We start from the raw sequence: 72,089 nt of genomic DNA, 5'->3' as shown, positions 1-72,089 counted from the left end.
AAGGCAATGTCCCCTGACATGCTTTTAATTATGGTCTATAACGTGTCGGACGCAATTACTATCCTTGGTAGGAGCAATAGTAAAGCTCACCCTTATAATTTTTCGGTCTGGCACAAGGTCCTGTCTTTGACCACTATGCAACCACCGTTCTTACGGTTGACACCCGATTTAGTTCAGGTGACCTAATGAATTCCAGGTGAATTCCTAGAATTTTACGTTCAATGGTAATGAACGCATTGAAAATAGGGTTTTCAGAAAACAAATCGGTTTGTAATTTTATCAAAATATTTTCTCGTTCAAGCACGAGTTTAGATATCATTGAATTCCATGAGTTTGTAATTCTCAATCTTTAAGGTCAATCTCAAGGATTGAGTAATATCAGTCTTAAAAGCTGATTTTTGATCTTTAAGGAGATTATCCTTTCTGGGGATCTGATTCATTAGTCTTATCCAGCTAATTTGCATGGTGCCCCCCATTATACGAGATAAATCCTTCTCATAGTTAGGATAAATCTGACCACTTGGCGACCCTGTTTAATGCTGAGGTCCGTGGATTTCCTGCTGATTTTAGTGATAACTTTTCTAGATTTTTCGTCAACCTACAGCTGGTCTGGACGACAACTTCTTGACCTAAATCAAGAAGCGCGTTTCTTTTTCGGAAGACTTTACTTCCTTTTAATGATGGAATTGATTCATCGTGTAGATCCATCTTTTCTTTTCTTTCATCGGGTAAAACAGTTTAGTTTAGTCCAAAGCAAAAGTATTTTCAGTTATTTGTTACAGATATATGTGACATATGTTTAAGATAACTTGGTAAATTTTCCCACACTTGGCTTTTATTTTCCTTTTTATCGTCCTCTATTCCATTTTAAATGAATTTTAACATTTTGGTTTGTTTCTCAATTTATGTCCTTTCTGAGGTAACAATAATTTCGGTGTTAAAACCTAGTTTTATTGTTCATAAATATGTATAAACATGATTTTGAGTTCATTTAATTGACAATTTTTAAAAATTTTACTAGAATTGGGTAGTCAGTATATAAGATTAGGGCTGTTCTTTATTATAAGAGAGCACTAGATTCTAATACAACTACTGCTTTACTAGTATTTTTAATGGTAACCAAGTGTATAAAGTAAAAAAATTTAAAATCCGAAAGAATTTAACCCCTTCCCACACTTAAGATCTTGCAATGCCCTCATTTGCAAGAAATCAGTAACAATTTAAATTATTGAGGGTGATTTGTGTGAAATTGATTAAATTTTACCAAAGTTTCCAAACATATTGGCGTTTGTTTGCTGAATGATAAATGGTGCACATCATTTGTTCATTCCGTCTTGTTGTTATTTCACATATATTTTGCATCTTGTCGTCAAAATTAGTTGCTTTTGCTGAACTTAATGCCAGTCTTTGAAAATGCGTTGTTTTACCCTGTTGTGTACATAAGATAAATTGCAAACATATATACATATTTTTGAAGTTTGGTATATTACCCCACATTCAAAAATTATTAAAATCTAAGAATAAAAGTTAGAAAATTATAAAAACTATTACAATATTAACATAAGTATTAAACGTATCAATATTACAAATTACAAAATAAATAAAACTAAGTTGACTAGGGATGATACTGGTACCAATAGGGGTTCCATGCATAACCATAGGTGCTATAAAATGCTTCGGCAGGGTTATACGTAGGATACGGTGGTTGCATCTCTATAGACCAGGGAGGGAATATGGGTTTTGGCGTAGGAATATAGTTTCTACCTATATGTTGGCAATGAGCTATGATTTGGTTTTGATGAACTTGCCAATCTTCAAATGCTCTCTGTCTAGCATTTTCGTACTCCTGTGAAGCTATAAACCTTTGCATTTCTTGCATTTCATTTCCCCCTCCTACATTACCTTGCTGTTGGTTTCTCTCAACCTGTGGATGTCTACCATGGTATTATACTGCGGCGTTATTTCGCCTCTTCAAAACTTTCGCACCATGGTATACATTTAAACCTATTGTATCGCGGGGTTCTGGTTCTTCGACTAATAATCCCCCCCCCCCCCCGACTTATATCCACACCGAGATATTCAGCAATCAAAGTAATAAAAATACCACCTCCTATTATGCTATGCGGTCTCATCCCCCTAACCATAGCTGATAAATAATAACCCACACAATAAGGTATACTTACAGCGCTTTGTGGGTCTCGAATACACATATGGTAAAACAAATCCTGTTCATTTACCTTTTCCTTGTTCTTACCTCTTTGTGTAATCGAATTAGCTAAAAACCTATGAATCACTCTTAATTCAGCTCTATCTATATCCAAATAAGAGTAATTTCCCCCTTTGAATCGGTGATGGCTTGTCATTTGACTCCATACACCGTGTGTATCAAAATTTTCATCTATCTTTCTACCATTTAGTATCAACCCTCTACAATCGGCAGATGCTAACTCCTCAGGCGTATATATACGTAAAGCCTGAGCCATGTCTAGTAAAGTCATGTGGCGCATCGAACCTCCTAACAAAAATCTAATAAAAGATTGATCGGTTAAACTAGCTACCCGATCATTTAATTCTATACTACATAACAATTCTTCACACCATACTTTATATACAGGTCTACGCATGGTGAATAAACGTACCCAGTCATTAAAAGTAGAATTACCATACCTCTGTACAAGTAATTCCCTAATTGGCCCGGCCAATTCTACAGCTTATAAGGATCCCCATTCTATGACCCTAGGTACCTCAACAACTTTAGAATGAAGAGTATGCAAACCCCTTTGGTATTTTGGATAATCTATCCAAAGTCTGTCAAATCTCAGGTTCGGGTGCAAATCTTCCAATTGCATATCAGAAAATGTCATGACTGGATGAGGTATATCTTGCTTGTAGTAGTTATCCACCTCCTGTTGTTCCGCATTCTCAGCAGGAGCATTGCGAGCTTGGGATGAAGATTCACCCCTTTCAGTCGTTTTTCTTGAGTAATTCCTTGATAGCATCCTTCTCAACATGATTTTAGTAAAAGATTTGATGATTAACGGTTAAAAATTGTGATTTTGGGAGGTTTTTTTCGGGTTTTTTCGGCAGTTATTTTCGCAGTTTTGGTGTGTTTGTGGGTTGGGACTGATCTGTTCCAGCTCTTATATTTTTTTTTTTGTAATTCGATACCTCCGCGAGTCGCGGTGTTTAAAGCTTCAAACTCCGCGAGTCGCGGAGTTTGCTTTTTTTTTCTTTTTTTTTTTTAAACATCTTATATTAATTAAAACAATTAAGTAATTAATTTTAAAATTTTGTTTCCCTTGTTATTTAGGACGAGGTTGTTTCGAATCGATGTCCTAGTCCGTCCTTCGACAAAATTTTAAAATTTGTCTTTTTGTAGCGATTGTTTTAAAAGCTAAGATTTTGGGGTTTTTTAATGTTTTTGGCATACTTTAATTCAATAAGATTAAAAATAATGATAATAAAAGTTCTCGTCCCTCCCTTGGGTAAAGCAATTTCGGTTCAAAGACCTAGTCTTCAACTTACGACGAATTTTAAAAATCATATTTTTAACTTAATGAGATAAAGTAAATTTTTTGTTTTTAAATTTACACAATTTAAATATAAAATTCAAAATTAATATTAAAAATTCACACCAAACTTACAATTTAAAATGCATAAAATTAAAAATTCATATTTTAAAAATTAAAAATTCTCACCAAACTTAATTTAAAAATTCATATTATAAATTCACACCAAACTTACAATTTAAAATGCATAACATTAAAAATTCACACCAAACTTATATTAATTTTTTCAAATATTTACAATTTTAAAAATATTGTTTTTACAAAGTTTACAATATTAATTTAAGATTTAAATATTAATTTTAAAAACATGGTAAAAATAAAATTAAAAATCTTTTTGGCTTTTTATCCCACTTTAATCAATCAAATATTATCAAAAATATGCGCCCCTCTTTTCGGTAAAGTAATTTCGGTTCCAAAACCTAATTTAACTCATGACGAATTTTTGAAATATTTTAGGTTGATTGATTAAAGATATTTATACCTTAAGAATAAACGTTAAATTTCGCAGTGATGTAATAAATTTTTGAATGATATCAATAATTTCGGTCGCCAAACCTAATTTTATTCAATACCAATTTAATACTTTTTAGCGAACAAATTAGCGTTTATTATCAAAAGGTTAAAAATAAAAATAAAAATAAAGACTGTACAGACTTACCTGTGAAATAGATTTCTTAGTTATATGATCTATCCCATTCATAAGATAGTCGGTTTAATTAGTTTTCCATAGCTACATAGGCGTAACCTCGAGCATTCAGTGTCTTTTCTTCTAAATATATGAACGGTCCGTCTCTGCATAAAGTAACAAATTCGGTATTTGAATAGGTTTGATTATTTGAACATTTACCTCCATGTGACCATTTTCCGCATTTGTGACATCTTTCTAGGTGTCGTGCTCTTCTTTTTGCTACGGATTTTGATTTTCCTTTACCAAATTGTAACTTATTATCTTCGCATCTGGATTCTTTTCTAACTCCGTCCATTCTTTCTCTGATTACTGATACTATTTCACTCGGAAGTGTGTCATTATTACGTTTAGTGATCAAAGCGTGTAGCATTAGACCATGGTTTAGTTCACAGGCAGTCTTCATTTCCTAAAAAAAAATAAAAATTCAGAATGGGGGGAGAAGACTAGTTCTTTTGGGTCTGCTAGGGAAAGACCATTCGGGTTCCATTTTCGAGAACTACACGAAAACAGACAATCTAACTCTAACAGAAATACATATTATCCTTTAAAGACTTGATTCTCCCCATACTTAGTTAGCTGTGGTGTCAAAATTGTGATTAACTTCGTTGTCGACTTCCATCGGACTATCTATGTAGTGTTTAACTCTGTGACCATTAACTTTAAATTCAATCCCATTTGAATTTATTAATTCTATCATTCCGTATGGGAAAACTCTTTTGACTATGAATGGTCCAGACCATCTTGATTTCAATTTTCCAGGAAATAGCTTGAATCGTGAATTGAAAAGAAGAACTCTGTCTCCTTCTTTAAATTCTTTTGAACTTCTGATTCTTTTATCATGCCATTTTTTCGTTCTTTCTTTATAGATTAACGAATTTTCGTATGCTTCATGTCTTAATTCTTCTAATTCGTTTAGTTGACTTAATCGTAGACGTCCGGCTTCATGTAAATCAAGATTACATGTCTTCAAAGCCCAAAATGCTTTGTGTTCAATTTCTACTGGAAGATGACATGATTTTCCATAAACAAGTCTAAAAGGTGTGGTTCCAATTGGAGTTTTGTAGGCTGTTCTAAAAGCCCAGAGTGTATCCTCCAATTTAATGGACCATTCCTTCGGATTTGATCCTACGGTTTTCTCTAGAATACGTTTTAAAGCTCGGTTGGTATTTTCAACTTGTCCACTTGTTTGTGGATGATATGCGGTGGAGATTTTATGAGTTACTCCATATCTTTTAAGAACTTTCTCAAGTTGATTATTACAGAAATGAGTACCCCGATCACTTATTAAAGCTTTCGGTGTTCCAAACCTTGCAAAAAGACGTTTTAAAAAGTTGACTACAACTCGTGCATCGTTAGTTGGGAGAGCTTGTGCTTCCGCCCATTTAGATACATAATCAATGGCTACAAGTATATATAGATTATTATGAGATTTTGGAAATGGACCCATAAAGTCAATACCCCAAATGTCAAATACTTCACATACTTGGATGACATTTTGTGGCATTTCATCACGTTGACTTATTTTTCCAGCCCTTTGACAAGCATCACAGGATTTGCAAAGAAGGTGTGCATCTTTGTAAATTGTAGGCCAATAGAATCCAGCATCATAAACTTTTCTTGCTGTTAGTTGAGGCCCATAATGCCCTCCTGTTGGTCCTGTGTGACAATGGTTTAATATTTTACTAGCTTCATCTCCAAATACACATCGGCGTATTATTCCATCGGGACAACTTTTAAACAGATGTGGATCTTCCCAAAAATAGTGTTTTATATCACTGAAGAATTTCTTTCGTCTTTGGTACGATAATCCTTTTTCAAGGAATCCACAAACTAAGTAGTTTGCATAGTCTGCAAACCATGGAATTTCTTTATAATCTATCTTCAATAGATATTCATCAGGAAAGTTGTCTTGTATGGCCGATTCATTTAGAACTTCTAATTCGGGATTTTAAAGACGAGAAAGATGATCAGCGGCGAGATTTTCTCCTCCTCTTTTATCTCGGATTTCAATATCAAACTCTTGTAAGAGTAAGATCCAACGGATTAATCTTGGTTTAGCATCTTGTTTTGAAAATAGGTATCTAAGAGCAGAATGGTCAGTATAGACCACCGTTTTTGCTAGAACGAGATATGATCGAAATTTGTCAAAAGCAAAGACAATAGCAAGGAGTTCTTTTTCAGTAGTTGTATAGTTCGTTTGTGCTCCTTGTAACATCTTACTAGCATAATATATAGGTTGAAATCGTTTTTCAATCCTTTGTCCTAAAACGGCTCCCATTGCAAAATCACTTGCATCGCACATTAGTTCAAATGGTAGATTCCAATTTGGTGTTATCATGATCGGCGCATTAGTGAGTTTCTCTTTAAGAATATTAAAAGATTTGATACACTCATCTGAAAAGATGAATGGAGCATCCTTTTCTAGCAGTTTATTCATAGGAGTGGCAATTTTAGAAAAATCTTTTATGAAACGTCGGTAAAAACCGGCATGCCCTAGAAAACTCCTAACTCCTCTAACATTGGTGGGATGTGGAAGTTTAGCAATTACATCTACTTTAGCTCTATCCACTTCAATTCCTTCTTTTGAAATTTTATGACCAAGAACGATGCCTTCTTTAACCATGAAATGGCATTTCTCCCAATTAAGAACTAGATTTGATTTTTCGCATCTAATTAGCATTCGTTCCAGATTAACTAGACATGATTCAAATGTATCACCAAAGACTGAAAAGTCATCCATGAAAACTTCCATGCATTCTTCTATCATGTCGTGAAAAATCGCCATCATACACCTTTGAAAGGTTGCTGGGGCGTTGCAAAGTCCAAATGGCATGCGTTTGTAAGCAAAAGTACCATAAGGGCACGTGAATGTGGTTTTCTCTTGATCTTCGGGTGCTATTGGAATTTGAAAATATCCAGAAAATCCATCTAGAAAACAATAGTAACTATTTCCGGCTAATCTTTCCAACATTTGATCTATGAAAGGTAAGGGAAAGTGATCTTTTCTGGTGGCGTCATTTAATTTTCTATAATCAATACATACACGCCATCCTGTTACAGTCCTAGTAGGAATAAGCTCATTTTTCTCATTTGTAATAACAGTCATGCCACCCTTCTTAGGCACGCATTGAACTGGACTTACCCATGAACTATCAGAAATTGGATAAATTAGACCTGCATCTAGCAGTTTAATAATCTCTTTCTTAACTACATCTTGCATATTAGGATTTAGTCTTCGTTGGCGTTGCACATACGTTTTATGACCTTCTTCCATAAGGATTTTATGTGTGCAATACGAAGGACTTATTCCTTTAATATCATGAATCTTCCATGCAATGGCTGGTTTATGAGCTTTCAACATAGAAATGAGTTGTGATTTCTCATTTTCAGTAAGAGAAGACGATATTATTACAGGTAATTCAGATTCACCATGTAAATAAGCGTATTCCAAATGGTTTGGAAGTGGCTTTAACTCTAATTTCGGTGGTTCTTCTATCGATGATTTATATCGATATCTGTCTTCTTCTTTTAGCATTTGAATTTCTTCTGTTGTTGGTTCATATCCATTAGCTATAAGTGTAGCTAATATTTCAGCTTCATCAATTGGTTCATTACCTTCTCCTAAAGAACATTCTCCTGTTCCTTGTAATTCTGGAAATTCTTCTAATAATTCTGCATGTGCATCTATAGTTTGAATATAATAACATGTATCATCTGCAGATTGTGGTTGTTGCATTACTCTATCAACTGAAAAGGTAACACTCTCATCCTCTATACTTAGGGTCAATTTCTTACCGAACACGTCTATCATTGCTTTAGCCGTGTTTAAGAATGGTCTTCCTAATATGAGAGGAACTTGAGAATATTCTTCCATGTCCAGAACAACAAAATCTACTGGAAATACTAAAGTACCAACTTTAACTAGCATGTTCTCCATTATCCCTCTAGGATATTTTATTGATCTATCGGCTAGTTGTATGCTTATTCTGGTTAGTTTCAATTCTCCAAGGTCTAGTTTAGCGTATAGTGAATACGGTATTAGATTTATACTAGCACCTAAGTCTGCCAATGCTTCTATTGAACTAAGACTACCCAGAAAACATGGAATTGTGAAACTTCCTGGATCAGATAATTTTTCTGGTATCTTATTCAACAGCACTGCTGAACAATTAGCATTCATGGTAACAGCCGAGAGTTCTTCCATTTTCTTTCTATTTGAGATTAGATCTTTCAAGAATTTAGCATATCTAGGCATTCCTGAAATCACATCAATGAAAGGAAGATTTACATTTATATGTTTAAACATATCCAAGAATTTGGATTGCTCGGCTTCAAGTTTCTCTTTCTTCATTTTACTCGGGTAAGGAAGTGGTGGTTGGTATGGTTTAACATAAGGTTTAACCTTAACTGTGTTATCTTCATTAACCTTTTCAACTACCGGTTCTTTTTCCTTATCTTGATCAGGTTGTGGTTCTTGTGGAGTAGGAATAGCTTCATCAGAAGTTACAGGTATTTCAGGTGGTTTAAGTGTTGTACCACTTCTTGTGGTAATAGCTTTAGCTGTTTCATTCTGGAGGTTAGCATTTGTATCACTAGGTAGACTTCCCGGTTTTCTTTCACCTATTAACCTTGCTAGGTTACTTACTTCTTGTTCCAGATTTTGAATAGAAGCTTGTTGATTTCTAAATGCTTGAGCATTTTGTTCATTGGTTTGTTTTTGAGATGTGAAAAACTGCGTTTGAGTTTCAACTAGCTTCGTCATCATATCTTCTAAATTCGGCTTTTTATCATCGGTTTGTTGTGGTGGTTTGTTTTGAAAATTAGGTCTTTGCTGATTGTAAGTATTATTGGATACTTGTTGATTGCTAGGACCTTGTTGGTTGTTGTATGGAATATTTCGGTTATAATTCTGGTTTTGATTGTAAATAGGTCTTGGCGGTTGATAATTATTCTGATAATTATTTCCAGGCCTTTGGTTTATGTATGAAATATTCTCTCTTTGTTCCATTGTTAATTCAATACTGAGACAATCTTTTGTCAAATGTGGTCCTCCACACTGCTCACAACTAATTCGTATTGAGTGAATATCCTTAGTCATCTTTTCCATTCGTCTCTCGACAACATCTATCTTTGCGAAAATGGAATCTAAGTCATGGCTAGAATCGGCTCTAGCTGCTTTAGATGATCTAACGATATCTTTTTCTTGGTGCCACTCATGTGAGTGGGAAGCAGTGTTATCAATAATTTTGTAAGCATCAGTTTCGGTTTTCTTCATAATAGAACCACCAGCTGCTATATCTATGTCTTTTCTTGTAGTGATGTCGCATCCTTGGTAGAATATTTGTACTATTTGACAGGTGTCTAAACCATGTTGCGGACATCCTCTTAACAACTTTCCATATCTTGTCCATGCCTCATATAGAGTTTCATTTTGTTTCTGTGTGAACGTAACAATTTCTCCTTGAAGTCTTACGGCTTTAGATGCCGGAAAGAATTGTTTAAGAAATTTTTCAACTAAAACATCCCATGTATCGATCGCCCCTTCAGGTAACGATTCCAACCAATCTTTGGCTTCTCCCTTTAAAGTCCAGGGAAATAACATGAGATATATCTGTTCATCCTCAACTTCTCGGATTTTAAATAGTGTGCAGATCGTATTAAAGGTACGTAAATGTTCATTTGGATCTTCCTTCGGTGCACCACTAAATTGGCATTGATTAGTCACCATGTGTAGAATTTGTCCTTTGATTTCATAATCTGGTGCATTAATGTCTGGATGAGTAATTGCGTGACCTTGGCCAGTGCGTTTAGCTCTCATTCGGTCTTCCATACTTAAAGGTTCCAGATTCTTCATAATTGAATTTGTTGAATCGGAATCACTAGAGGATTCTGATTTAATGGTTCGTTCCTCAACAATCTCTGTTTGAATGATTGGTGGTTCCGGAGGAAAGTTTAGTGGTTCAGGATCTACGAATCGTTCTTGAATATTCTCCGGATTCTCAATTGTGAGGTCGGGTTCAAAAAATGGATTATCGGAAATTTGAACTGGAGTACTTGGTCGACTGGATGACAATTCTAAAGAAAAATCAACGGCAGTAATATTTGCTAAATGTCTTGATCTAGTTACAGGTGGTGAACGTACAAAAGGTGGTGAACGTCTTGCTCGGTGCATTCACTGAATATCCTATTAGTTTTTAAAAGGAAAGAAAAATTATAATAAGTTATCCAATCAATACACTTTTCTGATTTTGCCCACGTTTCGAATAGCCAAAAGATGCAGCAGAGGGGCAGGATTCGTTTGGTCTCAATATAATTGAGGACTGTTTGGCTCCAATAACCCGGTCCACGTACAAATTCAACTATTACTACGAACCAGAAAATTTTGATGTCTATCAATTTAACCACTTAAAATAAATTTTCGTAATTTTAAGAAATTTAGATAAGAAGTAGAATAAAAATCTATGTCCTAAAACTAGAATAGCGAGAAATAAGAAAGAAAAAGAGTTCGTCGAAAAAGGTTGAAAAAGAAAAATGGTTAAAACATAAAAGGTGACGGAAAAATAAAAGAAACTTATAAAACCTAAAAATACTTGACTAACCTAACCTTATTACTAAAACTAACTTAAAATTATAATCCTAAATTGAGATTATTAATTGGAATGATAATTGATACATAGGTAAAAGTCGTCTAAAATATTAAAGCTTACAGGAAAAACTAAATCCCAAATGGAAATAACTTAAAAAGAAACTAAAACTTAAAAAGGCGTCGCAAAATTCTAAAGCACCTAAATCTTAGTCTAAAGAAAAAGCACTTAAGGAATTCTACGGCAAAGCCTAAAAATCTAGAAGTAAAAATAACTATGGCAAAAACTAAGTTTAAAACTAAATATGAGCGAAAAATACAAATATTACGCTAAAACAATTAAAAAGGGATAAAATATAAAAATATACAAAAAGTTGTAAAAAGTACAATTTTTTATAAAAATATTATTTTTATATTATTTATTTTATAAAACTATTAATTTTACAATTTAATTAAACTAATTTAACTAAAATATAAATTAAATAAAAAGTAAACTTTTAAAATAAAACTAATTATAATAATAATAATAATTAGGGTTAATAATTATAATAATTAATAATTACCCGTAATAAATGCAGAATTAGGGTTCTGTCACGTGTCAGAGTATCTCCGCGACTTGCGGTATTTCAAGCAGTAAACCCCGCGAGTCGCGGGGTTCCAGTTTTCAACTCTGGTACAGTTTTAATCCGACGTTTTTTTTTCTTTATTTTATATTTTCTGTTTTTATATTTTCTATTTATATCAAAATATCTGTATAATAAAAACTTATATTTTAAAAACTAAAATAAAAATAGAACTACTTTATAAATTTAAAAATATCTTAAAAATAGATTTATATATATAAAAATATTTTTTTTTCGGTTTTTTTTTATATTTATAAAATAAATTAAATAAAACTTATATTTTTACAAACTAAAGAAACTTTATAAAACTTAAATATTTATCAAACTCCTAAAAATATTTATATTTTTATTTTTCTTTTTATATTTTCGAATATTTAAAACGTATTTTTATAAAAACGAATTTTAATAAAAGTAAACTAAAATTTTTTTTTTTTATATTAGCGTTGCGCTTCCGGCGTTTAAGAGTTCCCCGGCAGCGGCGCCAAAAATACTTTGATGTGGGAGGAGAATAGTATATAAAATAGCTTATATTTTAGCTGGAAATACTATTACATACGATACAATTTTACACAAGATATTTATTTATTTATAGAATGGATATACTTAAACCTTGCTACAACACTTATAGGCAGTATACCTAATCGTACAGTAGTGTAGTTTTTAGTAAGTCCGGTTCGTTCCACAGGGAATCTTTTTAAACAAAGCTTAACGCTATATTAGTTTACTTTTATAAAAATACAAATATATATATAAGTAATATTATTATTATAAAGGGGGGTTTTTACCGTTTAATGACCGGTTTGTCGATTTTAAAACTTTAGTCGCAGTTAAAACCAAATGTAAAATAATAAATATAAATACAAGACTTAAATTAAAGCGTAAAGTAAATAACAATAATGAAATTGCGAATAATAAAAGTGCGATAAAATAAACTTGCGATAATTAAAAAGTATGATAATTAAAAGTGCAATTAAATACAATAACAATAAAAATGCGATAATTAGAAGTGCAATTAAATATAAAATAAAGGAAATTAAATATGAAATAAAAGAATTATTCTTATTTAAACTTCCGTAATCATGATGTTTGACGTGTTGATTTTAATTTTATGCCCATGGGTTAATTGTCCTTTGTCCTGGATTATTTAATATGTCCATACGGATTTGTCCATAACAGTCCATCAGTCATAAATATAAAGTGCGAGTATCCTCGTCAAATTATTCTTATACCCGAAGTTAAATATTCCAACTAATTGGGGACTTAAACTGTAACAAGATTTTAATACTTTGTTTAATAATTACACCAGGATGTCGACTGAGTGTAACCCAAGGTTTTAATATTTTGTTATCAATTATACCAAGTGTCCTTGTACATAATTTCACCCCTGTTTTAATTATTCTAGTGGCTATTAATCCATTCCCGTGTCCGGTTAAATGAACGATTATTCGTACATATAAATACCCCGCCCATCGTGTCCGATCGAGTGTATATGGTAATTTATAGGGACGCCCAATTGTAAATCTTTATATTAACATTAACAAACTATCATTTAGTTAAACAAATATAAAGCCCATTAATAGCCCATAGTCTAATTTCCACAAGTGTCGTTATTTTGTCCAAACCCCAATTATGGTACAAAGCCCAATTACCCAAATTTTAGTAATTAGCCCAACATCATGATTACTTCGGATTAAATAAGCATAATAATAACTTAGCTACGAGACATTAAATTAAAAAGGTTGAACATAACTTACAATGATTAAAAATAGCGTAGCGTTACACGGACAGAATTTTGACTTACACCCTTACAACATTCGCTAACATACCCTTATTATTAGGATTTAAAATTAAAATTAAAATTAAAATATAAATTATATATATATTTTTACGCATATATTGAAAGAGAGATAGATTAAGAGTATGAAAAATGATCAGAATTCGGTTGGCTTTATAGGGACTTTCTGAATTTGGGCCTCCTCGACTCGCGGCCCTTTTGGCCTTCAAACTCCGCGAGTCGCGGAGTTTGAAATTACAGCTCACCCATTTTGGAGTCTCTCTTGCCGACGGTTTTTATTTATTTATATAATATATAAATAATTATAAGAATTATTTAAATATTATATTATATTTATGTGCATAGTTGCCTTGTAATTTTTAGTCCGTTGCGTCGAGCGTTGAGAGTTGACTCTGGTCCCGGTTCCGGATTTCCGAACGTCCTTGCGTACAATTTAATATCTTGTACTTTGCGTTTTGAATCTTGTACTCTTGTAATTTCGAGACGTTTCTTATCAATAATTGGAACCTCTTTGATTGTCTTTTGTACTTTTGAGCTTTTTGGTCGTTTGCGTCTTCAATTCGTCGAATCTGTCTTTTGTCTTCACCTTTTATTATTTAAACGAATATCACTTGTAAATAGAACAATTGCAACTAAAAGCTTGTCTTTCTTGAGGAATAATGCTATGAAATATATGTTCGTTTTTAGCATTATCAGAACAAATGCGGGTATTTCTGCTTCATCTGGTCTTCACGCTCCCAAGTGAACTCGGGACCGCGTCTAGCATTTCATCTGACCCGAACAATAGGAATTCTGCTCTGTTTAAGAGTCTTAACCTCTCGGTCCATGATTTCAACAGGCTCCTCAATAAAATGCAATTGCTTATCAACTTGAAGTTCCTCCAAAGGAATAGTCTGATCAAATTCAGCCAAGCACTTCTTTAAATTCGAAATATGGAAAACATCGTGAACAGCACTGAGTTCTTGTGGCAATTTCAAACGATAAGCCACCGGTCCAACTCTTTCAATGGTCTCAAAAGGTCCCACGAAACGAGGACTTAACTTTCCCCTTTTACCAAAACGGATTACGCCCTTCCAAGGCGAAACCTTTAACATAACACGATCACCAACTTGAAATTCAACATCTTTCCTTCCCTTATCGGCATAACTCTTTTGCCGACTTCTAGCAGTTCTCAACCTTTCTTTAATTTGTACAATCTTCTCAGTAGTTTCGTGAATAATCTCTGGACCTGTAAGTTGAGCATCCCCAACCTCATTCCAACAAATAGGGACCTACATTTCCTACCGTATAAAGCTTCAAATGGTGCGGCTTTAATACTTACGTGGTAACTGTTGTTATAAGAAAACTCAGCTAGCGGCAAATATTTATCCCACCCATTTCCAAAATCAATGACGCACGCTCGCAACATATCTTCTAATGTCTGAATGGTCCTTTCACTTTGACCATCCGTTTGAGGATGATAAGCGGTGCTCATATCCAACCTAGTACCCAAGGCTTCCTGTAAAGATCGCCAAAACCTCGACACAAATCGACTGTCTCGGTCGGAAATAATGGACACGGGAACACCATGCCTAGAAACAATCTTTTTCAAATACAAACGGGTGAGTTTCTCCATAGAATCCGTTTCCCTAATCGGCAAAAAGTGAGTCGATCTACGATCACCCAAATCGCATCATAGCCACCCGAAACTCTTGGTAACTTAGTAATAAAATCCATAGTGATACCTTCCCACTTCCACTCGGGAATTTCTGGTTGCACCAAAAGTCCAGACGGTTTTTGATGTTCAGCTTTGACCTTAGCACAGGACAAACACTTAGTCACATACTTAGCTACATCACCTTTCAAATTATGCCACCAATACAGCTCCTTAAGATCCTGATACATCTTTCCTGAACCAGGATGAATAGAGTATCTAGACTTATGAGCCTCATCCAAAACAAGTTTTCGAAGACCTCCAAATTTTGGAACCCATAGACTTCCTGCAAAATACCTAGTACCATCTGCTCGTACTTCAAACTTCTTAGTTACCTTTTCTACATTCTCCTTCACGAAATTCTCCTCCTTTAAGGCTTCTTGTTGTGCCTCAAGAATCTGCCTAACGAGGTTTGATCTAATTGTCATATTCAAGGCCCTAACCCTGCGAGGTTCAGTCCTTTCTTTACGACTCAATGCATCAGCCACAACATTGGCCTTACCCGGGTGATACAAAAGGTCACAATTATAATCATTCAACGTCTCAATCCATCTTCGTTGTCTCATGTTCAACTGTTTCTGATCGAGGATATGTTGAAGACTCTTGTGATCGGTGTACACAGTACTCTTAACACCATAAAGATAGTGTCTCCAAATTTTAAGCGCAAAAACAACAGCCCCCAACTCTAAATCATGAGTTGTATAGTTCTGTTCGTGAATCTTCAACTGTCGTGACGCATACACAATAACCTTCTTTCGCTGCATCAAAACGCAACCATAGCCCTGTCGCGATGCATCACAATAAACAACAAAATAGTCACTACCCTCCGGTAGTGACAAAATCAGAGCGGCAGTCAACTTCTTCTTCAAAATCTGAAAAGCATTCTCTTGTTCATCCTTCCACTCATACTTCTTCCCCTTATGCGTTAAAGCAGTCAGAGGTTTCGCAATACGAGAGAAATCCTGAATGAACCTTCGATAGTAACCTGCCAACCCTAAGAACTGACGAATCTGAGTATTAGTTTTCGGGGTTTCCCACTTTTCAATCGCCTCAATTTTAGCAGGATCAACTTGTATTCCCTGTTTATTAACAATATGACCAAGGAACTGAACTTCTCTTAACCAAAAAGCACAATTAGAGAACTTAGCGTACAACTCTTCTTTCTTTAACAAATCAAGCACTAACCTCAAGTGTTCCTCGTGCTCTTCATCACTCTTAGAATAGATAAGGATGTCGTCGATGAAAACAATAACGAACTTGTCCAGATAGGGTCTACACACACGATTCATGAGGTCCATGAACACAGCAGGTGCATTTGTCAATCCGAACGGCATAACAAGAAATTCAAAGTGACCGTAACGGGTGCGAAAAGCAGTTTTTGAAACATCAGATTCTTTAACACGCAACTGATGATAGCCAGAACGAAGATCAATTTTTGAATAAACAGAAGAACCCTGAAGCTGATCGAACAGATCATCAATTCTCGGTAGAGGATAACGATTTTTAACAGTGAGCTTATTTAGTTCACGATAATCAATGCATAAACGAAAAGAACCATCCTTCTTCTTAACAAACAGAACGGAAGCTCTCCAAGGGGACGAACTAGGATGAATAAAACCTTTGTCTAACAACTCACGGAGTTGACTCGACAATTCTTGAAGTTCGGAAGGCGCAAGACGATAAGGAGCACGTGCTACAGGAGCAGCGCCGGGAACAAGATCAATTTGAAATTCTACCGCGCGTTGCGGCGGAAGGCCAGGTAAGTCATCGGGAAACACCTCGGGAAAATCCCTAACAATGTGAACGTCATCAACGTTCTTCACTTCCTTACTAGGATCAATAACATGAGCAAGAATAGCATGACAGCCTTTGCAGAGATGTTTACGAACTTTCATACAGCTAATAAGATTTAACTGTGTGCATTTCTTATCTCTAAAGACCATCAGTGGCTCTCCAATCACATCAATAATACGAATAGCCTTATCATAACACACGATCTCAGCACGGTTCGCAGATAACCAATCCATGCCAATAACAATATCAAAACTACCAAGTTCAATCGGTATCAAGTCTATCTCAAAATCCCTACCACCCAGATTAATGTTACATTTACGATGTACAGTCTTAGCAGTAAGTTCTTTACCATTAGCTACTTCAACAACATAAGTATTGTCTAAGGGAGTTAACGGCATTTTGATTCTCGGACTTAATTTACTCGACACGAAACTTAAATCAGCCCCTGAATCAAATAGTACATAAACTAATAAATCGTTGACTGAGAACGTACCAGTAACAAGCTTAGGATCTTCCTCCGCATCCTTAGCATTAATGTTGAACGCTCGGTCGCGTACAGTTTCAGCAGTCTTCTTGTTGGAACAAGCATCTCGGAAATGCCCCGGCTTCCCACACTCATAACAAACCCTTTGATTACCTCCATTATTCGATTTCCCATTACCATTACCGTTACCACCTCTATTACCAACATTATTATTATTACCACCAGCCGCAGGAGTGGCAGAACCCGGCAAAAGCACTGTACAATCTTTAGCAATGTGCCCTTGCTTGGAGCACCTCTTACAAGTAACTGTGCAGTAACCATCATGAGTTTTATAGCAACGAGGACACACACGCTGATTTCTGTTGTTAGCACCTGAGGTATCCTGTTTCTTCTGCTGATTTTGGTTTTGATTGTGGTTGTTATCCCACTTTCGTTTCCCATTATCAGCCTTCTTGACAACCTCCTCACTAGTTTCAGCAACTGTAGTCTTGCTTCTTCTCAACACCTTGTCATTAAGTTTGTGGGCCATAGACATAGCCGCCTTAATAGTCTGGGGTTCACTAGACTCAACCCCGTGTTCAATCTTCTCGGACAAACCATCAATGTAAGCCTCAATTTTGTGGTCCTCATCCGCATAAACCCTAGGACACAGCAAAGTTAACTCAAAAAACCTTCGTTCATAGGCATCTAACTCGGTGCCATGCATTTTCAAATTCTTGAGCTCAACCTCTAGCTTCTTAAGCTCACCCCGAGGTCTATAGCGGGTGATCAATCTTTCCTTAAAATCATTCCAGGCCAAACCATAAGCTACATCGCTTCCCAAACTACTAACCAGATTGTTCCACCATGTCAAGGCACTATCCTTGAGAGTGCAACTAGCGAAACTAACTTTGTCCTCTTCACGGACCCGACTGACCCTGAAAATAGATTCGATCTTCTCGAACCAACGAGTAAGCCCTATTGGTCCTTCCGTACCACTGAATTCTTGGGGTAAACCAGCCATAAAAGTCTTGTGGGAGCATCCCACCTGGTTGTTGTTGTTCACATTGGCGTTAACATTAGCATTTGCTGCCATAGCAGCAGCAATTCCTTCATTGATCAGGCGTTGCATACGCGCTTCAGTGGACTCTCTTGGATGCATGATCTTCAAAATAGAACAACACATCCGTTAGTACCAAGAATAATACTAGTGTCATAAAGGAATATATCAAAACACGAAAAGATTAACCATCATAAATAATAGTTAACAAACACTATGAGTAATAACATGACAGTTATGATTGTTATAGAAATAACCATCACATGCATACATATTTTATGATAACATCATACAACATACATAGCACCTAACATACATGAACATATATTACGCATAATATAACATGCCAAGAGCCACAACATCAGAAATAAAACATGATAATGATAATAGATGTCATAAAAATAACCATCCATACATAATGAAAAATATCCCATAACAAAATCTTAATAAAATCCTCGGCAAAACGCCGTACATAACCCAAAATGTATATATAAAAAGGACATTAAGTTTGATGAAATAGATAATCAATATGAATAATCACATCACATTCGCTTAGAGCGGGTGTGATAAGCTGGTCCAGCATGAGTCTCAGCAGGATCCTCATACTTACGCAACTTCCCTTTCACAACATCCAACTCTTCCTTCAACACACGAACAGTGCTCTCGAGAGCCTCAAACTTAGCATTAACTTCTCGATCACGCTTACGGTTCACATCCTCAACCCTATGCTTGAAAGTGATAAAGTTACCCATGTCGGCACGGATCTCGTCCATAACTTCATTATGTGGCAAAGTGCGCAAACAATCACTAAGGGCGTTAATACGTGTCACCTCATTATAAGCCCGGTTCATATGAGTAATGGTAGAAAAATAGTAATGAACAGGATCATCGATCTCTGGTTGATTAGCACGACATCTAGCAGGAGACGGTGGAGCAGGAGCAGCAACAGAGTTATCGCTCGAAGTCGACATCTGCAAACAGCAAAACCGCAAACCACATACCAAAAAGATATGAAAGCTAATAATATAACTTATACGAAATGAAATGCATAATAATGCTATAGCAAAAAGGTCGGGCTGTAGACTAGACTCTAATGCACCCTAATAACCACGGGTTGACTACATTAAGACCACCTAGTTCCCTACAACCAGAGCTCTGATACCAACTGTGACGACCTCGTCAAAACACTTAACGGATCCGTCAGTTGGTCCCACAGCTTGATCGGACTTAAATGAATTAAGTAAACAAAGTTGCATTCTTTTATTTCAAAAGTTTCCCAAAAAGGAAACAAACCAAAATATGTAGTTTCAAAACAACCAACCATAGTAATAAACCAAAAGCTGACACAAAACCTTGCCAACAAACCCACAAGTTTAAATTATCCAAAAATAGAATGCAAGCTTAAGTTTCATAAATCGTTTCATAAAATCTGCCCAAATGCATGCAGACTCTTCTAAACACAGCGGAAACATCACAAAACTCAAGTACCTGTAAAAACATGCAAGTAAACTGTCAACACAAAGGTTGAGTGAATTATAGGTTTAAATAATAAGTAAACTTTAGACCACAAGATTTAAAAAAAATGTTAGAAAATATTAAACATTATTCCATTATCAATGAGCCACTTGGTAACCACTTAACCCTTTATTTACCCTTGCCAAACACAATAAAAATATACACTTGGACAGTGTATCTACAACAAATTACGAAGTACTAAACATTTTGATTATAAATTGCTAGCGTGACTAGCTCGAAATGGGGTTGTCAAACCCGATAGATCTATCCGTAGGATTCGCGTTCACCGGTAGAAACCAATGATTACAGTTACCAGACTAGGGAATATTTTTGTCCAACTCACAATGAATAATTTAAATTTAACTGTCACTTGTGTCTAAACGTAAATAAAAATGCATGTAATCACATCCCAAAAATATACTTTGAAAAGTATGTAAAAACGGGACTATAACTCACCTTAAAAGCAACTGAAGAAACCACAAACAAGCGAACAGCAAATAGAGTAAAGTGATCAGGAATGATCACAACGCCGGCCTATAAATAAAGCAGGTCGATATAAATAACTAACTTAGGTCAAGTCTTAGTATGATAGCTATTGTACATGTTGCAAATAGACATAGAACAATACTCGGCAAGCATCGGTTTGACTGGAACAGCGTATGGACACATACTTTCTGTTTATAGAAAGTTTCTATTTTTAGCAGGTTTCCATTTTTGGAAGACTTAATTACACAAATGATCACTGTGGTTTGTCAAATCTTGCAGCTTTAGTCACTATGGTTTTTTTTTGCAAGTTTAGTCACTGAGGTTTCAAGATCTTGCAAGTTTAGTCACTCAATTTAACAGACGTTAATGTTTTTTGTTAAGTCAGATCACATGCATAGCACATGAGGGTATATTTGTCACTTTATTTAAACATATTGGGATATTTTCGTCCTTTTACCTCTTAACTTCTCTATCCCCAATTCCATCTCATTTTCATAATCACTTCCATATATATTCAGATTCAGATTCAGATCTATAATCACTACTCATTATAGCCATATATATATATATATATATATATATATATATATATATATATATATATATATATATATATTCAATATTCAATTCTCGATCTTTCCCCAAATTAATTAAAAGAAACTTTGTTAATTTGCAAGAACTCATTCGCAGCCACCACTGTAAATCTAAACCACCGCTGCAAATCTCATTCATCGCCGTCAATTAGTTCAGCCACCACACGTTACATTATCACTGTCGTAAATCCTGTTTACAGTCTCGATTTCCATCGGCGAGATATAAGCGACCAACGTTCAGATCTGCAACTCCTTACCACCACCGTCACATCTTGAAGAAGATGTCGTGTTGTTGTTACTTCTTACCACCACCGTCACACCAACGTTCAGATCTGCAACTCCTTCCATCGGCGAGATATAAGCGACCAAAGTTCAGATCTGATTCCCTAGGTATAGTTTGTTAGTTTTTTTTATCCGTTGGATATTAAATTTTGAGTGGTTAGACAATGAATTTGATGTTGTCAGAAACAGATCTGGGAAATGATTATGATGTAAAACGATGACTATGTACGATGATGATGAATTATTTGAGTACAGATGGTGTTTGTTCATATCAGTTGCAATTTGGGATGCATATTTTATTGATATCAGTTGCAATTCTCATCTTCTTAAATCCTTTGAAGAAGTTAAAGATTGGAAATAAACCTCGACCTCATGTACCAGATCCATCATTGTGGTTGCAGTTCCGGCGTTATTACGTGATTGGACGAATTTCGTGTACAGTAGTTGTAACTATGCATGTATGTACGATTTGTTCCTTTTTGTGTTTACTTTGTTGATTAACTGTTTAAAAGATTAATTCATACTTTGGTAATGTGTGTCCATTGGTATCTATTGACCCAAGTGAATTTCATAATTTGTGTGTTGATAAATTTTTATTTTGGGGTTTCTGTTTATGAAGATAAAAAAAAAGTTCGGGTTTGTTTATTTAGTAGAAAAGAAGCAGGTGAAGGAAAAGGAAGAAGATGAGGATTAAAAGCTGCAACGAAAACTAAAATGACCAAAATACCCTCATGTGCTAGGCATGTGATGTGACTTAGTGGCATAAATTGACGTCTGTTAGAAAGAGTGACTAAACTTGCAAGATTTTAAAACTCCAGTGACTAAACTTGCAAAAAAAAACTATAGTGACTAAAGTTGCAAGATTTGACAAACTACATTGGCCATTGGTGTAGTTAAGTCTATTTTTGGAAAGTTTCTATTTTAGGAAAGTTTCTATTTTTGGAAAGTTTCTATTTTTGGAAAGTTTCTATTTTTGGAAAGTTTCTATTTTAGGAAAGTTTCTATTTTTGGAAAGTTTCCAAATTTAGAAAGTTCTATTTTTAGAAAGTTTTTAAGTTAGGAAAGTTTCCTTATTTAGAAAGTCAACAAAAGTCAACTGAAAGTCAAAGTCAACCGAAAGTCAACTCAAAAGTCAACCTTGGTCAAACATAGTCAACATTAATTTGAAAAGTGTAAATTATAATAATAACATAAGTTATAATGTTTATTAAAGTTAAAAGTGTATAATTAAGTCATAACATAAGTTTAATTAAATAAAATGAATTATTAAAGTTAATATAAGTTGAAGTGATATAATTAATATATCATAAGTATTTAAATAATTAATTAAATATTAATCATAATATAAGTATTATTAATTAATAATAAATTTTTAAATCATATCATAAGTGTTATTAATTAATAATGAATTATTAACCATATCATAAGTTTCTAATTATAATTATTAAATCATAAGTATTTAATAATTAAATCATAATTAAATAATAATTAAGTCTTAAAAATATTAAATAATTATTTAATCTTTATTATAAGTCTTATAATAATATTCTCATAAAATAAATTTAATACTTATCATAAGTATTTTCCAATAATAATAAAAGTATTATTAATCGTAAGTTAAATTAAAATGTTAATTAAATCATAAATAATAATTAAATGATATTATAAATATTTATATCATAAGTCTTAAATAATAATAATTACTTCTTTTATCATAAGTAATTAATTAATAATGAAATTCATTATTTTTATCATAAGTTTTAGAATTAATCATAAGTTTTAATTCAAAAGTTCATCGGATCGTATCTTGAGCCCCGGGTGTCGATTTCTGGCGAGCCTTATATGCATCTCCGCTTATTCAAACCACCCGACACAATGGTGCACTCAAGAACACACCAAGAACAGTCCACAAGTCGTGGTAATCAGCCATGACACCACTTGGACCTTCAATTTTCTCAAAACCGTGTTTTAGTCATAACGGGTGAACCGTGGCTCGGATTTAGGTGACCCGAACATGAAAGTTCGTCCCACCATCAGTCCTAACACACTAACACACCCTAAAGACTCCAAGTAAGGTCACAAAGTCGGACCAAACCTGGTTTCATGTCAATCCACATTTCAATTTTAACAAAATAGTAATTTGATCATAACTAGGGCTCCGGGAATCGAAACGACATGAATCCGGAGTCTAAAATTAATGTCTTGATGAGAGGAACTCATCTAAATAGTTTATTTTAACATTTATATTAGTCACACACTCAGAATACACAAATTAGCTGCTGTCCAGAATTTTACAAACCGAAAACATGTGATTTTGAGTACATCTATGCATACAAACATCATTACAATAATCCACAAACATCATACTACTAAATAAACAACAAAATACAGAAAATAATTGAAAAATTGAAAGTTCTAGGGTTAGGGTTTATACCCTAATCGAGAAACAATCTATGTAATCGCGTAGAGAACGAAGAGAGGAACGCATTTATACTAATCAATCCTTGATCCAAGCTTTAATTTTTGATGATGATGGTGATGTTGGGTGATGGTTGGCGACGGCTAGGCAAGGAGGAGGAAGAGAGAAAAGTTGCAAGTTAGGTTTTGATTATTTTGTGGAATGATTAAAATGAATTGTCAAAAAAAAAAAAAGAAACCAAGGGAATTACTCCCCCCCCCCTCCCATGAGGCTTCGGCCGAAAAAATTAGTGGGGTGGGCCCCACTTGGTCCATCTCACTTAAATGTATAATCCTTGTGGCCCGAAAGCCCGAACGAGTCCCGAAACGTGAAAACGCACTTACGCGATTAAAAATCCGGAAAGATAACAAACGCGCGACGAAAAATAAATATAAATACACTATATAATAATATGATCTTAAAATATCATATTTAAAATATTTAGGATTTAAATGTCCCAAAAACTCGACCGTTGGTTTGAAAACCAAAAAGATTCGCCGGATGGAAATTCGCGAGACGTAGAAACGTATAAATTTAAAATATGAATACAAATATTCACATAACACATAATAATTAATATATATATATATATATATATATATATATATATATATATATATATATATATATATATATATATATATATATATATATATTATTACAAAAATAATAATATAGGTCATAGAAATGACGTGGCACACTAACAGTTAACGGCCGTTAAATAATTAACTGAAAAAGATAACTGAAAAAGTAGGGTCGTGACAGAATACCAAACTAAATTCTATAATCTAATTCATATCAAAAATCATCTCCCTAATTATACAAGATGGATCCCGTATCTAGTTCAAATTCCTTAAACTCGTACAGCTATTCCGATATGGATATTCACCTGAATTCCGAAGACAGTGTAACCGGAATGGATCAACCAATCAGCCATCACCTATTCTGGATGAATTGGGGATGGGTTCGTAGCCTGCTTAGTCATTGGAGACAAGAAGAAGGTGATCCCTTCCATCCACCACATTTCCCTCTTGGCGAAGAACCTGAAGCACTTACCGGCGAACCTGTTCGAGACACCATTTTCTCTCTCATTTCCAGAGTATCTCATCACGATAATATACTATCTCAAATTCTGAATCTCATTCACCCGCTCGTCCGAACCGACAATCATCCCGATGTAATAGAAGAAGTCAACGAGCTTCGCGCTCGGGTAGTGGCTTTGGAGAACATGGTGCAAAGGTTACAAGCACCAGCAGCAGCACCGACAGCAACAGTACCACCATCAACAACACCAACAGTACCATCACCACCACCAACAACAACAACATCCGCATCCCACACCTCAACATCATAATCTGTACCTCGAACATCAACGTCATACGCCCCATAGATACCAAGGAATACCAACAACAACAAACGATGAAGTATTGATTCATAACTTCATCGAAGAAATATTCTGCAGAGAATATGTAGTGTCAAAAAGTTTTAGAGATTACTTATTCTAGTTCTATTTGTAAACCAGATGAATGAGCAAATATAAATGATGAAATAAAACCCTGATCGGAATGGTGCGTAAGGTACGAGCAAGACTTGTTTTACCAACAGCATCAACAGTACCCTTAGCCTCACCAGCACAGTCAGTGTTGTCAACATTGCCTCTAACATCACAAACTCTGCCAGTTCAAGAAAGCACCATGGACATCATTACGAGTCAACAACAAGTATATTGTATCAATGAATTATGAAGTAATAACTCAATTCCTCTAAAGAATTTATATGTATATCTTATATATATAAATTTTAAAACCATCATAAATCTTTTCGTACTAAGCTATTATGTATGAATTGAAAAAGAGTAAATACTACTCGGTTAATTCATATTACTAATATGTTATGATGTACATCCTTCGTTAAACATCGTTAACTACAATCTCTGTTTCAACTCACTGAATTCCATTTCATAATAAACCAAGTATATTATTCAATTACATAATTGATTTTACATTTTCATTTTCGATGTACTCGAAACTTTCTAGAAAACATCATTTATATCTTATAAAGTTCATAAGAATTCCACGAGCACTAACATCATTCACCGAGGAACTATCAATAAAAATGAATAACGAAGTATTGATTCATAATTTTATTTACGTTGAAGAGATAATCCACGAAGATTACGAAATTTCTAAAGTTTTAGAAATTATTCATTTCTAGTTCCAGCTGAAAATTTAATGCGCTTAATATGATATTAACTCATTAAATCTGTATTACATTTGAAGAAAATATACATACTGACATTTTCATAAAAATTGTGATAAAATTCTCTTGTACAAAATATTATTTGTGAAACTTTTAACGGGTAGGTAATACCCAAAAGATATATAAATTCACAAATAATATGTTACATTCTTCGAATCTGATTCAGCAATCATCAACTATATTCACTATTTTCACAACAATATATATTCTTTCATAGAAATCAAAACAACCATTCGCATCCAAATTTGATTACATATTCTGATTTTGAAAGAAAAAAAAAATTCAGAATCCAAGCCCAGATTTAATAGAAAACATCACTCTTAGATTCTTACATCTTTCAAATGCCATACTTTGAATTCAAAACTGTACTAGAACATCATATGTATACATATAATATTCATCTCTTAGAATTATGAGCTTTCAATCTGAAATCCCGAAAAGCAACCAGTCTACGAATCAATACCCTGAATGTTGAAAAAGCTGATGAAGCAGCAACTGTAAATGACTTTAACAGCCAAAAGTTTGATGATAAAGAATTGTGTGTTGGCAAAGCTCAGAAAAAGAGAAGGTTTGAAACTGAAAAACGGATTGAGCAAATCATGAAGGAGGCTGTGGACAAATCACAAAGACTAAACCTGCCTTCAAAGAATCCAAATGATTCCGTATCTGCTGAAGATATTAACGAATACCTTGCTCCTGACTCTAAACTTTTACGAACAAATCTTCTTCATCATCTTTCGATATTAGAAATTTTAAGATATCGTCGTAAATTTCATTATAAATATCCTCGATATTTCTGAAGATATTTTCATAACTATCCTTATCTGAAATCATTTATCTCCTCGCGTTATCTGTATTTCATCATAAAGGAAACTGTTTAGTTTCTATATTCTGTAAACCTTCGAGTTTAAATTATGAATATTTTGAAGCAGTGTTGGGAACTGAAGCATGAGTTAGTATAATATAATGACACTTGATCAACGTGATTATATTACAGTAAGTCATACTGAGTTTCTAATGGAACGTGATAAAGGTTCACAGATCACACCCTCATCATGAACCATGTTACATAACTCTTAATCTCTAAATATATCAAGAAAATATATTTCTTGATGATTCGGTCTTTTCCGGATATTCTGGTAATTTGACAAATCAAGATCGTGCCATTACAATTCCATTCTTAGAACATTAACTACGTTCATTTCAAAATCCATACCTACGAATTCTGGACCATTATTCGCTTGACTTAAAGTCGGGAAGAGAAAACGAAAGCATGAAGCTCCGAAATATAATGGAGAATATAAAGCCCGCTAACAACCCCGAAATTTACAAACCGTGTATATCAATAAGTATTGCAACATAAAGACACGGGAGAACTAAAAACACTATAAAGCCAAGAGTATAGTAAAAGTGAATAGATTCCTCCGGCGGCAGATGAAAAAGAAGAATGATAGATATGAAAGTTAGGAGTATATCATGAATCAGAACTGGATGAATCATGTTGACAAATACCTTAAAGTATGAGTTGAGGGAGGAAGAATAGAAGGTGAGCTACGGAAATAAATGAAACGGAAGAGGTCAATTTATAGCAAAATATCAGACATAGCAATCGAGGTAGATTACGCATTTAATCAAAGGAAATCTTAATTTCCTTAAATTTCGAAGAATCGAATCTTATTTAGATTATGAAGATTTTCTATTCCTTAAATTCCGGAAATCAATCGTTACTACGTCAAAAGTTAAGACGAATCCTTATTCTTCATTTCACTTTATTACGATAACTTCCCTCATACGCTTCGAGTAATCGGATTGTTTTGTCCATGTTATTCAACGGTGATAAAATTCTATTTATCAACTCATATTCGTCATGAAAACATTTTTATTGTTAGCCATGACGACCTCACTCAAATTTCGGGACGAAATTTCTTTAACGGGTAGGTACTGTGATGACCCGGAAATTTCTGACCAAATTTAAACTTTATCTTTAAATGATTTAATGTTTTCGACACGATAAGCAAAGTCTGTAATGTTGAGTCTCAAAGTTTTGGAACTATATTCATGTAATCAATTATTCTTTGACTGTTCTCGAAGATTCACGAACATGATTTCAAGTTATTTAGTAAACGATAGTATCATTCGATTACTGATTCGATTGATATTTAGATAAGTTAACTAAAACGTTTAAGATGAACCAGTAAAACACTAATTTGCTACAGTATTTTCGAATTGCTATAGTACCCGAAAAGCTACATTGTTTTCGAAAATCACTATTTGCTACAGTAAAAAAACTTTGCTACAGTAAAACACTATTTCAAAATGAAAATTTATATATGTATATACTACGAGACGATGATTTATAGAAGCAAATAACCAAAACACTTAATTGATTAAAACTACACTTCGAGTGACCTAGTTTATCAATGATTAAGTTTAATTTTTGACAAAGGTACGAGTCACGAAACGTAAAGAGCGAGTTTTCTCAGCGTACGAAGGGACATTCGAAAAACCGGAACCGGGACATAAGTCGAGTGACGACGTACGACTTATCGGAATGAAAATTACAAGTCACCTATACACGAGAATATAATATAATATATAATTAATTAATTTAAATTATATATATATTATATAATATATTTAAATATGTCGACGAACTACGAAACAAAAGGTAATGAGCTGGAGCCAGGTGGCCATGCGATCGCATGGCCAAAGCAAGGAAGACCCATGCGATCGCATGGGGTCTGAGGACAGGCCACATCTATATAAATCGATCATTTTTTTGGTTCACAAACACAGATATCTATCCATTTATCTCCGTATTATTATTATTATTATAATTTATATTTATATTATTATTATTATAATTATTATTATTATTAATATTAAGATTATTAATAATAATCTTATTATTATTATTATTATTATTATTATTATTATTATTATTATTATTATTATTATTATTATTATTATTATTATTATTATTATTATTATTATTATTACTACATAAAATACTACTACGAGGTCTTGAGCGTGTCACTTTCAAAATGATTTTTCGAGCGGGATAGAGCTAAGGAAATTATGGGTTATAACTATGGAGGTTATGGGTAATGTTCGAGGGTATGCTCATAAAGTCAAAACTAGTGTTTATCATCTCCGTTGCGTCTACGTACTTTCCTGCAATATTGAATCACAATATTGATATGTGAGCATTCATATCTTATCTTTTATATATTAATAGTGTATACATGTCTAGTGCTCGAGTATATATATTTATGCATGCTTGTTTGCTAAATTTCGTCGTTAAACAGTTTATGATGAATCACGAATTAAATACATATATTACTGATAAAAGGAATATGATATGCATGTTTTTGGAAAGCTGGCGAAAAATCAATAACTTTTCATTTAGATATCGAATAGTTTCGATAAACGGATTAAAAGATATGACCAACTGAATTATGATTGACGTTAATTGAAATTGCTTTTGAATCTGCAATTAAGATTTAAACAACTTGTTTATGAGATTGATAAAATGGATTTTTAAATATTACCAGCCGAGTAAATGAATTCTTATATAAAGCACGTCTCGTTTTGTTGAACTATTGTCAAAATTGACTTTTTGAAACGACTTTGGATAACTTTTGTATGTTGATCTCGAGCATTAGGATTGTGATACACTATGACCTGACATAGCTTGATAGACATTTATTGACCAACATATGTTCTCTAGGTTGAGATCTACGATTATTTGGTAATCCGAGTTTCGGTCACATTTTGGTGAACGACTTTATATGCTGCTAAGGTGAGTTTCATTTGCTCCCTTTTTAATTGCTTTTACAATCTATATTTTTGGGCTGAGAATACATGCACTTTATTTTAAACGCAATGGATACAAGTACATACTAAATTCTACACCTAGTTTGAACCGAAAATCCCTTAGCTTTGGTAACTAGTAACTGCCGGTTATAAGAACTGGTGGGCGTGAGTAGTTGTATATGGATCCATAGGGCTTGATATTCCCGTCCGAGCTAGAGCGCTAGCCTTTTAATGTACGTATGCTATTTGAGAAGCGTACACGTTGGTTTGCGTGTATTATTAAGATGATTATACAAAGGGTACAAATTATATATACGTTAAGTTTAGTTACCAGGGTGATCAATTTCGTAAAATATTTTGATAAACGTTTCTGGATGAAACAACTGAAATCTTGTGATCCACCTTTATGTACAGATTATGTAAAACATTAAAACTATGAACTCACCAACCTTTGTATTGACACTTGTTAGCATGTTTATTCTCAGGTTCCCTAGAAGTCTTCCGCTGTTTGCTTATATGTTAGACAAGCTATGTGCATGGAGTCTTACATGGCATATTTTTCAAGGAAACGTTGCATTCACCAAATCATCGCCATGTATCTTATTTTGGCTGCATTGTCAATGGAAGTACTATTGTAAACTATTATTTACGGTGATTGTCTATATGTAGAAATCATCAGCTGTCGAAAACCTTTGATTTAAATATTCATTTATGGTGTGCCTTTTCAAAAAAATGCAATGTTTACAAAACGTATCATATAGAGGTCAAATACCTCGCAATGAAATCGATGAATGATGTGTTCACCCATATGAATTTGGAGCGATCGTCACAATGCGCGTTGCAGTGTAACATTTTAACGTCTTATATAAAATTAATGTTATGCGAGAACTGGAAAAAAATGCAAAAAAAGAAAGAAAAAAGCGGCATCAGGACTCAAACTCACATCTTTTCCCTTACGAACTCATGAACTTACCACTTACCTTAGTCATTCACTTGATATAATCAGTTAGATTTGTTTATTATATATATATATATATATATATATATATATATATATATATATATATATATATATATATATATATATATATATATATAGTAAATGTTTCTTTAAAGAAAACAAAAAAACTCCCTTTAAAATATAGTTAGTTACGTTTTGTTCGTAAAATTATTTCGAGTTGAACAGTGGTTACGGAAAAACCTAACTCGCGACGAAAAAGGAAATAAATTCCGTTGAAAAATTGGGTGAATTTTATTTGTTGATTATTATATTAAATTAAAGAGTTATGTTTTAGTCGTTCAAATTACCATTAGTACACAATTTTATACATAAACAATTACATGTATTATCCCCTAAATATACTTCATTTTACACAAATCTTCCTTTCTAAATACGACATGCTTTTACACATAAAACTACCAAAAGTTTTGTGGCTATTAGTATATAGTTAAAAAATACTAGATGGAATTCTACTTGTATTATGTTCAAAAATATTTTACGACAAAAAGATACGTTAATCAGTTTTAATTATAGACTACTTAGAAATGGATATTCCGAGGTAATTGAAGACCACGAATGAGATGACTTGGAATCATTAACAAGTTTTATACAAGTTTTAAAGAGGAAACGACAAAATTATCGAGTGTTTATTACCCATCTAGCTCACTAGTTTTACAACAATTTTATATAATTACGGGAAAATTTTGAAAATTTGCGAATATAAATAATATTATTTTTAGACAAGCCATTTTTCATATAAAAAAAACTAAAAGAAATATTTGAACAAATACTTAAGGTTTTTAAGTGCGGCCGCACTTGACCCACGAATAAATTTTAATGGGGTGGAACTTATGATGACGATAATATACCAACGTATGGTCCCGACGACGAAGAACCCAACTATATAAATAACCAAAAAAACGAATTTAATACCGTTTTTGGGCAATTGTTTGGTATTTATGAAACAATATATGGTCTACAAGCAAACCTGATTGTTGACCACCTTATTAACCACAACAAAATATGGTCGACAAGCAAACTCAATTGCTGCCCCAAGACCTTAATATAAGTCTCTTTAACCAATTACTTTAAGACACTTTGAAGCGTGCACTAACCATGAATCCCGATCAATTTCACAACCTTGACGTTTTAGCTTGGATGAAATCAAAAGAAGACATAGACACCTTTTCAATATTATCCGTTATGGCTCGTAACTTATTTGTCGTTCAAACTTCAACCGTAGATTTCGAATCGACCTTTTCTTTTAGCGGTCGAGTTATATCGGATAGAAGATCGAGACTTACCTCCCAAGCCGTGCAAGTTTGTGTATGTTTGAAGGATTAATTGGACGGGTAGATAGGATACGAGATCAAACGTCATTAGAATGTCTGTTAGACAATGATGTTGAAGATTGTATAGAGATGTAAGAAAATGAAGTCGAATTATCACTTTCATCAACCGAAGGAAATACCGAGACCAAATTGGATGAAAATGAGTATAATCCCATTGTGATGGATGAATATATAGCAAGTTACCAACTAATATTTGTAACGGCAACGTCTTTGAACGGTGTTGTTAATGACCCCCAAATTGTAGAATACGAACAAAGAAATAACGCACAACAAAGCTCATTTAGTAAAGTATAACGGGTGATGGGAATGCCGAAGCTCGGTATACTTTAGTCGTAATACATTTTCCGGTGATGATTATGCCGAAGCTCGAAATGTATTGAACTTTTATATAAATTATAGTTGTATCATTCAAATAAAAGTGTTGTTATTTATAGTGGTAATCTTTATAAATAAAAATGTTGATATTTATATTATTTCTTGTGTTAAGCGTTATATGTTTGATTTATATGGAATAAATTAATGTTGTTAAAACCTTTAATAGATTGAACATGTAAAAATATAACAGGAAAAATCGAATCCAAGTCCCAGAAAAATCCGAAAAAAACCCAATCAAGAATCGAAAAAAACGATTCCGAAAAAAATCAAAAAAAAAAACCGACTCTGAGAACCGGAACTGGTTCAGGAAAAAACATGATTGTTTTGTCTGTTTTTTAAATCGGGATCCGATCTTTTTGTCCGGTTTGTACACCTATTGGTTATAAAAGTTTATTGTTTTTCGATCTATGAATGCTTCTTGTTAACGTCTGTTAGTCCCAGGGACTGCACACGCAGGTAACCGGTCACCAATAGCATACATTAGATAACTTTTTGAAAGTATGTGACGTACACTGATATTTTTCTGAGTATATACCTACATTAAAACAAAAATAAAAGTATAAAACTATTTGATAGCCTTAACCCAAAGAATAATTCTCCTTTAGAGGCGTCCATAAATGTCTGTGGTCGAGTAAATAGCTCTACAAAACGAATGCATTCTTCTATTTGAGTATTGAAAACAAACGTTAGTTTTCATTTTTTTCATGCTGCAAAACATAAAAAATAAACCAAAATATAAAGGTACTTTTAACCTTTTGCATATATTCCCAAGCAGCACTATTATTACTTTGGCAGGCTGGGAAATCTTATATTCACAGTTTCATGTCACATAGCATGAAGACCATCCATAGTTAAGGACACCAAAAACAAGTTACTTGCATATTACATTCTCCAACATTCATTCAGAAATCAGTCGATAATATGCAATTGAGATTAACTACAACATCCACCAGTTTGTGCAACTGTTCCATCTCTAGCTCCTGTGCCTTGAGGACGCCCATATCCAACCTTGATACCCGATGACTAACAATTTCAACAAAAAAATAAATAATAACAAATAGTCAGACAGAGAGTCTTAATGCAACATAATTCGGAGATTCAAAAATTAAACAAAAAAAGAATGAAACAAAGTTATACCTCATTGGACACGTCAAACACACCTCCCTGGATCTTCTCAAGTATCTTTTCAGCAGTCCTCAAAAAAGCCTGTAATCAAATTTATTTAAATCTTTAAATATACTTCCAAATTCTATCTGATGTTTGCTACGGAACATCACTATTTTCTAGGTCACGTTTATGTCACTCCTAGTATGTAGAAGATGGGATCCACACAAAAAATTGGAGCTAGATGAGTTTGTACAGGTGGCAGCAAGATAGGCAGGTTGGGTGTCTTTGGGTCATTGTTATAAAAACCATTTCCAACTTGCGAACAGGGTTTCGGAGCAAAAGTGGCTAGCTGAAAGCCGGTTTTTGGCTGGTTTTAAAATGCAGAACAGTCGGACCAGTCAAGCCGGAGCCGGTAGCCAGTTATTAAAACATGTCGAAAGATATTTGGGTTCAAAAGGTCATACATTAGCATGGGATGAAGCAGGCCACGTCATTTATTAGTACGGACTGAAACAGGTCGGGTCAGATTATGATAAACAGTAACAGGTCATAATCATTACAACAAACACGGGACTACTATTATACAAAGATATAAATATTGAATTAGAAAATGATTTAGAAGATAGTTTGCATTATGAAAAGCTACCTCCTCGACAAGTTGTGAAATTCTAGCAGATGCCTCAACGAACAAGAGGTTATTTTCCTTTGCAAATTGCTGTCCTTCCTCTTTGCTAACAGCCCTTCGGTGAGAAAGATCGCTTTTATTTCCGACAAGCATGATCGTCATGTTCGGGTTTGCATGCTGGCGTGCATCTTCAAGCCAACCAGCTAGATGATTAAATGTTTCTCTCCTATAAAAGTCAAACCACATATAACTTGTTAAAGATCACAATACCTTCATAGAATAATACACTAGTAAACAAATTCTCGAGTATTTAAACAATAAGAAAAAGTTTATAGGTTATAAGAAGGACTTGCATATGTTAAGAATCCTTGTGAGCACGCGTCGTTTGGGGACTAGCCCATCCTGACTCGTCAAAAAACGCCTTAAAAGTCGTTCAATGCTAAAAAGTAGGGTCAAAGTCGGGCCGATTCGGGTCTGAGTCGGTCAAAGTTAGGTAATAAAATTATAATTTTTAAAATAAGATTTTGTGCATTTATCTATGTTTTGAAATATTTATGTTTTATGTTTGATATATTTACGTGTAATATATATGTTTAAGTTATTTATTTACTACCAAAAGTAAACTTTAGTCAACGCCCACCTCGTCCCACCAACCGACTCGTCCCCGACTCGGGACTTTTACAACCTTGTTTGTGAGAGAAGATTTCCATGCACAAAACATAAATAGAAATATAATCACGTATTTAGATAATTATATGTACCTGGTAATGTCATAAACTAGAAGTGCCCCAGCTGCTCCTCTGTAATATGATCTGGTGATTGACCTAAATGATTCTTGTCCAGCCTGAATCAAAATATAAGGTTCCCGATCAGTATCTAATTTGTCAAGATAAATAACAGCACACATAAACGATGCTACAATTACACATTGTGGAAGTAGATACGAGGTTATTACACCACATGCAGAATGTCATCTTTCAATTTAAAAGTCAAGATAAACAACAAATCATATAATAGTGATGTATGAATTACAATTACCAAATAACAACTTAATTCACCATCCAACTTTAGAATTCAGTGAACATTGATAGGGTACAGTTACCACTTATACGTGGTTAAGTTTTGGACCTTTCTTAGTATTATATACTCCAAGCAAAACTTCTTTAAGATCTGACTTCAAGTTTTACTACAACTTAAATCATCCCAGATTCTATATTTCTTCAGCACTTTTTTTTTTATCCCTAGTGCAGCTCGACATTATTAACTTTTTTGCTGTCTAGAGAATTTAGTTTTCAATGAACTACCAAGGTGAACACTTTATTTAACATCTCTTCAGAGTAGTTCAGACTCTCTATTATAAAGAAACTTTACATACAACTTAGAGCACTTGACCAAATATATTGTGTGAAGCTAAAGTAGATCCTTAGTTCTTTACATATATAACGGGTGTGTTTAGATGAAACTAGCTGGAGCTTGAGCTTATAGCTGGAGCTTATGGACTAGAGCTGGAGCTGGAGCTTATTATTAAAGTTCGTAGCTGGAGCTTATTATTTTATATAAGTGTTTGGTAAACTAGCTGGAGCTTATAGCTGGAGCTTATGAGCTGGAGCTGGAGCTGGAGCTGGAGCTTATTTTTGAAGCTGGTAGCTGGAGCTTATTATTTTTATAAATGTTTGGTAAACTAGCTAGAGCTTCTTTTTCAGTTCATAAGCTCTACTTTTTTTCATAAGCTACTACAAGTAGCTTATTTTTTCAGAGCTTATGATTTTCATAAGCTCTACTTTTTTTGTCTACCAAACGAAGCTTATGACTTAAAGCTTATGAAAATCATAAGCTCAAGCTCTCATAAGCTTCCATAAGCTCCAATAAGCTACGCGCCAAACACACCCTAGAAGTAGCTTATTTTTCTAGAGCTTATGTTTTTTCATAAGCTCTACTTTTTATGTCTCCCAAACAAAGCTTATTACTTGGAGCTTATTAAAATCATAAGCTCAAGCTCCTATAAGCTCTCATAAGCTCCCATAAGCTCCTCTACCAAACACACCCAACATTTATCGACTTCCGTCGTGATGGACTTTTTGTCCTTTCTCTTTCGAAGTCATTTTGACTTTCTGAGCCTCTACCACATATAAACTTAAAGTAACTGATATCTGCCACTCCTTATTTACACAAAACTTATTGAAACCCTTAGCATGTCAGTTTTTAAACTGTTATCTTACTAATCACACAGCATCACCCATCAAAACATCAGCAAACGAATTATCATCTTTGTCTCTATCATTTTCCATTTCTCAATCATAATACAGAATTCATCACCATTGTTCATTCCCCAAAAGATTAATCATCCAAAAATACAAAAACTTTTAGTTGACTTCATACAATTTTATAGAGTTGATTGGATCCACCAAATTCTTTATCAGCATGAAAGTGAAGTTAAAATCTCCTTGGATTCATCACATCTTTGCAATTTACTATTACCCGTCGTTTGCAACTTATTCCCCATTCACCCATTGTTTTACATTAATTCATTTTTAACTATCATCTTACTAATCTTCCTTCTAATTCCTCTCAACTACAAACCACATCAAACCATTGTTATTCCTTTATTCTTCTTAGTTGTTTAGTCACCTAAAATATATGTAACCACATAGCTAAACGTTACACACAGATTTCATAAATATTTCTTCACACTACTATTCAATCGAAATCTGGTCATATAACTGATAACACCACAAGTAATTCTATCATAAATCTTCACTGTCAACAGGAATATTAACTCGGAACAGCAACTAACACGAACATTACTATCCAACTGCATAATATACACTCAACACATTTCTCAAGAAATCACCACAATCCAAGAACAAAAGGAATGAATCAAGAAAATGACAAACTTTGGTACATAACAAAAAAACCTCAGTCACACGCGTTTTACTATATTCTAATCCGTAAACTAGAGCCAATTAACAGAGATAGACACTGATAAAATTCCTTTGAATCAACAAAACTAACAACAGTCACCAGAATCATTCTGCATAACATCTATAAAGAGTGGCAAGGCTAGCTTATAACCTGTGGTGTCTTTTAAAACTACTAATCCGAAATATTTTTTTCACAAAGTAGCATTTAAAATTGTGTACTTCCACTAAATATAATCCAATATGTTTTTAGAATTTATGATTTTATAGTATGATGATCCATTAAGATATTTAAAATTAGCCACTTTAGGGACCCCTTTGAGTTTTGATCCAAATCATCGAAAACTTACACCAAAACATATAACTCTAAAAAATATAAGCAAAAAAATTACTAGCAATCAGAGGCGAAACTATTTTGGGGCAGGGTGGGGGGCCCGCCCCCAGTGGATTTGCAATTTTCGTGTGTAATTTTAAGTTTTTCGACTTTGCCCCCAGTGAATTTTTTTCCCCAAAACCTTCCAATTTTGCCCAAAAACCTCCATAATTTGCCTAAAAACCTCAATTTTTTTGCCTCAAAACCTCCAAATTTGGCCAAAAAAATTGTTACGGTTTTAAATTTTTTTTTTTTTTTTTGCAAAATCCTAGTTCCGCCACTGCTAGCAATAGTTACCAATCAAATAGATAAAATACGTACAGTATCCCAAATCTGAAGCTTAACAGGCCTGCCATCAACGGTGATCATACGAGCACCAAATTCAACTCCGATAGTCAAATCATGAACGGGCTGAAACCTTTTATCAGTGAATTGCAACAGCAAACACGATTTACCCACACCTAATGACACAAATCAGTTAGGTTTATTGTATAAATATTTTTTGGAACTTCATATGAAAGTAACTGATGGTTAGGGTTTAGATGATTAACTAAATGATTGATCATATGGATAAAATAGAGAGAGAGAGAGAGAGAGAGAGAGAGAGACCTGTATCGCCGATGATTATGTACTTGAAAAGGTAATCGTAAGACATTCTTAATTTTTAGTATTTGTGTAGCCCTAACACAGCGATGAAGATGATGTTGCTGACGAAAATCGAAAAACAAAAAAATACAAGTCTAAAACGAAATATGGTTTGGTAAAGAAATTTGACTTTACTTGACGGATACGTCAAATTATAGAATCTCTCGTCCTTGATACTATATTGATGGCAATGGGCTCCGAAAAATCCTCAATCCGTGATGGTTGGATAAATTTATGAAATCTTAATCGTGGTATCGGAATGGGTAAAAAATGTACTCGTAGACGGATCACAAGCGAATCGTTAATATGCAAAAATCCATCGCGGATAAAATTCGATCCACAAATCTATTAAAGTTTTATAATTTAACCGTATTATATATTATACAAATATTATTTATATCTGTTAGTTATTTGAATAGGATATTAATAAACTCTTATAAAATATTATATATGTTATTATTTAAATAATTATATAACGATAATTTATATAATGATATAATTTAAAAGACTAATCAATTATTTTTTTTCTTTTTTTAACGGCAAGCTTACATAAGTGTATTATTTATATCAGCGACGCTCAAACCCATGACCTAACCACCAGCCTCAACACACAAGGTGAAGGAGATGCCGTTGAAGCAATGCTTCGTTGGCAAAGATTAATCAATTAATTAAGTATTCGAAAGTTTCAAATTTGATTAATTATATCAATTTCCAGGATAATGTTATAGTGCTTGAAAAGTTTGTTAAATATCTTGTTTGTTTAGTGATAAATTAAGAAAATGTATTTTCAGCGAAAAAAACTTATGTCATTATATTAAATATTGAATTATATTAGATCTCGTGATCTATATCCATATTTATTTTCATTTAGTTTTTGTTCATTCATATTCATATTCATTTAATATCAGTTCATCCATCAATATTCATATTTAGTTGAATTAAGCGGGTTAATGGATTTCCATTAGATTTTTAAAAAAGAAGTATAACATTTCCTAATATGCGATTTCCTAAAATGTGATGAAAATTGAAAACTTAATATAACAAAAATAAATATAACATGGCATAATTAAAATCTATCCAAGAATATTTAATCTTTGTCGAAGATAGAATAGAATTTATTAAATTTACTATTAAAAATAGATTGTGAAACTTTAAAGATGTAAGTTGTATGTTTAATTTGTTAGATATATGTGTTTTATTGTAATATATCATAGTTATAAGGTTGAAAACAAATATGTAAATCGAACGGTAATGCATTTTTAATATTAATATATCTATATTTATGTATTAGTATATGTATTTCGGGTGTTAATGGATATATCAATGAATGAAACTTTTCATCCATATCATTTAAGTTCATCCATGTCCGTATGCATACCGTATCCAAATCCATTTAGGTTCATCCATATCTATCACGAAGCGGGTGGATCGGGTGGATATCCATTGGATCGGGAGGTCATTGCCATCCCTAGTGGTCGCTGCTGCTTTTGTAGAAAGTTGTTGAAAAATATGAAAATATGGAGGCTTAATACGTTAAGAAGATAACTGAGGGTTTCAAGTTAAAATTAGGCGATAACTAAAAGAGGACATGAGAAAGTAGGAGAAGGTAAATCGTAAATAATAGAGGGGTGTAAAATGAAAAATGAGAAAGGATTGAAAGATAATAAAAGAAACTGGAGAGACAATTTTCAATTTAATGATGTGACGTTTGTAATAGTAAACTCAAGCCTCAACAGTGTATTTATTAACAAATATGTAAAAATTGTTCCTGTAGATGTTTTTGCTACATTTTATTAATTATTATCATTCTCTAGGCTTGACATCAAAGCTTACTAGATTTTTATCTTTTATTTAGTCTCATACGTTGATATTGTGATTTGTGTATAAATTAGTACTATTATTGTTCTTGAGTCTCGAATCGACCTACTAAGAGCCTTTTTTTCCGACTCGCTCAGGGTACTAAAAATGTCAGAACCGGCCCTGTGTGTATGTAAAACAAGTTAAATTTACACTAAATAAATTGCCTTTTACAAGAGCCAATTAGGTTTTTGTTGATCGAGGTGTTTAGGTTATGGTTGACCGTGGACGGAAACTCAATGTTTTATGAAAAGTCTATTGGTTCATGGAGACAAGGGACCACGCTAGGAAAGGTGCAGTTGATTGTTATGTATTCTATTGTGTTTATCCATTTCTTTACAAAGACAGAAAGACAATCTTTGATGGTAAAGTCAGAATTTGAAGTGACTCATGTGTCTTAATTAAGACATTTATACTTCGCTTATAGCAAAAGGACCCATACGCATAGCAACGACTCGTGACTACCCCTACCACGTGCTCGTGGCTCAGAATATTTGTCTCAATGTTTCGTCGATGGTCTATTTTTAAAGGAAAAAATCCTAACACTTCCTAATCCACACAACATATACAATCACACATCACGTATTCCTGTCTCAAGAAAGATTTGAACCCACCTATCACTAAGCCAAAGGCCATGTTATCAGACGGTATTGATGGCTAAATATATTATGCCCATAGACATTTATATCAAACGCGATTTAAATATATCTTTGGACAACTTTATACGCATCATGTTATTCATTCATTTTACATAAATTACAATCTATCTATTTAATATTCTAACACCTGAGCTATATTGTTTCCACTATCTCTTTACATTTCATCAATCAAGTAAGGGTTAGTTCATTATACTGTCTGATTTAAAGAAAATTCTGATAGAAATTAAAAGACACTTTTCGTATTCTCTAACTGACGAACGAATGTTTAAGAAAGACTGTAAACCTCGAAGAACAGCAACTAAGCCCCTATAGCTCAGTGGTAGAGCGCCAGTCTTGTAAACTGGAGGTCTGTAGTTCGATCCTGCATGGGGGCAATTTCCTACATTATTTATAATGTATATTTTTTAAAATCCAATACAATGCAAGGTTACTATGCACTGAAAAATCTTAGATATGGATAATAGATGTAGATATACGTTGTAAAATCCCGATTACTCATTTTTAAGAGCCGTGCGTTCCGATTTTACAAAATCTGTTTAATTAATGGGTCATAGTCGAATCGTTCAACGTCGATTAATGGGTCATAATCGAATTTGGTAATCAAATTCGGCCAAAGTCAAAATTGATCAACATTTTAACATGAATTTAAACTAGAACTTTGAAGTTTAATATTTAAATGTATATAAAGTACAATCTCATTAATCTCCGATTAATCTTCGAATTTCCTATTACTCCTTCCAAAGTCCCGACCGATTAACTTTCGAGTAGCGAATTTTGCAACCTTGGATATGCTTACTTGCACAGGCTAAACTCTAGTCTAGACCTCACGACATTATCATTGACACGTCATATTCATTTAAGGTACAACATAAGGAGAGAGAAATTTAAACCAACGAGAGATTTAGGTCTACTTTTAAATCATTTATTTAGAAAAAAAATAACATTAATAACGAATTCGGAGATCAACAAGTACAATCAATATAATGAAATCCAAAGCGAGCCGTAACCAAACTAAACTACTTATACTAACGACTTCACCAACAGGGTGAAAACTCGTTAAACTAGAAAAAAAAGCAAGTTATGGCTATAACAAAATGACTCAAAAATATCAGCTACATTAAGACATGAACAACCAAACAAACAAATACGGTGATCGGGAGAACACCGGTCACCACCGCAACAAAACAAACGAAAACATAACAGCCGGTCAACCACCGGAGCGCCAACAACCACTACCCAAGCACACCCACGCCTTGAACCTAAACCAATAGAACGTCGTTTAAAGGAGCAAGGCAGGTCATGGCAAAGATTACGAGCGACTCTGAGCAAACAAACACCATCAACCACCCCCAACCACAACGCTACCACAAATTCGGAGACAGTACCAAAAATCCCAGCATCTCTGACAGCTAATAACCGGAGTATCAACAGGATACTCGTTGCCCGGCTAAAGAAAAATGCGGTACCGGAGAAAAACCAAACTCCGGCGATGAAGAACAAATTCTTGCGAGGTTGCTCAGCCCAATGAAACCACAACAAACCCCGTAAAACACAAAGAAAAATAAACGAAGCCAACCACCAGATGTGAAGAGAACGTCAACCATATACCTTTGATCGAAAAGTCTGACAAGTTCAAAGGAGACGAAAGCAGCATGAGCAAAGGTGGAGAAAGTGGTTAAGAGACGAGAGAAAAAAAAAAAGCAAAGAGAGAGTCGAATGCTTACTTTAATAACCTGGAGATGTAATACAAAACAACAAAGACAAAGGAAGAATGGAGAATCGAAAGAGGCTCACGTCGGCGCAACAAGCAAACCAGATCTAGGGTTATTTGAAAATAAAAGAAGGTGAGAGGCGAGATCATTTTTTACTTTTAACTTTATGAAAGTACGCCTATATAGCATTACACGCATGCATTTAGATAAACTCGAATGACATTCAACATCTTTGACCCACTTGGCCTATTCGCCGTCTGACATGTTAGATATATTACACAACCAAATCAACCCATTAATGTACATATGGGTTGAAATGGCCACATCTACCCGCAGATATAGACATATGATACCTGGCCCACCTCAAGCGCTCTACATTTCCAGCTATCTGACATTCCCTCTTAAACTACCAGTCATGCAAAAAGATGGTTGTATGGGTCAACACCTGAACAGAACTCTGAACTGGTATCAAAGACTAGTAGATATGATATTTTAGGTTCAATAAGAAACCACTATGAGAATTATTAATGAAATACAGAACATTAAGAGAAATGGTAAAATGCACTTGAATAGCACCGCAATGTTGAACCACGTCCGGTGATTACTACTCGTTGTCTTGAAACTACATAAGTTGAATAAATACGAGAAAAATGTTGAGCTGGAAACTGGGGCCCGTGAAAAGCATAGATTTGCTAAGGGGCTCTGTCAAATGGTTTGGTATCATTATAGCACGTGTCCCAGACGGCTTCCATTGCATCCTTGGCAGCTGATTTTGAACAGTAAGGGTTGTTTGCCAATGACTTCATTACTCTTCTTTTTACGCATTCCTTTGTCAAATAAAAAAGATTTTAAAAAACTGAAATGAAAGTTATTTACATAAATAATATAAGAGAAACAAATGTACTGATCTTCAATCATATACCAAAGCTATGTTTATTCAAGACATATATAAATGGGACATATAGAGTTCACTAATTTAATCAATTACTTGTGAATGGGTCAACTTGGGATGGATTAATTTCCTAACATGTCAAATAGGTCATGCCACAGATTTAGCTTAAAGAAAAATGGGTCAAGGGTGTCAGTCGACCAAGATGTATTTTAACGCTTAGAGCTTCCTAAGTTTATTTTAATTTATATTGTCTGTAGATCATACTTAACACATAAACTAATGATAAGAAATGGACACAAAATGTTTGCAAGACAACCTGTATTAAACCATTACCCAACAGACCCTTCTTGTTACCTCTAAACAATCCAAAACAATTTTAATGGCAATTCATGCAACTAGCAGGTACGCGAGACTATAACAATCAACAAAATAAATATGTGAAAAAAGCATGCACACTTAATTTATATAATTATTCTCCATATGCAAAGATTAAAAATGTAAATCATGTAGCAGTGATCAACGGATAGCATATTTACAAGTAACTCGTATGTTTTCAATTTTTTAGTATTCTATTTCACTATGAAAGGGTTTGTGTATCTTCCTCTCTTGTAAACAAATATTGAATATTGATCTTAATTTTTAAAATGGATGGCAAATCCTAAAATTTTAGAACCTAAATGCTTACTAACGTAATCAGTAAATATGATATGAGACAGCACATAACGGTATACGCTACATCATCTGTTAGCGTACTTCCAAAATTCCAATAGACATGCTTTTTTTTACATCAGTTTGGGATCACCCAGGGGGACTAAACCACCCACATGTTCATCTCCCATAGTTATAACCCGCCCCCAACTACTGCCGTGGAGGAAACCCGGACCAATCCGAGGGCATGGCCGGTAAAACCCCCCTCCCCGTTGCCCCGACACTAAGCGAAAGGCGACCTAGGTGGATACTTCAGGTCAGGGATTAACATTCAGTGCAATGTTGCAGCCCAGCGGAGTCGAACTCCTGACATCTCGCTAAGAGAAGCAGACCACTACCAGTTGAGCTACAAATCAATGTTATTTACCTTGTAAATCCTATTTATGTTATTTTTATTTTTTAGGTAAAGAGCGTTCACCCGGTGAAATTCATTAATAATAAAAATGAGCCACTACATCATAACATGTTCTAAATACTATTTATGTTATTGTATAAGCAAGAACTAGGATCTATCTCTTAACTCATTATCTAGGTGTAGTAATAACTTGAAGTCCCATGCCTTTTTCAATTGTTAGGTTACTTACACAACTCAATGCAATTTAATTAAAGACATCAAAAATACAGTTCGATAAGAGTTTATGACAAACTTACTTGTTCATGACCTCTTATTTTAAGATAACCTCTCAATAGTTCCCTTTTATAGTGGCAGTCACCACTGAGATGGCCAGCGCGGATCTGTTTAAGATATATATAAAAAAAAAAAATCGTTTAAGAATCAAGATTTCCAATACACAAACGAATAAAGAGCATAAGAAGGTGTATAAATATTCTGACCTCACTACAAGCATGATGAGCGCAATTAGTCCAATCCAAATTTGCAGCTCGACAGTCATCAAACGCATGAATAAGTTCATGAATAACCACTTGAGTTACCTCATCTTGAATCGTCAAGTGATTACTACATACCACAATCTATACCATTTCAATGTAAGAAGAATAAAGTTACAATCAACCTATACAAGATCAACAAAAATGCTCCACTAAACCAATATATATAGAAAGAACAAAATACAAAAAAAAAAAAAAAAAAAAAAAAAAAAAAAAAAATTACAATGAACAAGTAAAGTTTGAACCATCATTTATAAACGAACAAGCAAACACTGAGCACACATTGCAGCTATGTTGTCCAGTATCTAAGTTACTTTGGTATTCATATCAGAAAATTGATAATTACATGATTAGTTGTTAAATAAGTAGGATACAAAATCAATCAAGCGTGATCAAATTACAATATATTTCATGAATATTAACATAATTAATTTAATAAAATGTAATTAGGGGATAATTACCCCTTCACCACGAACATAACCACCGCTCATCCGTTGATTGCAATTAACGGCCTTGATGAAATTAGATGCGATACTACATCCACTTTTCTCCAAATGCTCACGTAAAAACTTCACTGTTGGAGCTGAATAGTTTACATCGAACACGAAATCAACTTAATAATTAAAATGAAAATATGAAATATATAAACCCTAAACCCTAAGAAGTTAAATCATAGAAGATATTCGTAATTACTTCTAAGGCTTCTTTGAATCATAGTTTCGCAATCATCAACCGTCATTCCACCTTTACCGGATGGTACAGAATCGGTTCCGTCAGCCATCTGCGATTCGGGTGATCGCTGAAGTTGGTGCTTCAGGGAAGTAGTGGTCGGGTTGGATCCGGTTTCAAGCGAGCTGGGCCGATTCGTTAAATGAGTAGTAACATATAAAATAAATATAAATATTAAATTAAATATTAAATATTAAATATAAATATAAATATAAAATAAGAATAAAAGATAAGAAAAGTCGCTACTATTTATTAGGTAGATATAAAAGGGGTGATTCTCACAACCATTTTTTAATTCATGTACACTTTTGCCTTATAAACTTACAATTATGCCCTTAGAAAATTTAACTTATATTATTATATATATAATTAAGGATAAAATAGGTAATTAGATGTATATGGATAAAAAGTGGTGTGTGAGAAATCACCTCATATAAAAAATACTCCAATATCTATAAATATTATATTATATATATTTATATATAAATATAATACAATATAAATAAATGTTGTATATGAGAGTTTCGAATTCGGATTTCTGAGAGTCGTGTAATCACTTTCAGATCAAAGTATTTCGATGGTACTATCGAAATCTTCAATCGGATAAAACTCAGAATATTTGAACAATGAATCTGTGTTTTTTTTGTGTATGAATTTGATTAAAACGTACCAAACAAATAACCAAAAACCGGGTGTTTTATAACTGCCGAATGGCAGTTTCATAGCTGCTAAAAAACGGGTGTTTTATCCGGGCTTTTTATTTTGGATCAAACCGGGTCAAAATCGAATTTTAACACATTTTTAATAAAGCAATGCACTCCACACTTTTCTTAAGTTGTTCGATATTTATCAAGATTATTTTGGTTAACAAATTAATCCCATTACACTTAAATCATATTGGTGACACAAATCACAACAATAAATAAATATAAATTTAATTAAAATAAGAGAGTTTATGACACAACTATACACACGAATATTAAGTGATCCAACATATATGGAGAAAATGATATGTGACCAACATATTATGCAGAAAGTGATTTAACATGTACTATACATTTGTTTTGGTGGGTTGAGAAGGCATAACACATTATACAAAATATTTTTAGAAGCATTGTCAATACCCATAAGTGAATTTTTTCATGTCCAATTAAAGGTTTACTAATTTTTTTTATTTTATGTTTTGCTTATATACGGATAGTTCTATATATATAAACAACAAGCTTTAGGTCAGCTCATTGTGGCGGCGGACCTGGGATTGTTAGACGTTTTGTTTTTCGGTAGCGTAGTTTGCAGCCTAATGCTATGTTAAAATACAATGCAAATTTAGAATAATATGGAATTAGTAAATGTATATGGGTAAAATATCTAGATATTAATATGTATAAGAAAATATCTAGATATTAGAATATGAGAGAAAAATCTAGAAATTGAAATGTAAAAGAAAAATCTATATATTTGTAGGTTGTAGAAATATCTAGATATTTATATATCCATGGAAATATCTAGGTTCTAGAATGTTCCATGGAGTAGTATAAATATGGGAGGAGATTTCATTTGTGTTGTGTGAAGTTGTGAGAGTGAAATAAGAAGTGAGTTGTGAAGAAGAGAAGAAGAGTGTGAGTTAGCGAAAGTAGAGAAGATAAAGCTTGTAAGTAATATTGTAATTGTAATTTAATATAAGTGTTTTTGTTAAGTTTCCCGATCAAGCCTTAGTTTGTGTTTAAGTTCTTAGTGCACTTTTGTTGTTCTTATTATATGGTCGGCTCTGCCGCCTAAGTAATACATGGTCGGTTATACCGTCTAAAGATATATGGTCGACACTGTCGCCTAAGTACATTGTGCACTAAGGATTTATAAAATTAAAGGCTAACCAACGTCAAAGTGTTGGTGTAGTGAGTCTAGTATAGTCTAGATCCTCTATAGTGGGTGTGTTGGGCTCGTCGAAGCTTCCAACAATTGGTATCAGAGCGGGTCGTTCGGGATCATTTCTAGTGGAGGAAATTGGTAAACGTTGGACGTTTACATCGACTTGTTTTCACCAAGGCTCTAAGGGAGATTCTGTCAGAGCACAGTTAGGAACTGTGAAAGCTCATCGGTCAGGGACCAAGCTTATTGGACGTTGGACGTCATGATGGCAGATCTTGCAAGTACGAGCAGTGGTATCAAGAGTCTCAATAACCACAACTATGGTTATTGGCGGACTTGTATAGAATCCTACCTACAAGGACAGGATTTATGGGAAATAGTTGCTGGCAGTGACACAACGCCTCCACCGAAAGAAAATGCCGAAGCCTTGAGAAAATGGAACATCAAGGCCGGGAAAGCTTTATTTATATTGAAGACTACAATCGAGGAGGATCTATTGGAGCACATCCGTGACGAGAAAACACCAAAGGCAGCTTGGGAAACTTTTGAAAAGTTATTTTCAAAGAAGAATGAAGCACGCCTCCAGCTCTTGGAAAATGAGCTCGCAGGTATCTCACAAGGAAGTCTATCTATTTCTCAGTATTTCACCAAGGTGAAATCTATTTGTAGTGAGATATCTCAACTTGCTCCTGAAGAGAAAGTGAGTGATGCAAGGATGAAGAGAATTATCATCCACGGCTTAAGGTCCGAGTATAATGGATTTATAGCCGCTGTGAGAGGATGGCCTACTCAACCATCATTAATAGAGCTGGATAATTTATTGGCTAATCAAGAGGCATTAGCCAAGCAGATGAATGAAGTAACCATAAAAGACGGAGAAGATGCACTCTTCACCAATAAGAAGAAAGCAACATCTCGAAGACAAGATGCGATGAAAGAAAGTCGGACATATGGATGGAAGAGTCACCTAAAGTCAAAAGGCAACACTTCAGGGGGAGCTCGGGGAGCTCAACAAGGAAGAAGAGATCATCGCCAACAATACGGGCAAAATGATAAGAGAAAGATTGGTGAATGCTTCAATTGTGGCAAGAAGGGTCATTTTGTTCGAGATTGTAGATTCCCCAGAAGGCGAACTTTCGAAGGAAATGTGGCCGCTGCAAGAGATGAGAAGAAAGATGTCACATTCGAAGCAACCATTAATGAGGAAACATGGGATGAAGAAGCTGGACTCTCTGTTGAAGCTGACATAGATGATCAAGCTCTTACAACAACTTTAAAGTCAAAAATAAACTACAAAGATGATTGGATCATCGATTCTGGGTGCTCAAATCATATGACCAACGATGGGACAAAGCTGCAAGAAATGGAGGATTACAAAGGAAAGAGAGTCGTGTTGACAGCCGACAATTCAAGGTTATCTATTTCTCACATTGGAAAGACAATAATTCCAAATGAAGGAGGCTCTCCTAAGCTCCAACTCGAGAAGGTGTATCTTGTCCCTGGCCTAAAGAATAATTTACTGTCAGTACCACAATTAACAGCAGAAGGGAACTATGTGCTCTTTGGACCAGAAGATGTGTCCGTATTCAAGAGAGTGAAGGTGGTTGGCAATCCAATTATGCAAGGAAGAAGAATAGAGTCGGTCTATGTACTATCTGCTGAAACAGCATATGTGGATAAGACTCGAAAGAATGAGACGGCTGATCTTTGGCATGAACGTCTTGGGCATGTGGGCTACAACAAGTTGAAGGAGATGATGGTGAAACACATAGTAAATGGGCTTCCTCAAATTGATATCCGAACAAATACAATATGTGCTGGATGTCAATTTGGAAAAGCTCACCAATTGCCATTCAAGGAGTCACAACATCAGTCCAAGACACCACTAGAGCTCATACACTCAGACGTCTTTGGCCCAGTGAAACAAACATCACTTGGAGGAATGAAGTATATGGTGACATTCATTGATGACTTCTCAAGGTATGTGTGGGTTTACTTCATGAAGGAAAAGTCAGAGACTTTTCAGAAGTTTAAAGAGTTCAAGAAGAAGATAGAAAGTGAGCTCAATAATAAGATTAGGTGCTTACGCACAGATAATGGAGGAGAATATTTATCGACTGAGTTCAATATGTATCTTGAGAAGCACAAGATCAGAAGGCAATTAACTTGCCCTAATACTCCACAACAGAATGGAGTGGCATGAAAGGACCCGTCCTAATCCATCCGAACGAAGTCCATATCGATTATAAACGATTCACAACAGTTGATTACATCGCGAGGTACTCGACCTCTATATGATACATTTTACAAACATTGCATTCGTTTTTGAAAAGACAATCTTTCATTACATCGAAAGTTGACGGCGTGCATACCAATGTATAATATATCTAACTATAATTGATTTAATAATAATCCTGATGAACTCAATGACTCGAATGCAACGTCTTTTGAAATATGTTATGAATGACTCCAAGTAATATCTTTAAGTTAAGCAAATGCACAGCGGAAGACTTCTTTCATACCTGAGAATAAACATGCTTTCAAGTGTCAACCAAAAGGTTGGTGAGTTCATTAGTTTAACATAAATAATCATTTCCATCATTTTAATAGACCACAAGATTTCCATTTCTCATAAATATACGTCCCATGCATAGAGACAAAAATATCATTCATATGGATTGAACACCTGGTAACCGACATTCACAATATGCATATAAGAATATCCCCATCATTCCGGGATCCTCCTTCGGACATGATATAAATTTCGAAGTACTAAAGCATCCGGTACTTTGGATGGGGCTTGTTGGGCCCGATAGATCTATCTTTAGAGTTCTCGTCAATTAGGGTTTCTGTTCCCTAATTCTTAGATTACCAGACTATATAGGGTGATATTCGATTTGATAATCCAACCATAGAATGTAGTTTCGATCACTTGTGTCTATTTCGTAAAGCATTTATAAAAGCAGCGCATATATTCTCAGTCCCAAAAATATATATTGCAAAAATATTTAAAAAGGGAATAATGAAACTCACCTAATGTATTTTGTAGTAAAAATACATATGACAAAACTGTATAATGCAGGGTTGGCCTTGGATTCACGAACCTATATCATTTATATATATATTAACACATATAATGGTAATCGAACAAATTTATATATTATTAGTGATTTAATTGTTATTTTAATTATATGTTTCAATAATAATTTATTTAACTATATTTATTTTATATACTTAAAAAATTAAATAAATAATTATATATATAAATATAGTTATGTTATATGTAACAGTTATATTTTACATAAATAATATTTGTTGTAATAGTAATAATAACACTTATGTTAATACTAAAAAATGATACGATAATAAAAATAGTAATGGTAATAGAAATACTACCTCAAAGGAGTAAGCCCTAAGAAAAAATAACGCCACTGCCCGGGCTCAAACCCAAGACCTCTCGGTTAAACGTAAACACCCTCAACCATTCAAGCAAATTTCTGTATTTCTGAAACAACCCTAAACTTAATTTTATTTATCCTTTATTCTTAACATCATAATACTATCACAACATCATCATACATGGTACCATCGGCATCATCATCTCCTTACCCCATCATCATCATCATGATCATTACCAAAATCCTAATCAAAATCATACGCATCAACATCATAACGATTCACCATCATCAACATCGATCATCATCGTGATCTATACGTATTTCATTATCATTACCCATATAATATTCATCTTTTGAATACCATTTCTTTATCATCATTTCTAACTTATGTGTAGATCATCCTGTATCATCTTTTCATCCGTGTTCTTCCCACGGTTATGATTCATGGTCACCATCGTCTTCAACCTCCCATCCTTTCGTTCGTATACATCATCGAATCATCATACATGCCGTCATCATCCTCTCGAATCATCATCACTTAGCATCACCATTGCAGTTATGTGTGTGTGTGATCTATAACCCATTAATCGAGTAGCAATAAGCATGAAAGGGAAAAACGTGTATAGCAGCGGATTAGATAATGCGTACAGAAAATTCCTCATGCAACCCATTATCACTTAGAATGAAACCCGGTTTTAAATAAAGTTTACTAACCCACTAACATGTAACTTTATCAAATAACAAAAAAAAAAAAAAAAGAACACGTCCCTTTACTACTTCTATTAGTCGGCCCCTTTTGAGTTGTAATATGTTCCACTAACGTTTGTCTGTGAACACTAATAATGCATTATAAATATATATATAGTAATAATCCATACATCTTTTTCATAAAACATTGAACTGTGAGTATATCCAGCTTTCATTTTGTTTTGAATTTCAACAGAAAAAGAAGCAAAAGTTGTGTACACCAGTAGTAGTTATACGGTGTATGTTCGAGTAATAGACAAGTCGGAATAAGAGGAAATACGTAGTAGTAGAAATAGTTGTAGTAAACATAAAAAAAAAAATGGCGGTGATGGTTTGGTTAAGTGGTGAAGAAGGTGGTTGTTGATAGTAACCGAAGAGAGAGGGTGGCGATTTGAGTTAAACGGAAAAACAGAAAAAAAATAGAAGGTTGCAGGTTGTTGCCATGGGTGTGATTTAAACGGAATAGAAATAATATAGTAACAAGAGTTGCTGTTTCGAATGGTACGTTGAAACAAGAAATAGATTGTAGTCTTGAGTTTACAAAGAAGAGAGGGAGAGAGATGAAAAGAGAGAAGTGGAGGTGGCGGTTAACCGTGGTGGTGTTTGGCCTTGGACCAAAAATAGTAAGCGGGTTTGTTAGGTTTCAACCGAAGCAAAAAAAAATATTCGAGAAATAACAACACACGGTTTCGATCAAGAAAAGGTGATGGTGTTTTAAATGTTTTGGTTATTATGGTTTGGTGTTTTATGGTGATGGTGACTTGGTGGACTTTAAACGAAAACAACAATAAACATTTAAGAAGATTTCGGTAATGGTGTTGGTTGTAGGTGAGGAGAGGGTGACCGGTGGAGGTCCGGCGAGGTGGTGGTCGACGGTCATGGACAGGAACACAAGGTGTGTTGATGATGGTGTGTGGTTATCAATATGATTATGGCGGGTGCACCATGGTGATGAAGATAGTGATGCTCACGATTGAAGAGCAAGCGAGTGGTTTGAATGATGATCCGTAGTTGATGGTATGGTGAGGTAGAAGAAGAAGCCAAGTAGTTTGTTGTTTTCATTTCATGCATAACAAATAAATATATATAATTGTAAAGATAGTCAATCATCCCACAGTAATCTCAATCATAAACTTATACAGTAAAGCCATCGGTTTCATTTTCTTTTGTGTTAAATTCCTTCAACTTGCATTCATACATATATAATATTAAACTAAAGTAACACTATAATAATACTATAATGTAATCAGAAAATAAAAAAAAATAAAAAAACGTGCGAATCAATATTAAATTCTACCGACAGTTTATTAGGATATTATATCGCACTCCGTTGTTAATCGTGGCGGATAAAAAGGTCTCAGAAAAATCCTAAACTTTTAAATTAAATGTCTTTATTTATTTAGGTCATTATGGTACAAAATTTAGTCATTAATTTAATAAATATAAAGTACATCAACTGTCCCTCTCATTTATGAGTAAAATATAAAAAGTGTTAAAATTAAATAATTAGATCCTAAATATACTTCTAATAAAACTATAACTTATATAACTCATTTTCGAATCACCGTTTATTTTAAAATCATATAAGTTTGAATTAAACTTACTTAATATCAATCGAGACATCAAACGAGCATTACAATCATTAAATATTTATTTTCAACATACTTTATTTATATATATAGATTGATATATTTTAAATAATTTAAATAATAATTATATTAATACCCTATTTTTATTAATTATTATTAACAACAACATATAATACATCAAATTATATTTCGAATTATTATTTATATATACATACACAATATCTATCTACAATTAATTATTCGTGAATCGTCGAGAGCAGTCGAAGGTCAATTGAATATACAAAACAGTTCAAAGTTTTTGAGACTCAACATTACAGACTTTGCTTATCGTGTCGAAATCAAATAAAGATTAAGTTTAAATATGGTCGGAAATTTCCGGGTCATCACAGTACCTACCGTTAAAGAAATTTCGTCCCGAAATTTGAGTGGGGTTGTCATGGCTAACAATAAAAATGTTTTCATGACGAATAGGAGTTGATAAATAGAGTTTTATCATCATTGATTACTATGGATAAAACAATTCGATTATTCAAAGAGTACGAGTGAAGTTATCACAAAAGAAGGAAATGAGTAAATGAGATTCGTCTTAACCTGTGACGTAGTCACGGTTGTTTTTAGAATTTAAGGTGCGTCTTAACTTTTGACAGAGTCGGAGTTGAATTCCGGAATTCAAGGGATTTAAAGAAAATCTTCGAAATCTAAAAGATTTGATTCTTCAGCGAGTAAGAAAATTAAGATTTCTATAATAAATGCGGGAATCTGCCTTGATTTCTTTGTCTGGTATTTTCACTATAAATGAACTTCTTCCGTTCCATTACTTTCACCATTCTTATACTTTCTTCCTCTATTCCTACTTCTAAAATATTGTGGAAATGCTCCATCCAGTTCTGATCCTTATCCTTATCCTTACTATCGTAACAATCATTCTCCTTTTCCAACTTCCACCCGAGAAATCTGCTTACTCCTACTTTGCTCTTGGAATAATACTATTCTTAATTATACCGTGTCTTTATATTGCTATTCGTATTAATATCCACGGTTTGTAACTTCTATGTTATTATTGGGTTTTACATCTTCTCTTATATTTCAATGTCCCTGCTTCTGTCTCTTATAATTATTGTCATCCACATTTAATGCACTCTCTTATTTGCTGCGATTTATACCCCCTTTCTATTTCGGAGTTTCATGCTTTTGTTTACTTTTCGCAAGTAACGGTCCAGAATTCATAGGTATGGAGTTTCGAATTATCATAATATACAAGATAGAAAGGAAAGGTAGTAGCACGATTTGTTTTGTCAAATTACTAGGAGTTACGGAAAAGACAGAACCATCAAGAAGATATTTTCTTGATATGTTTAGAGGTTAAGTAGAATGAAAGAATTGTGTAACATGGCACATAATGATGGTTGATGTTTTAGCAGAGTAGTATATAAAATAGCTTATATTTTTACAGGAAATACTATTAAATACGATACAATTTTACACAAGATATTTATTTATTTAGAGAATGGATATACTTAAACCTTGCTACAACACTTATAGGCAGTGTACCTAATCGTACAGTAGTGTAGTTTTTAGTAAGTCCGGTTCGTTCCACAGGGAATCTTTTTAAACAAAGCTTAACGCTATATTAGTTTACTTTTATAAAAATACAAATATATATATATAAGTAATATTATTATTATAAAGGGGGGTTTTTACCGTTTAATGACCGGTTTGTCGATTTTAAAACTTTAGTCGCAGTTAAAACCAAATGTAAAATATTAAAAATAAATACAAGACTTAAATTAAAGCATAAAGTAAATAACGATAATGAAATTGCGAATAATAAAAGTGTGATAAAATAATCTTGCGATAATTAAAAAGTACAATGATTAAAAATGCAATTAAAATATAATAACAATAAAAATGCGATAATTAGAAGTGCAATTAAATATAAAATAAAGGAAATTAAATATGAAATAAAAGAATTATGCTTATTTAAACTTCCGTAATCATGATGTATGACGTGTTGATTTTAGTTTTATTGCCCATGGGTTAATTGTCCTTTGTCCTGGATTATTTAATATGTCCATACGGATTTGTCCATAATAGTCCATCAGTCATAAATATAAAGAGCGAAAGCCTTCGTCAAATTATTCTTATTCCCGAAGTCAAATATTCCAACTAATTGGGGATTCGAATTGTAACAAGGTTTTAATACTTTGTTTAATGAATACACCAGGTTATCGACTGCGTATAAACCAAGGTTTTACTACTTTGTTAACAATTACACCAATTACCCTTGAATGTAATCCACCCCTGTTTTAATGAGTCCATTGACTATTAATCCATCCCCGTGTCCGGTCAAATGAACAATAATTCGTACTTATAAATATCCCGCTCATCGTGTCCGATTAAGCGTATGTGGTTATATATAAATACGTCGAATTATAAGTTTGTATATTAAATTAACAAGGTATTGTTTAGTTAATATAAAACCCATTAATAGCCCATAGTCTAATTTCCACAAGTGTCGTTCTTTTATTCAAACCCCAATTATGGTACAAAGCCCAATTACCCAATTTTAGTAATTAGCCCAACATCATGATTACTTCGGATTAAATAAGCATAATAATAACTTAGCTACGAGACATTAATGTAAAAAGGTTGAACATAACTTACAATGATTAAAAATAGCGTAGCGTTACACGGACAGAATTTCGACTTACACCCTTACAACATTCGCTAACATACCCTTATTATTAGGATTAAAATTAAAATTAAAATTAAAATATAAATTATATATATATATATATATATATTACGTATATAGATAGAGAGAATGATATATGATGATCTAAAATGCTCAGAAATCGGTTGCTTTTATAGGGAGTTTTAAATTTTGGGGCTCCGCGACTCGCGGCATTTTTGGCCTTCAAACTCCGCGAGTCGCGGAGATTGAAATTACAGCTCAGTCCCTTTTGGAGTCTTTCTTGCCGACGGTTTTAAATATTAATATAATATATATATAATTTTTAAGAATTATTTATTTATTATATTATATTTATGTGCATAGTTGACTTGTAATTTTTAGTCCGTTGCGTCGAGCGTTGAGAGTTGACTCATGTCCCGGTTCCAGATTTTCGAACGTCCTTGCGTACAATTTAATATCTTGTACTTTGCGTTTTGAATCTTGTACTCTTGTAATTTCGAGACGTTTCTTATCAATAATTGGAACCTCTTTGATTGTCTTTTGTACTTTTGAGCTTTTTGGTCATTTGCGTCTTCAATTCGTCGAATCTGTCTTTTGTCTTCACCTTTTATTATTTAAACGAATATCACTTGTAAATAGAACAATTTCAACTAAAAGCTTGTCTTTCTTGAGGAATAATGCTATGAAATATATGTTCGTTTTTAGCATTATCAAATATTCCCACACTTGAGCGTTGCTTGTCCTCAAGCAATATCGTCTTGAAATACTAGAATCACTTCTTTATTCTTCACACTTTGTACATCAGTGATTTCTATACGGCGGTATAAACAATGGTACTAACGATATGGTTTACAGTCCCACATGACTATAAAAATTTAGATCCATTAAGGAAATTGGATCTTTATGAAAACATTTGATCTTTTGAAAATTAAATCTAGTTTTTACCCTAGATAAGTTTTCCGGAATAACCCTTTACCGGTGTTTGCAAAATATTTTTGTGGGTTTGGTGGGTTTCAGATTTGAAAATTTTAGCTCAAAACTTGCGGTTTTGTGTCACCCACTTTCTAACCTTGTATTTGGAAAGCAACACGTCCAGTTTACTTGTCCCATATATTACCTTTCGGTAAACTACCGTCCGGTTGTAAAGGAAAGCGTTGAACAAGCAATTGTTAAGGCAATGTCCCCTGACATGCTTTTAATTATGGTCTATAATGTGTCGGACGCAATTACTATCCTTGGTAGGAGCAATAGTAAAGCTCACCCTTATGATTTTTCGGTCTGGCATAAGGTTCTGTCTTTGACCATGCTATGCAACCACCGTTCTTACGGTTGACACCCGATTTGGTTCAGGTGACCTAATGAATTCCAGGTGAATTCCTAGGATTTTACATTCAATGGTAATGAACGCATTGAAAATAGGGTTTTCAGAAAACAAATCGGTTTGTAATTTTGATCAAAATATTTTCCTCGTTCAAGCCCGAGTTTAGATATCATTGAATTCCATGAGTTTGAATTCTCAATCTTTAAGGTCAATCTCTAGGATTGGGTAATATCAGTCTTAAAAGCTGATTTTTGATCTTTTAAGGAGATTATCCTTTCTGGGGATCTGATTCATTAGTCTTATCCAGATAATTTGCATGGTGCCCCCCCATTGTACGAGATAAATCCTTCTCATGGTTAGGATAAATCTGACCACTTGGCGACCCTGTTTAATGCTGAGGTCCGTGGATTTCCTGCTGATTTTAGTGATGACTTTTGTAACGACCCGTCAAAATCGCTATTGACGCGGCACGTTAATCATTGATTCCACAGTGAGGTTTTGACCTCTATATGATACGTTTTGATAAAATATTGCATTCATTAAAATAAGTGACTTTCTAAACATAGAAAGTTATAAACATGTGGGTGAGTGCTTAGGTATAAGCAAAACCCCGAAATACATAAGTCTTTAATTTACAGGTTGACATCACAGTCCAATTATTTATTACACAACGCAGTTTTATTTTGAATGCAATAAACTTTGTACAAAGCATGAGAGACTCCATGCAGGCAACAAGCACATCACAGCGGAAGCATTCTAAGGACCTGAGAATAAAACATGCTAAAAAAAGTCAACACGAATGTTGGTGAGTTATAGGTTTAATTGCTCGAGTCATAAACATGTATAAAGATAGACCACAAGATTTCATCAAAAGTTTATCAATAGATTCTACGTAACAGAGCACCCTGGTAACTAAACTTAACGCTATAGTGATAATTACCCCATTCGTTTTAATACACGCAAACCAACGTGTCTTAAACTCAAATAACATACGTCCGTTAAAAGGCTAGCGCTCTAGCTCGGACGGGGATGTCAAGCCCTATGGATCCATATACAATTATTCGCGCCCACCAGTCCATATCCTATGTACTGGCAGCTACTAGTTACCAAAGCTAAGGGATTTTCGGTTTAACTCAGTGTAGAATTTTGTATGTACTTGTGTCTTATTGCGTTTAAAATAAATTGCATGTATTCTCAGCCCAAAAATATTTAAAGCATTTAAAAAGGGAGACTATAAACTCACAGTTCAATATTGCGATTCAATATTGTAGGCAAATTGCGTAGACGTAATGATGGTAGACGACTGTATGGTTGGTCTTGGATTCAAGAACAATACCCCGAACAATACCCAATATTTCCTTATTTTAAAACGGTTTGAAACCCGAATTAAAAATACCCTCGAATATACTTTATTATTATTAAACTTAAAATTAAAATTATAATTATAATTATAATTATAAAATAACGTACATATATATTTATGAAATATTTCGTCGAGCAAAACTGACCTTTTATAGTACTTTTCGATTTACTGTAGCTCATGCGATCGCATGAGTTTTCAGTGTTTTTGCCATGCGATCGCATGGCCGCCTTTTCTGTTTTTGTTTGCTAGTTCGTCGACATCAAATAGTATTTTACTGTAGCAAATAGTGTTTTACTGTAGCAAATAGTGTTTTACTGTAGCAAATAGTGTTTACTGTAGCAAATAGTGTTTTACTGTAGCAAATCACTGTAGCAAAGTCGTTTTCACTGTAGCACTGTAGCAAAATACGGTTTCACTGTAGCAAATAGTGTTTTACTGTAGCAAAGTCATTTTTACTGTAGCAATTAATGTTTTACTGTAGGAAAGTCGTTTTTACTTGTACATCTTATAATATATATATATATATATATATATATATATATATATATATATATATATATATATACATACATATATGTATATTTACATAATATTAAATCATAAAGAGAATTGGTTTAAATTAGTCGAAATTTTTCGGGTCATCACAGTACCTCCCCGTTAAAGAAAATTTCGTCCCGAAATTTTGAGTAGTACCTGTTTCATGAGCGATATCAGTGAACAAATGTGGATACTTTTGCTTCATTTGATCTTCACGTTCCCAAGTAAACTCGGGTCCTCGTCTTGCGTTCCAACGAACTCTAACTATCGGTATTTTGCTTTGTTTTAATTGTTTGACCTCACGGTCCATGATTTCAATAGGTTCTTCGATAAAATGGAGTTTATCATTGATTCGTATTTTGTCAAGAGGAATTACGACATCCTCTTCAGCTAAACATTTCTTCAAATTTGACACGTGAAATGTGTTGTGAACACTACTAAGTTCTTGCGGTAGCTTTAATCGATAAGCAACTGTTCCAATTCTTTCGGTGATTTCAAAGGGTCCTACGTACCTAGGACTTAGCTTTCCTCGTTTACCGAATCGTACAACGCCTTTCCAGGGTGACACTTTCAACATGACTTTGTCGCCCACTTGAAGTTCTAGCGGTTTTCTTCTTACATCAGCATAACTCTTTTGGCGACTCATGGCCGTTTTCAATCGCTGTTGTATTTGAATGATCTTTTCGGTGGTTTCGTGAATAATTTCTGGTCCAGTAAGTTGTCTTTCTCCTACTTCACTCCAACATATAGGAGATCTGCACTTTCTACCGTAAAGTGCTTCAAATGGCGCTGCGTTGATGCTCGTATGATAGCTGTTATTGTATGAAAATTCTGCCAACGGTAAGTGTCGATCCCAACTGGTTCCAAAGTCAATCACGCATGCCCGTAACATGTCTTCCAATGTTTGTATTGTTCTTTCACTTTGACCATCTGTCTGTGGGTGATAAGCGGTGCTCATATCTAATCGAGTTCCCAATGCTTTTTGTAATGACTGCCAGAAACGTGATGTGAATCGGGTGTCGCGATCAGATATGATAGAGATGGGTACACCATGCCTGGAAACTACTTCCTTCAAATATAGGCGTGCTAATTTCTCCATACTGTCTGTCTCCTTTATTGGTAGAAAGTGAGCTGATTTAGTTAGACGATCAACTATCACCCAAATAGTATCATGACTACTTGCAGTCCTTGGCAATTTCGTAATGAAATCCATGGTTATTCTTTCCCATTTCCACTGCGGAATTTCTGGTTGTTGCAGTAATCCTGACGGCTTTTGGTGCTCAGCTTTGACCTTTGCACACGTTAAACATTTGCTTACATAAGTAGCAATTTCTGTTTTCATATTAGGCCACCAATAAAACTTCTTGAGATCGTGGTACATTTTTCCGTTTCCTGGGTGAATTGAGTACCTCGTTTTGTGTGCTTCATCCAGTACTAGTTGCCTTAGGTTACCATGTTTTGGTACCCATATCCTACCAGCAAAATACAGGGTTCCATCGGCTTTTTCTTCAAGTTGTTTTTCTAACCCTTTGCTTATTTCGCCTTTTCCGTTTTCTTCTTTTAAAGCCTCTAACTGTGCTGCTTGAATTTGTTTTGTGAGATCAGTACGAATTGTAATATTCAAAGCTCGGACCCTAAGAGGTTTTACTCTTTCTTTTCGACTGTTTTCACTGTAGCACTGTAGCAAAATACGGTTTCACTGTAGCAAATAGTGTTTTACTGTAGCAAAGTCATTTTTACTGTAGCAATTAATGTTTTACTGTAGGAAAGTCGTTTTTACTTGTACATCTTATAATATATATATATATATATATATATACATACATATATGTATATACATACATATATGTATATTTACATAATATTAAATCATAAAGAGAATTGGTTTAAATTAGTCGAAATTTTTCGGGTCATCACAACTTTTCTAGATTTTTCGTCAACCTACAGCTGGTCTGGACGACAACTTCATGACCTAAATCAAGAAGCGCGTGTCTTTTTCGGAAGACTTTACTTCCTTTTAATGATGGAATTGATTCATCGTGTAGATCCATCTTTCTTACAGTAAATCAGGTAAAACAGTTTAGTTTAGTTCAAAGCAAAAGTATTTTCAGTTATTTGTATAAAAATATGTGACATATGTTATGAATAACTTGGTAAATTTTCCCACACTTGGTTTTTATTTTCCTTTTTATCGTCCTCTATTCCATATTAAATGAATTTTAACATTTTGGTTTGTTTCTCAATTTATGTCCTTTTCGAGGTAACAATAATTTCGGTGTTAAAACCTAGTTTTATCGTTCATAAATATGTATAAACATGATTTTGAGTTCATTTAATTGAAAATTTTGAAAATTTTTACTAGAATTGGGTAGTCAGTATATAAGACTTGGGCTGTTCTTTATTATCAGAGAGCACTAGATTCTAATACAACTACTACTTTACTAGTATCTCTAATGATAACCAAGTGTATAAAGTAAAAATTTTAAAAATCCGAAGGAATTTAACCCCTTCCCACACTTAAGATCTTGCAATGCCCTCATTTGCAAGAAATTAGTAACAATTTAAATTATTGAGGGTGATTTGTGTGAAAATGATTAAATTTTACCAAAGTTTCCAAACATATTGGCGTTTGTTTGCTGAATGATAAATGGTGCACATCATTTGTTCATTCCGTCTTGTTGTTATTTCACATATATTTTGCATCTTGTCGTCAAAATTAGTTGCTTTTGCTGAACTTAATGCCAGTCTTTGAAAATGCGTTGTTTTACCCTGTTGTGTACATAAGATAAACTGCAAACATATATACTTATTTTTGAAGTTTGGTATATTACCCCACATTCAAAAATTATTAAAATCTAAGAATAAAAGTTAGAAAATTATAAAAACCATTACAATATTAACATAAGTATTAAACGTATCAACATTACAAATTACAAAATAAATAAAACTAAGTAGACTAGGGATGATACCGGTACCAATAGGGGTTCCAAGCATAACCATAGGTGCTATAAAATGCTTCGGCAGGGTTATACGTAGGATACGGTGGTTGCATCTCAATAGACCAGGGAGGGAATATGGGTTTTGGTGTAGGAATATAGTTTCTACCTATATGTTGGCAATGAGCTATGATTTGGTTCTGATGAACTTGCCAATCTTCAAATGCTCTCTGTCTAGCATTTTCGTACTCCTGTGAAGCTATAAACCTTTGCATTTCTTGCATCTCATTTCCCCCTCCTACATTACCTTGCTGTTGGTTTCTCTCAACCTGTGGATGTTTACCATGGTATTGTACTGCGGCGTTATTTCGCCTCTTCAAAACTTTCGCACCATGGTATACATTTAAACCTATAGTATCGCGGGGTTCTGGTTCTTCTACTAATAATCTCCCCGACTTATATCCACACCGAGATATTCAGCAATCAAAGTAATAAAAATACCACCTCCTATTATGCTATGCGGTCTCATCCCCCTAACCATAGCTGATAAATAATAACCCACACAATAAGGTATACTTACAGCGCTTTGTGGGTCTCGAATACACATATGGTAAAACAAATCCTGTTCATTTACCTTTTCCTTGTTCTTACCTCTTTATGTAATCGAATTAGCTAAAAACCTATGAATCACTCTTAATTCAGCTCTATCTATATCCAAATAAGAGTAATTTCCCCCTTTGAAATGGTGATGGCTTGTCATTTGACTCCACACACCGTGTGTATCAAAATTTTCATCTATCTTTCTACCGTTTAGTATCAACCCTCTACAATCAGCAGATGCTAACTCCTCAGGCGTATATATACGTAAAGCCTGAGCCATGTCTAGTAAAGACATGTGGCGCATCGAACCTCCTAACAAAAATCTAATAAAAGATCGATCGGTTAAACTAGCTACCCGATCATTTAATTCTATACTACACAACAATTCTTCACACCATACTTTATATACAGGTCTACGCATGGTGAATAAACGTACCCAGTCATTAAAAGTAGAATTACCATACCTCTGTACAAGTAATTCCCTAATTGGCCCGGCCAATTCTACAGCTTCTAAGGGTCCCCATTCTATGACCCTCGGTACCTCAACAACTTTAGAATGAAGCGTATGCAAACCCCTTTGGTATTTTGGATAATCAATCCAAAGTCTGTCAAATCTCAGGTTCGGGTGCAACTCTTCCAAGTGCATATCAGAAAATGTCATGACTGGATGAGGTATATCCTGCTTGTAGTAGTTATCCAGCTCCTGTTGTTCTGCATTCTCAGCAGGAGCATTGCGGGCTTGGGATGAAGATTCACCCCTTTCAGTCTGCAAAACACATCAAACACAATTTTTGTGCATCCAAATATGCATTAGTGTCAGCAAAATCATCAATCAAAATAATTACAATGACATGATCAATTTATATCAAACTTAAGCTCATTTTCACATTTTTATCAAATCTACACTTTTTCAAATAAGCATATACGAAAATGTTCGTCAAGTTCATAAGCATTTAACTCAAATAACATGTCAAAATAATCATTACTAGCAATTAAACAAGTTTCAAATGGCATTATCTCTCAAAAATCAAGTTCATGAATTTTTAGACTAGAAAAAGTCCACTTTAATTCTCAAAATCATGTTTAGGCTCAAAGTTTGGATCATTTAACTACCTAAACATGTTACACTACTTAATTTAGCAACAATTCATGACAAAAATCGGCCATAACCTGTTTATATCAAAAAGCCCCAAATTTTGCTCAAGAACACAAACCCTAGATTACTCAAAATTTGAAGTTTAAGGCTTCTAATCATGTTAAACACCATCAATCTAGGTTATACAAGCATAATACATAAACAATTTAAGCTTAATTACACTAAAAAGCATCAAAATCAAATTGGGGAAAAAATTGCTCAAGAACACTAATTTCGGATTAAATGGTGTTTAGGTGTAGAAATTTACCGTTTTTCTTGAGTAATTCCTAGATAGCATCCTTCTCAACATGATTTTAGTAAAAGATTTGATGATTAACGGTTAAAAATTGTGATTTTGGGGGTTTTTTTTCGTGTATTTTCGGCAGTTTTTCGCTGTGTTTTGTGTTGTGGGTTGTGGACTGAGCTGTTCCAGCTCTTATATTTTTTTTCTGTAAATCGATCCTCCCGCGACTCGCGGTGTTTAAGGCTTCAAACTCCGCGAGTCGCGGAGTTTGGTATTATTTTTTTTTTTATAAACTTTAACTTATTAAAACAATTAAGTAATTAATTTTAAAATTTTGTTTCCCTTGTTATTTAGGACGAGGTCGTTTCGGATCGATGTCCTAGTTCGTCCCTCGACAAAATTTTAAAATTTATCTTTTTGTAGCGATTGTTTTAAAAGCTAAGATTTTTAGGTTTTTTTAATGTTTTTGGCATACTTTAATTCAATAAGATTAAAAATAATGATAATAAAAGTTCTCGTCCCTCCCTCGGGTAAAGCAATTTCGGTTCAAAGACCTAGTCTTCAACTTACGACGAATTTTAAAAATCATATTTTTAACTTAATGAGATAAAGTAAATTTTTGTTTTTAAATTCACACAACTTAAATATAAAATTCAAAATTAGTATTAAAAATTCACACCAAACTTAAAATTTAAAATGCATAAAATTAAAAATTCATATTTTAAAAATTAAAAATTAACACCAAACTTAATTTAAAAATTCATATTATAAATTCACACCAAACTTATATTAATTTTTCAAATATTTACAATTTTAAATATATTGTTTTTACAAAGTTTACAATATTAATTTAAGATTTATATATTAATTTTAAAAACATGGTAAAAATAAAATTAAAAATCTTTTTGGCTTTTTATCCCACTTTAATCAATCAAATATTATCAAAAATATGCGCCCCTCTTTTCGGTAAAGTAATTTCGGTTCCAAAACCTAATTTAACTCATGACGAATTTTTGAAATATTTTGGGTTGATTGATTAAAGATATTTATACCTTAAGAATAAACGTTAAATTGCGCAGTGATGTAATAAATTTTTTGAATGATATCAATAATTTCGGTCGCCAAACCTAATTTTATTCAATACCAATTTAACACTTTATAGCGAACAAATTAGCGTTTATTATCAAAAGGTTAAAAATAAGAAAAAAAATAAAATAAAAATTGTACAGACATACCTGTGAAATAGATTTCTTAGTTATATGATCTATCCCATTCATAAGATAGTCGGTTTAATTGGTTTTCCATGGCTACATAGGCGTAACCTCGAGCATTCAGTGTCTTTTTTTCTAAACATATGAATGGTCCGTCTCTGCATAAAGTAACAAATCCGGTGTTTGAATATGTTTGATTATTTGAACATTTACCTCCATGTGACCATTTTCCGCATTTGTGACATCTTTCTAGGTGTCGTGCTCTTCTTTTCGCTGCGGATTTTGATTTTCCTTTACCAAATTGTAACTTATTATCTTCGCATCTGGATTCTTTTCTAACTCCGTCCATTCTTTCTCTGATTACTGATACTATTTCACTTGGTAGTATGTCATTATTACGTTTAGTGATCAAAGCGTGTAGCATTAGACCATGGTTTAGTTCACAGGCAGTCTTCATTTCCTAAAAAAAATAAAAATTCAGAATGGGGGGAGAAGACTAGTTCTTTAGGGTCTGCTAGGGAAAGACCATTCGGGTTCCATTTTCGAGAACTACACGAAAACAGACAATGTAACTCTAACAGAAATACATAAACCCATTGATTCTCCCCACACTTAGTTAGCTGTGGTGTCGAAATTGTGATTAACTTCATTGTCTTCTTCCATCGGACCATGTATATAGTGTTTAACTCTGTGACCATTAACTTTAAATTCAATCCCATTTGAATTTATTAATTCTACTGTTCCGTATGGGAAAACTCTTTTGACTATGAATGGTCCAGACCATCTTGATTTCAATTTTCCAGGAAATAGCTTGAATCGTGAATTGAAAAGAAGAACTCTGTCTCCTTCTTTAAATTCTTTTGAACTTCTGATTCTTTTATCATGCCATTTCTTTGTTCTTTCTTTATAGATTAACGAATTTTCGTATGCTTCATGTCTTAATTCTTCTAATTCGTTTAGTTGACTTAATCGTAGACGTCCGGCTTCATGTAAATCAAGATTACATGTCTTCAAAGCCCAAAATGCTTTGTGTTCAATTTCTACTGGAAGATGACATGCTTTTCCATAAACAAGTCTAAAAGGTGTGGTTCCAATTGGAGTTTTGTAGGCTGTTCTAAAAGCCCATAGTGCATCCTCCAATTTAATGGACCATTCCTTCGGATTTAATCCTACGGTTTTCTCTAGAATACGTTTTAAAGCTCGGTTGGTATTTTCAACTTGTCCACTTGTTTGTGGATGATATGCGGTGGAGATTTTATGAGTTACTCCATATCTTTTAAGAACTTTCTCAAGTTGATTATTACAGAAATGAGTACCCCGATCACTTATTAAAGCTTTCGGTGTTCCAAACCTTGCAAAAAGACGTTTTAAAAAATTGACTACAACTCGTGCATCGTTAGTTGGGAGAGCTTGTGCTTCCGCCCATTTAGATACATAATCAATGGCTACGAGTATATATAAATTATTATGAGATTTTGGAAATGGACCCATAAAGTCAATACCCCAAATGTCAAATACTTCACATACTTGGATGACATTTTGTGGCATTTCATCACGTTGACTTATTTTTCCGGCCCTTTGACAAGCATCACAGGATTTGCAAAGAAGGTGTGCGTCTTTGTAAATTGTAGGCCAATAGAATCCAGCATCATAAACTTTTCTTACTGTTAGTTGAGGCCCATAATGCCCTCCTGTTGGTCCTGTGTGACAATGGTTTAATATTTTACTAGCTTCATCTCCAAATACACATCGGTGTATTATTCCATCGGGACAACTTTTAAACAGATGTGGATTTTCCCAAAAATAGTGTTTTATATCACTGAAGAATTTCTTTCGTCTTTGGTACGATAATCCTTTTTCAAGGAATCCACAAACTAAGTAGTTTGCATAGTCTGCAAACCATGGAATTTCATTATAATCTATCTTCAATAGATATTCATCAGGAAAGTTGTCTTGTATGGCCGATTCATTTAGAACTTCTAATTCGGGATTTTCAAGACGAGAAAGATGATCAGCGGCGAGATTTTCTGCTCCTCTTTTATCTCGGATTTCAATATCAAACTCTTATAAGAGTAAGATCCAATGGATTAATCTTGGTTTAGCATCTTGTTTTGAAAATAGGTATCTAAGAGCAGAATGGTCGGTATAGACCACCGTTTTTGCTAGAACGAGATATGATCGAAATTTGTCAAAAGCAAAGACAATAGCAAGGAGTTCTTTTTCAGTAGTTGTATAGTTCGTTTGTGCTCCTTGTAATGTCTTACTAGCATAATATATAGGTTGAAATCGTTTTTCAATCCTTTGTCCTAAAACGGCTCCCATTGCAAAATCACTTGCATCGCACATTAGTTCAAATGGTAGTTTCCAATTTGGTGTTATCATGATCGGCGCATTAGTGAGTTTTTCTTTAAGAATATTAAAAGATTTGATACACTCATCTGAAAAGATGAATGGAGCATCCTTTTCTAGGAGTTTATTCATAGGAGTGGCAATTTTAGAAAAATCTTTTATGAAACGTCGGTAAAAACCGGCATGCCCTAGAAAACTCCTAACTCCTCTAATATTGGTGGGATGTGGAAGTTTAGCAATTACATCTACTTTAGCTCGATCCACTTCAATTCCTTCTTTTGAAATTTTATGACCAAGAACGATGCCTTCTTTAACCATGAAATGGCATTTCTCCCAATTAAGTACTAGATTTGATTGTTCGCATCTAATAAGCATTCGTTCAAGATTAGCTAGACATGATTCAAATGTATTACCGAAGACTGAAAAGTCATCCATGAATACTTCCATGCATTCTTCTATCATGTCGTGAAAAATCGCCATCATGCACCTTTGAAAGGTTGCAGGGGCGTTACAAAGTCCAAATGGCATGCGTTTGTAAGCAAAAGTACCATAAGGGCACGTGAATGTGGTTTTCTCTTGATCTTCGGGTGCTATTGGAATTTGAAAATATCCGAAAAATCCATCTAGAAAACAATAGTAACTATTTCCGGCTAATCTTTCCAACATTTGATCTATGAAAGGTAAGGGAAAGTGATCTTTTCTGGTGGCGTCATTTAATTTTCTATAATCAATACATACACGCCATCCTGTTACAGTCCTAGTAGGAATAAGCTCATTTTTCTCATTTGTAATGACAGTCATGCCACTCTTCTTAGGCACACATTGAACTGGGCTTACCCATGGACTATCAGAAATTGGATAAATTAGACCTGCATCTAGCAGTTTAATAATCTCTTTCTTAACTACATCTTGCATATTAGGATTTAGTCTTCATTGGCGTTGCACATACGTTTTATGTCCTTCTTCCATAAGGATTTTATGTGTGCAATACGAAGGACTTATTCCTTTATATCATGAATCTTCCATGCAATGGCTGGTTTATGAGCTTTCAACATAGAAATGAGTTGTGATTTCTCATTTTCAGTAAGAGAAGACGATATTATTACAGGTAATTCAGATTCACCATGTAAATAAGCGTATTCCAAATGGTTTGGAAGTGGCTTTAACTCTAATTTCGGAGGTTCTTCTATCGATGATTTGTATCGATATCTGTCTTCTTCTTTTAGCATTTGAATTTCTTCTGTTGTTGGTTCATATCCATTAGCTATAAGTGTAGCTAACATTTCAGCTTCATCAATTGGTTCATTACCTTCTTCTAAAGAACATTCTCCTGTTCCTTGTAATTCTGGAAATTCTTCTAATAATTCTGCATGTACATCTATAGTTTGAATATAATAACATGTATCATCTGCAGATTGTGGTTGTTGCATTGCTCTATCAACTGAAAAGGTAACACTCTCATCCTCTATACTTAGGGTCAATTTCTTACCGAACACGTCTATCATTGCTTTAGCCGTGTTTAAGAATGGTCTTCCTAATATGAGAGGAACTTGAGAATCTTCTTCCATGTCCAAAACAACAAAATCTACTGGAAATACTAAAGTACCAACTTTAACTAGCATGTTCTCCATTATCCCTCTAGGATATTTTATTGATCTATCGGCTAGTTGTATGCTTATTCTGGTTGGTTTCAATTCTCCAAGGTCTAGTTTAGCGTATAGTGAATACGGCATTAGATTTATACTAGCACCTAAATCTGCTAATGCTTCTATTGAACTAAGACTACCCAGAAAACATGGAATTGTGAAACTTCCTGGATCAGATAGTTTTTCTGGTATCTTATTCAACAGCACTGCTGAACAATTAGCATTCATGGTAACAGCCGAGAGTTCTTCCATTTTCTTTCTATTTGAGATTAGATCTTTCAAGAATTTAGCATATCTAGGCATTCCTGAAATCACATCAATGAAAGGAAGATTTACATTTATCTGTTTAAACATATCCAAGAATTTGGATTGCTCGGCTTCAAGTTTCTCTTTCTTCATTTTACTCGGGTAAGGAAGTGGTGGTTGGTATGGTTTAACATAAAGTTTAGCCTTAACTGTGTTATCTTCATTAACCTTTTCAACTACCGGTTCTTTTTCCTTATCTTGATCAGGTTGTGGTTCTTGTGGAGTAGGAATAGCTTCATCAGAAGTTACAGGTATTTCAGGTGGTTTAAGTGTTGTACCACTTCTTGTGGTAATGGCTTTAGCTGTTTCATTCCGGGGGTTAGCATTTGTATCACTAGGTAGACTTCCCGGTTTTCTTTCACCTATTAACCTTGCTAGGTTACTTACTTCTTGTTCCAAATTTTGAATAGAAGCTTGTTGATTTCTAAATGCTTGAGCATTTTGTTCATTGGTTTGTTTTTGAGATGTGAAAAATTGCGTTTGAGTTTCAACTAGCTTCGTCATCATATCTTCTAAATTCGGCTTTTTATCATCGGTTTGTTGTGGTGGTTTGTTTTGAAAATTAGGTCTTTGCTGATTGTAAGTATTATTGGATACTTGTTGATTGCTAGGACCTTGTTGATTGTTGTATGGAATATTTCGGTTATAGTTCTGGTTTTGATTGTAAATAGGTCTTGGCGGTTGATAATTATTCTGATAATTATTTCCAGGCCTTTGGTTTATGTATGAAATATTCTCTCTTTGTTCCATTGTTAATTCAATACTGAGACAATCTTTTGTCAAATGTGGTCCTCCACACTGCTCACAACTAATTCGTATTGAGTGAATATCTTTAGTCATCTTTTCCATTCGTCTCTCCACAGCATCTATCTTTGCGGAAATGGAATCTAAGTCATGGCTAGAATCGGCTCTAGCTGCTTTAGATGATCTAACGATATCTTTTTCTTGGTGCCACTCGTGTGAGTGGGAAGCAGTGTTATCAATAATTTTGTAAGCATCAGTTTCGGTTTTCTTCATAATAGAACCACCAGCTGCTATATCTATGTCTTTCCTTGTAGTGATGTCGCATCCTTGGTAGAATATTTGTACTATTTGACAGGTGTCTAAACCATGTTGCGGACATCCTCTTAACAACTTTCCATATCTTGTCCACGCCTCATATAGAGTTTCATTTGGCTTCTGTGTAAACGTAACAATTTCTGCTTGAAGTCTTACAGCTTTAGATGCAGGAAAGAATTGTTTAAGAAATTTTTCAACTAAAACATCCCATGTCTCAATCGCCCCTTCAGGTAACGATTCCAACCAATCTTTGGCTTCTCCCTTTAAAGTCCAGGGATATAACATGAGATATATCTGTTCATCCTCCACTTCTCGGATTTTAAATAGTGTGCAGATCCTATTAAAGGTACGTAGATGTTCATTTGGATCTTCCTTCGGCGCACCACTAAATTGGCATTGATTAGTCACCATGTGTAAAATTTGTCCTTTGATTTCATAATCTGGCGCATTAATGTCTGGATGAGTAATTGCGTGACCTTGGCCAGTGCGTTTAGCTCTCATTCGGTCTTCCATACTTAAAGGTTCCAGATTCTCCATAATTGAATTTGTTGAATCGGAATCACTAGAGGATTCTGATTTAATGGTTCGTTCCTCAACAATCTCTGTTTGAATGATTGGTGGTTCCGGAGGAAAATTTAATGGTTCAGGATCTACGAATCGTTCCTAAATATTCTCCGGATTCTCAATTGTGAGGTCGGGTTCAAAAAATGGATTATCGGAAATTTGAACTGGAGTACTTGGTCGACTGGATGACGATTCTAAAGAAAAATCAACGGCAGTAATATTTGCTAAATGTCTTGATCTAGTTACAGGTGGTGAACGTACAAAAGGTGGTGAACGTCTTGCTCGGTGCATTCACTGAATATCCTATTAGTTTTTAAAAGGAAAGAAAAATTATAATAAGTTATCCAATCAATAGACTTTTCTGATTTTGCCCACGTTTCGAATAGCCAAAAGATGCAGCAAAGGGGCAGGATTCGTTTGGTCTCAATATAATTGAGGACTGTTTGGCTCCAATAACCCGGTCCACGTACAAATCTAACTATTACTACGAACCAGAAAATTTTGATGTCTATCAATTTAACCACTTAAAATAAATTTTCGTAATTTTAAGAAATTTAGATAAGAAGTAGAATAAAAATCTATGTCCTAAAAACTAGAATAGCGAGAAATAAGAAAGAAAAAGAGTTCGTCGAAAAAGGTCGAAAAAGAAAAAATGGTTGAAAAATAAAAGGTGATGAAAAAAATAAAAGAAACTTATAAAACTTAAAAATACTTGACTAACCTAACCTTATTACTACAACTAACTTAAAATTATAATCGCAAATTGAGATTACTAATTGGAATGATAATTGATACATAGAAAAAAGTCGTCTAAAAATATTAAAGCTTAAAGGAAAAACCAAATCCCAAATGGAAATAACTTAAAAAGAAACAAAAACTTAAAAAGGCGTCGCAAAATTCTAAAGCACCTAAATCTTAGTCTAAAGAAAAAGCACTTAAGGGATTTTACGGCAAAGCCTAAAAATCTAGAAATAACAATAACTATGGCAAAAACTAAGTTTAA

The 72,089-nt window shown here is 33.9% G+C and overlaps 2 protein-coding genes and 1 non-coding gene across 5 annotated transcripts; 1 reads left to right on the top strand and 2 right to left on the bottom strand.

Moving 5' to 3' along the window:
- Positions 1–33,128: 33,128 nt before the first annotated feature.
- Positions 33,129–38,335, bottom strand: LOC139892010 (ras-related protein RABB1b-like). The gene is made up of 6 exons (XM_071875038.1): positions 38,037–38,335; positions 37,749–37,888; positions 34,898–34,980; positions 34,158–34,362; positions 33,542–33,610; positions 33,129–33,427 (listed from the first exon to the last, which is right to left on the bottom strand). Exons 1-6 carry the CDS (start codon positions 38,080–38,082, stop codon positions 33,338–33,340), a joined length of 633 nt encoding a protein of 210 aa, XP_071731139.1. The 5' UTR covers positions 38,083–38,335; the 3' UTR covers positions 33,129–33,337.
- Positions 38,336–40,890: 2,555 nt separating this feature from the next.
- TRNAT-UGU (transfer RNA threonine (anticodon UGU)) lies at positions 40,891–40,962 on the top strand. The gene has a single exon. It is a non-coding gene; the product is annotated as a tRNA-Thr (tRNA).
- An 832-nt stretch (positions 40,963–41,794) lies between these two features.
- Positions 41,795–45,648, bottom strand: LOC139892008 (mitochondrial inner membrane protease ATP23-like). 3 transcript variants are annotated; one of them, XR_011773953.1, is made up of 7 exons: positions 45,482–45,648; positions 45,250–45,371; positions 44,735–44,872; positions 44,552–44,635; positions 42,654–43,127; positions 42,313–42,406; positions 41,799–42,211 (listed from the first exon to the last, which is right to left on the bottom strand). XR_011773953.1 is itself a non-coding variant. In XM_071875037.1 (5 exons), the coding sequence occupies exons 1-5, from the start codon at positions 45,567–45,569 to the stop codon at positions 42,993–42,995; spliced, it is 567 nt and encodes a 188-aa protein (XP_071731138.1). In that variant the 5' UTR covers positions 45,570–45,648; the 3' UTR covers positions 42,487–42,992. The 3 variants fall into 3 exon arrangements, 1 of the variants encoding a protein (XP_071731138.1); XR_011773952.1 differs by having other exon boundaries at positions 41,795–42,406; XM_071875037.1 differs by lacking the exons at positions 41,799–42,211; positions 42,313–42,406 and having other exon boundaries at positions 42,487–43,127.
- Between the last annotated feature and the right edge of the window lie 26,441 nt (positions 45,649–72,089).

Source organism: Rutidosis leptorrhynchoides, chromosome 2 (genome assembly GCF_046630445.1).
Source record: "Rutidosis leptorrhynchoides isolate AG116_Rl617_1_P2 chromosome 2, CSIRO_AGI_Rlap_v1, whole genome shotgun sequence".
Taxonomy (NCBI): domain Eukaryota; kingdom Viridiplantae; phylum Streptophyta; class Magnoliopsida; order Asterales; family Asteraceae; genus Rutidosis; species Rutidosis leptorrhynchoides.
The sequence above is the reverse complement of the archived record's forward strand: the minus strand, read 5'-3'. Positions and strand labels throughout refer to the sequence as shown.

What these genes read in the sequence shown, in the direction of transcription:
- LOC139892008 (XM_071875037.1), bottom strand. Translation starts at nt 45,569, where the DNA reads ATGGCTGACGGAACCGATTCTGTACCATCCGGTAAAGGTGGAATGACG. An exon ending in GATTCAAAGAAGCCTTAGAA is followed by an intron (nt 45,372 to 45,481) that starts GTAATTACGAAT and finishes TAAACTATTCAG; the next exon opens with CTCCAACAGTGAAGTTTTTA. An exon ending in GTTATGTTCGTGGTGAAGGG is followed by an intron (nt 44,873 to 45,249) that starts GTAATTATCCCC and finishes GAAATGGTATAG; the next exon opens with ATTGTGGTATGTAGTAATCA.
- LOC139892010 (XM_071875038.1), bottom strand. Translation starts at nt 38,082, where the DNA reads ATGTCTTACGATTACCTTTTCAAGTACATAATCATCGGCGATACAG. An exon ending in TTTCACAACTTGTCGAGGAG is followed by an intron (nt 33,611 to 34,157) that starts GTAGCTTTTCAT and finishes ATTTGATTACAG; the next exon opens with GCTTTTTTGAGGACTGCTGA. An exon ending in TGTTTGACGTGTCCAATGAG is followed by an intron (nt 33,428 to 33,541) that starts GTATAACTTTGT and finishes TGAAATTGTTAG; the next exon opens with TCATCGGGTATCAAGGTTGG.